At 31.7% G+C, this 72,089-nt stretch overlaps 7 protein-coding genes across 16 annotated transcripts in view; 4 read left to right on the top strand and 3 right to left on the bottom strand.

The window, feature by feature from the left end:
* LOC125067518 (DNA polymerase delta subunit 3-like) overlaps positions 1-221 on the bottom strand; it is a 3,296-nt gene extending 3,075 nt beyond the window's left edge. The window contains exon 1 of the mRNA XM_047676177.1: positions 170-221. Within this exon, the coding sequence (XP_047532133.1) occupies positions 170-221 (52 nt within the window). The remainder of the gene's footprint in view (positions 1-169) is intronic.
* Positions 1-3,894, top strand: part of LOC125067296 (LIM and senescent cell antigen-like-containing domain protein 2) — a 4,585-nt gene extending 691 nt beyond the window's left edge. For 3 of the 5 annotated variants that reach the window (XM_047675802.1, XM_047675800.1, XM_047675801.1), the window contains 7 exons: positions 327-440; positions 1,301-1,413; positions 1,557-1,749; positions 2,350-2,491; positions 2,806-2,922; positions 3,044-3,185; positions 3,400-3,893. In XM_047675802.1, coding sequence (XP_047531758.1) covers positions 327-440; positions 1,301-1,413; positions 1,557-1,749; positions 2,350-2,491; positions 2,806-2,922; positions 3,044-3,185; positions 3,400-3,590 — 1,012 coding nt within the window. In that variant the 3' untranslated portion in view covers positions 3,591-3,893. Of the gene's footprint in view, positions 1-326; positions 441-1,300; positions 1,414-1,556; positions 1,750-2,349; positions 2,492-2,805; positions 2,923-3,043; positions 3,186-3,399 lie in introns of all 5 variants that reach the window. The other 2 variants (XM_047675804.1, XM_047675803.1) reach the window with 1 other exon arrangement.
* A 7,591-nt stretch (positions 3,895-11,485) lies between these two features.
* Positions 11,486-13,833, top strand: LOC125067259 (kynurenine formamidase-like). Of its 3 annotated transcripts, XM_047675741.1 has the most exons (5): positions 11,486-11,833; positions 12,680-12,801; positions 13,009-13,203; positions 13,379-13,555; positions 13,651-13,830. In XM_047675741.1, the coding sequence occupies exons 1-5, from the start codon at positions 11,628-11,630 to the stop codon at positions 13,755-13,757; spliced, it is 807 nt and encodes a 268-aa protein (XP_047531697.1). In that variant the 5' UTR covers positions 11,486-11,627; the 3' UTR covers positions 13,758-13,830. The 3 variants fall into 3 exon arrangements, with proteins under 3 accessions (XP_047531697.1, XP_047531698.1, XP_047531699.1); XM_047675742.1 differs by lacking the exon at positions 12,680-12,801 and having other exon boundaries at positions 11,684-11,833; positions 13,651-13,831; XM_047675743.1 differs by lacking the exons at positions 12,680-12,801; positions 13,009-13,203 and having other exon boundaries at positions 11,684-11,833; positions 13,651-13,833.
* A 54-nt stretch (positions 13,834-13,887) lies between these two features.
* LOC125067182 (RING finger protein 17) lies at positions 13,888-24,325 on the bottom strand. 2 transcript variants are annotated; one of them, XM_047675612.1, is made up of 23 exons: positions 24,219-24,325; positions 23,923-24,026; positions 23,535-23,788; positions 23,330-23,411; positions 23,116-23,247; positions 22,894-23,048; positions 22,732-22,812; positions 21,889-22,155; positions 21,726-21,814; positions 20,925-21,091; positions 20,387-20,548; positions 20,153-20,224; positions 19,534-19,686; positions 18,995-19,139; positions 18,574-18,708; positions 17,997-18,147; positions 17,561-17,689; positions 17,386-17,482; positions 16,928-17,124; positions 16,622-16,845; positions 15,773-16,544; positions 15,405-15,676; positions 13,888-15,319 (listed from the first exon to the last, which is right to left on the bottom strand). In XM_047675612.1, exons 2-23 carry the CDS (start codon positions 23,978-23,980, stop codon positions 13,993-13,995), a joined length of 5,121 nt encoding a protein of 1,706 aa, XP_047531568.1. In that variant the 5' UTR covers positions 23,981-24,026; positions 24,219-24,325; the 3' UTR covers positions 13,888-13,992. The 2 variants fall into 2 exon arrangements, with proteins under 2 accessions (XP_047531568.1, XP_047531569.1); XM_047675613.1 differs by having other exon boundaries at positions 23,547-23,788.
* Positions 24,326-28,998: 4,673 nt separating this feature from the next.
* On the top strand, positions 28,999-45,059 carry LOC125067391. Its single transcript, XM_047675956.1, has 4 exons — positions 28,999-29,136; positions 29,884-30,057; positions 41,855-41,965; positions 44,258-45,059. The coding sequence occupies exons 1-4, from the start codon at positions 29,073-29,075 to the stop codon at positions 44,485-44,487; spliced, it is 579 nt and encodes a 192-aa protein (XP_047531912.1). The 5' UTR covers positions 28,999-29,072; the 3' UTR covers positions 44,488-45,059.
* A 4,301-nt stretch (positions 45,060-49,360) lies between these two features.
* On the top strand, positions 49,361-69,636 carry LOC125067390. The gene is made up of 5 exons (XM_047675955.1): positions 49,361-49,526; positions 65,844-67,307; positions 67,383-67,567; positions 67,644-67,858; positions 68,503-69,636. Exons 1-5 carry the CDS (start codon positions 49,499-49,501, stop codon positions 68,732-68,734), a joined length of 2,124 nt encoding a protein of 707 aa, XP_047531911.1. The 5' UTR covers positions 49,361-49,498; the 3' UTR covers positions 68,735-69,636.
* Positions 69,637-71,731: 2,095 nt separating this feature from the next.
* LOC125067152 (protein bric-a-brac 2) overlaps positions 71,732-72,089 on the bottom strand; it is a 15,000-nt gene continuing 14,642 nt past the window's right edge. For 2 of the 3 annotated variants that reach the window (XM_047675535.1, XM_047675533.1), the window contains exon 8: positions 71,732-72,089. This exon is cut by the window's right edge and continues 3,395 nt beyond it. The gene's annotated coding sequence lies outside the window, so the exon portion shown is untranslated. The other variant, XM_047675534.1, reaches the window with a different exon arrangement.

Below are 72,089 nucleotides of genomic sequence, written 5' to 3'. Positions count from 1 at the left end.
AATCTTTATGAAAATTAATGGCACAATTCTGTCATTCTTCATCACTGTTGTATGTAAATATAAAAATTTCAACAATATAATATTTTGATAAATGTATATCAGTTGCAATTGATAAAGTCTGCTTGTCAACTGTAAAATTTTTTGTAGCTTAGCTTATAAATTAACATACCTGAGCAATCCTTTGAGTTAGATTCAAGTTTCCTGAAAACATTTTTCCTCATTTAATTTAATAATAATCTTTATTCTGTGTCACTGCAATTTATAGTAGTGATTCAATAACATGGTTACCATTTTGTTGTAAGTTATGAATTATTTTTATATTTCAGAATTGCGAATATGTCTTTAGATAATATGTTTTGCACCCGCTGTGGGGATGGTTTTGAACCAAATGAGAAAATTGTCAACTCTAATGGTGAACTTTGGCATACTGGTTGTTTTGTGTAAGTTATTTTATATTGTTATGTAATTAAATATCTTCTGATATGTTATGAGTCATGCACTCATGAAGTAAAATATTAGAGCAACTATTTTTATTATTATAATTTTATTAGTTTTTTAGTTCACAGAATTAGTTTAATTTAAGTGCAAAGAAAATTAAATAGAGATCAATGCTGTCTTTTCAACAAATTATCTAATGTGATGTGGTGTGTAAAAAACATCAGAATAGTACAGAAACTTTTACCAACAATCAAGTGTAAATCAATTGAGTCAATTTAAAAAAAATAAGGTTATTTCAGTGATTATGTTTCCCCATTGCTTATCATATATCTTACTCAGTGTTGTTTATTTATAATAAACAAAAAAAAAAAATATATAATATGTAGACTTGTTTATAGATTTGTGTATATTTATATATGTATTTATAAGTTTTAACTTTGAGATTAGGAAAAAGGTAGAACTATTTTTCGATTTATTGAACATTATGAGTCATGCATTTTTTGTTTTTTGCTTTTGTTATCCTTGCTAAAAAATATCCTAGATCCTGTTTCAAAATTAAATTATAAGTATTGTATCATAATTTTTGTTATAATTTAAAAGTAAAAATTTACAGTTATTGTCTCCTCTTAATAAGACTTGGTTTATTCTGGTAAGCTGTTTCAGTGTAAGTTAGTATCAAGACTAAATTAAGTAAATGTAAACTTTCTTGTTTAACCAAATTTCAAGCTGAGATCTTAAGTTAGGATTTATATTTTCTATCCACTGGACGGATTAGGATTTAATAAAATCATATGCTTATGGAGAGGTTAAAAGAATTATTGGAAATAATATTTCTTTCATTGATAATAATTATCAATTGCAGATGTGCACAATGTTTCCGTGTATTTCCGGAAGGTGTTTTCTACGAATTCGAAGGACGAAAATATTGCGAACGAGATTTTCAAGTCCTATTTGCACCTTGTTGTGGAAAATGCCGTAAGTTTTTACAATCTTTATATGTATATCTATATTATCAACTTAGTTATTGGCTTTCGTAAACTTGTATATCTTTTTGCATTTAGTTTTAAATAATTAATTTAAATTTTTTCAAAAAGTCTAATTAGACATTTTTCTTAAAGGTGAATTTGTGATTGGTCGTGTTATCAAGGCAATGAACTCAAACTGGCACCCTGCTTGTTTTCGATGTGAGGAATGCAATATTGAACTGGCAGATGCTGGATTCATAAAGCATGCCGGCCGCGCTCTCTGCCATGCTTGTAATGCTCGTATCAAGGCAGATGGCCTGCAAAATTATATATGCCATAAGTGCCAGTAAGTTAAACTTTTTTTTAATTTATATTATTTATTAAAATTATTATACTCTAAGTTTGCCATACGGAAGTTCAGAACTCACTAATGGTGAATTAAATCAATTATCAATTATTGGTGTTATCAACAATTTGTTAATGTTTTAACTTCTTATATATTTTATTAATGTAATTGTGTTTGTGTGCATTAAAGAGGTTATTTAATTATTTATATTGCTTAATTGAAACATAATTTTCTGGCTGAGCAATGATTTCAGATAAACTGTTAAATGAAAAACATTTCAAAAACTATATATACTTAAAATGTTTATAAAATATTTATAAATGTTGTAGGCGTCTTATATCCGATTGCTTGTTGCAATTATGAAGTGGTGTCTTTTGACTACCTTGACTTTACATTAGCTTAATTTTTGGAGAACTAACTTCAGTTTGGCCAACATAGTTTACTTGTACTATATTTTACTTTATATTGATAGATATTGAAATATAATTCTTAAATTATTATTAATATCGTTTACAAACTCTGTACAAATTGAAATAAATATTATAAAATATTTAAGTGAGCTGTGAGTATATACTTTGATCTGGTATGTAATATTTTTAGCGGTGTAATTGATGGGGAGCCTCTGCGTTACCGTGGTGAGGTGTACCACGGCTATCATTTCTCTTGCGCTACTTGCGGCGTGGAACTCGATCACACCGCCCGTGAAGTCAAGAACAGACCGGGATATGCTGCTAATGATGTCGTGAGTCTTTATATTGATAGATGTAGAAAAAAAAACAATTCAGGCTCAATTTGAATATTTTCTATATACTTGTAGTATATAACTATAACTTCTTCTGAATGACGCACTTATTGATATCATAATATTCATACAATATATTTGGTGTGTGGGAATTATAATACTTATTTCTTTCACAACAGTTTTAGATTGCTATAAGCTAAACCAAATGGCTATTCTTCTTGTGTATTTTTTGGTTTACTGCTATAAAAGATAATCTTAAAATCCCCTATGAGTCGGAGTGCGGTTAATTTTGTAAATTATTATCTTATTTTCAGAATAATCTCTTTTGCCTTCGTTGCCATGATAAAATGGGTATCCCCATTTGTGGAGCTTGTCGTCGTCCTATAGAAGAAAGAATTGTTACTGCTTTGGGCAAACATTGGCATGTTGAGGTAAACATCTTACCAATTCATATATTGATCTTAAAATGTTTTTAATTCTAACGGCTTTACTTAACTTAGATATCATTGTGTTCTGTATAGTTGTATTTATATTAATATTAAATATTTTTAGCATTTCGTGTGCGCTAAATGTGAAAAGCCATTCCATGGTCATCGTCACTATGAGAAGAAAGGTTTGGCATATTGTGAACAACATTATCATCAGCTGTTTGGCAACCTTTGTTACGTCTGCAACCAAGTTATTGCTGGTGATGGTATGTATACACAGTTCGTTTATTATAATAATTATGAGTTTTCTATGTATATATTGGAATTATACATTATTAATCTCTTATATAAAGTACCCAACAATTTTCCAACGTTTTTGGCAGCTGCTCTTATTGTGCTGTTGAACATTTTTGAGATAGTATATAAAAGTAAGTTTTTACGTATTTAATTTATTCTCTAATGTATACATTGGTCTCGCAGTATTCACGGCGTTGAACAAGGCCTGGTGCGTGCACCACTTTGCGTGCGCCGTGTGCGACACTGCGCTGAGCACGCGCAGCAAGTTCTACGAGTACGACGAGCGCCCAGCCTGCCGCCGCTGCTACGAGCGCCTGCCGACCGAGTTGCGCCGCCGTCTGCGCCGCGCGCACCACTACACGCTGCGGCGGTGAGCGTATCTACCGCCGCGTCACCACCAGCGCCACCACCGCCACCACCGCCACGAAACCTTTGTTATATCTAAGTCTAAGTCTGACTAAAGCAAAGCAAATTTGGAACAAATATTGTATTCCAGATACCAAATAATAACAACGCCACTACACTGCCTTTACTTGTAATAATAAATACAACATTACAATATAAATAGTGATCCCATCAACTACACCCAGTAAGTAATTAAGTTATATTTTGTGAAATATTTTCAAAACGTTTATTTTTTATTATCTTGTAACAATGAGTTGACATTATTAAAATTATATAAGAATAATATATCTGATAGAAATGTTATATACTAAATAGTTATTATAAATTTATTTACTTTGATCTAAGCATTATTATAAAATACTTATATAGCATTTAATTTCATCTACTAATAAAAGTATGTATACCTTATTGAATAATACTTTATTTTGGTTTGAATTTAATGGTTAGCTCATGCCCACGACAATTGCAACAGAATCGAAATAGCACAAAGTAAAATAGGTAAATACCTTATTTAATACAAAAATTAAAACCAATTGTAACCACTAATCGTTATCATCTATTCATATATATTATAGTGTATAAAAATATAAGTATACTACATACTTTAATTTAACGTGCCTTATACTAGTGATCTGATTGTTTTTATTAAAATGTATCTTTGCCAACTGTCAAGTGTATTTAAGTGCCTCTTTAGTGTAAAATGATTTTTATTAATAAGAGATAATTTTATAATTATTTTAACAATTTTTATAACACATCAATATAATCAGTGGTGCTTTAATAAATAATTAAAAAAAAACTAACTGGCGCGTTTTTTAATTCCATTGAATTTCCAAATTAACATCTCTGCCATTTCAAAAATGAAAATTAGCTTTGTTAATTATTTCTTTACTCTTACCATAACAAACATTACCACAATTATTTAAAAAAACTTTCAATTGCAAAAGAACAATTTTATGAAATAATGCTGTAGAGAAAAATTAAGAAATTTCGTTGTATAAATCCACTGGCTAATGTCATAAAAAGATGAATATGAAATAGAATTTTAAAGGAAAATAGTGGAAATATTATTTATATTTCAAATACACGAACATAAAATATTTAGTATTTTAATAAGCTAAGTGCGAATTAGAATCGGCTACCGAGGGTTCCGTACATTTTTTTATAGGTATACTATAAAAAAATTTGAAGGTACGTTTGACTATCTGTAACACAAGATCTATTCTATTCCTTTTTTATTTTTGTAGTATATAATTAATGATCTTCTATTTTATGTTAGAGGTATTTGTGATATTCTATTGTTTTCTGATGATGCCTAATTACTTTTGAAAGTAGACAGGAAACAATTATGTAAACAATGCATTATACAAAGTTTGATTACCAAAAACAGTTTAGTTCTAAATGCTGAAAAGACAAATGACTATTTGTTTAACAGACAGTAACATTTCAAGTTAAAATTAAACAAAAGTGATCTATGTGTAGCTGATAATACACATGACTCAATACTACAGTGGGATACCCATTTATCGTACATGTAAGGTAGTGTAACTGATGTTGATACTGCTCGATTAGTATACCTTGATTATTTTTGTGGCAGTACGTCGTTACGCTGTTAGCAACAACAAGCGCACGCCACAATTTATGACGTCATCGTTTGAATAGTTCTGACAATAACTGTTTTATTTGATACAAGAAGCGGTATTGTGTCATTGGAAATATGAATAAGTTCTGAAAATAACTGTTTGTCTACGAAGAAACAGTAGGTATCTTCAATTCTTCAAATTATATCTAAAACTAATAACACCTAGTCTCCGACTTCGCAAAGCTAGTAAATCCTAATAAGTCGTAAATAATATCCTAGTAAATAATAATATTTACCTACCCTCTTACTTTCGGAATAAATAAGTCGCAATCTTCAAACCATTATTATTCATACGCATTAAGCCAAATAGAAACAATAATTTGTCCCTAATTACGAAAAAATAACAAACACACAAGAAAGGCATAGCAACATACAACAATTACTTCAACAAGATAATTTATCATTCAAAAATAATTATATACTGCACATCAATGTCGAATTATATTGCGAAACATTAACGTCTTATTCGTCTAAATACACCTACATTAGCAGCCTGTAAATTTCCCACTGCTAGGCTAAGGCCTCCTCTTCCTTTGAGCAGAAGGTTTGGAGCATATTCCATCACGCTGCTACAATGCGGGTGGCGGAATACACATGTGGCAGAATTTCGTTGAAATAAGACACATGCAGGTTTATTCATGAAGTTTTCTTTCACCGCTGAGCACGATATGAATTATAAACACAAATTAAGCACATGAAAATTCAGTCGTGTCTACCTGGATTTGAACTTGAAATCATCGGTTAAAGATGCACGCGTTCTAACCACTGGGCCATCTCGGCTCTTAGGGCCATCTCGGCTCTTAAATAAACTTAGAGACAACCAAAGAGAAGTATATAACAGTATGCACAACATGAGTCATCTCGGAACACAAAAAACACGCAAGTTGATATGTAAAAAATACTTTTGGCCTACGATAAAAACATACATCGCGCAATGAACAAAGAGTTGTAGTAATTGCCAAAAACCAAATTACAAAGTAACGGATGCAGCATGATTCATTCGCTTCCACCAACCGAACGTTTTCAACATATACACATCGATATAGTCGGACAGTTTCCTACAACCGCTCAAGGTTACTGCTATCTAAAAACAATGATAACCCGACACACAAGATGGCACGAAGCAATCTCGACCGCCGACATATCAGCTGAAACTGTCACAGATATTCTCTACAACCATATAACAAGATTCGGATGTCCCGAAACATTAACATGCAATCAAGCTTGGCAGTTCGAAAGTAAATTACGTGGGAAGTAATAACGTGGGAAAACTTTAGGAATAAATAAAATTGGAACTACACCGCATCACCCACAAACCAACAAAATAATCGAACGATGGCATAGAACCTTGAAGACTGCATTACCCACGAAGCTATCCTACAAGTGTACATAGGTTAATGAACTTCCAATGGTTACTACTAGGCTTACGCAAAAAACCTAAACCATGGTCCGCAACACCGCAGTCGCGGCACCCACATATACCGGGCCTCACACCTCTAAGAACAGTCAGCCAAGACAGTTTTCAAAATACCTGATCCAAAACGCGGATAGTATGTATTGGAATGCCAAGAAACGTCAAGAACAGCTTCGAGGGTTTCCGCAATTATAACGACGGTACTAGCCTTCGTGAAATCAGACCATCACATAAATATCGAGACCTCTCAATGGCGATGTAGCCTCGACCATGTCTCCTTTGTTACGTCCGAACGTTACACCCACAGTAGACGATCTGGATAAGTCTACCAACTGGTAGACTCCGATTACCTCTTAAGGGTCAACACAGTCGTAGACAACATCAGCTGCCACTAACGGACGAAAGAATAAAATAAATAAAATAAATTAATCCGACGTCAGTCGAATCGATTATCAAGAATTTACAAACCAAAGTCAGTTCAGACCGGATCACAAACATCTTATCGCACTAACAGTGCTAATATTTACCACTTTTCTGGCAGGTTGCTCTTACCGATCAATGGAAAGAAACTATAGTTATAGGAAACCTGAACGCAGGAGCTATCGACCCATCAGATTGCTGAGCACTCTCGGTAAGATATACTAGAGAATCATTCTAGGGAAAATCAAGATCATCGTTGAGGCCGAACATATACTGAACAACGAGCAGTTCGGATACAAAGTCACTCGTGCGTCAATCCGGCCCATCGCTTATCGGAAGACATCCTATAAGGCTTCGCCCTTAACAAAACTACCTCCATATTCTTCGATATAGCGAAGGCATTCGACAAAATCTGGCACAATGCTTATTATAAAGAGTGGCACCGACGTTATTACATTAAATTAAACGACGATTAATACTCGTTAATATAAGGCTGATATAATTATCGAATACACAAATAAATAAAAAACAAAGAAAATGAAATTTCCAAATAAGATAATTAGACAAAATTAGTTCACTAACTTGTAAAAACGGCAACGACGCGCGATGTTGTCATTCGTCATCTACATAGATATTAGATACGAATAGATAGATACTTGCTACATTTCGATCAAAGCGGCGATTTATTTGTTCCTTGTCGGTGCGAACCGGCACCATAGTATAAACATTAGCATTAGCATTAGCAATCTGTAAATTTCCCACTGCTGGGCTAAAGGCCTCCTCTCCCTAGAGGAGAAGGTTTGAGAGAATTTGAGAAGAATATTCCACCACGCTGCTCCAATGCGGTTTGGTGGAATACACATGTGGCAGATTACGTTGAAATTAGACACATTCAGGTTTCCTCACGATGTTTTCCTTCACCGCCGAGCACGAGAAGAATTATAAACACAATTTAAGCACATGAAAATTCAGTGGTGCCTGCCTAGGTTTCAACACGAAATCATCGGTTAAGATGCACGCGTTCTAACCACTAGGCCATCTCGGCTCATAGTATAAACAACTTAGCAAAAACATAGTATCGCTTTAATGTGCTCAATCAATAAAACTACATCATTTATTTGCCATACAGCGGAGTGTAAAGTTCACACGCGACATTACTTGATATAGGTAGAAAAAAATAACACGAAAAAAGAACAGAAAAGCGTCTAATTTTGCATGTGGAAGACTCACTTCACTAAATGGTGACAATTAGCATAAAATAAAAAGGAAATAGTTAAGTCCAAAAAAATTATCTAAATTTATCAAAAATTAAAATAAAATAAAATTTTAAAGGCTACCAAAATTTAGTTTGCTATAATGTGAGTATTAACAGTGAAGCACAGGATAAACACAGGGTGAATAAAATGGCGGCAGGTTACAGGAACAATTTGTGATCTCCGTTTTCCCCTTAAACTTAAGGTTAAAACGAAATCTATAAGACCATGGTCAGACCTGCTGTCCTATATGGATCAGAGTGTTGGTCCACAAAAGGAATGAATGAAATACAACTGCATGTAGCGGAGATGAAAATATTGATAGGAATGTGTGGTGTTACGCGAATGTATAGAGTAAGGAAAGTACATAATTTGAAAGTGGCACCGATAACCGAGAAGTTGTTTAGAAGCCGGCTCTTATGGTATGGGCATGTTATGGCATGGGCGTGGACGGAAATAGACGAAAATAGAGGAAGGAGACGACCAAAGAAACGATAGCTGGATTGTGTGAAAGACGATATGGCTGGAAAGAATGTTACATGTGAAATGACGACAGACAGAGAAGTATGGAAGAAGACATGCTGCGTCTAACCCAAAAAAAAATTGGGATAAAGGCAGGAAGATGATAATGATGATGATATGACGTGAGTATTCTCCAAGGACACTAATACAGTATAAGACGTATGTGACAAGTTCAAAGGCTCAAAGCCTCAAGAAAACATAGTAATTATGAATGCTCATACACATCCTTCAGAAGAAATCCAAACAGTCTCAGTAGTCCTATGCACATTCTGAACGAAATAGAGGATAGTATCACTACCGCAAACGCTCCTCTCGCAGGGAAAACATTATACACATCTACACCATTTCCGATGGGTGAAACGAGGTTCTCGATTAGTGACGTCTCGAAAACGGTCGTGACATCGATTAAGTGACGTTTATATTTTTAATGTTGAAAGTAAACTGAAGGGCTCAGAATACGCTCATCCTAAAGGCGCCTCCTGTGAGACTGGGCCTCGGCTTAGGACCACGTCGACGCTTGGAGGGAGGAGAGAACATTGTGTGCTATGTACCCCGTTTCGTCTAAGCGCCTAAGGATAGGTGTAATAAGAGGGACATCGACCGCGCCGGCGGGATTGGTGTGTGTGTGTAACCTAACCAGTTAGTTTTCGCCGAAGCAAGAACATTGTCAGGAGCGCTTAGAATTTCTTTAGGACGTTTATGCATCGGATTACTGAGGGCTATACTTGCTTTCATTCAATATCAAGGGATTCGAGTGCCCCGAGGCTTTCTCGAAGTATTCGATGGAGATATCCTTCATTACTTTCGTAATGGTATCGAGTCGTAAGTCCCTATGGGATTATACGTTACGCATGTAATACAGATACGCGGTTACCTTGCGTAAGCATCGATTTTGTGTAGCTTGTAGGGGACTTTGTTTCGCCTGCTAGTGTGTGCGAATGTGACACTAGCGTATGTGAGAATAGGACGGATGCATCGGAATTACCTACTCAGACCAAAGAAAGCTTTGGCCCTTGAGTTAGTGATATGAAGTCTGAAAGTTAGCTTCCGATCTAGAGTGACTTCTTCTTGGTGGTAGGGCTTTGTGCAAGCCCGTCTGGGTAGGTACCACCCACTCATCAGATATTCTACCGCTAAATAAAAGTACTCTGTGTTGTTGTGTTCCGGTTAGAAGGGTGAGTGAGCCAGTGTAATCACAGGCACAAGGGACATAACATTTTAGTTCCCAAGGTTGGTGGCGCATTGGTGATGTAAGGATTGGTTAATATTTCTTACAACATCTTTGTCGACGAGGTCCCTTGGTATCGAACGTTCTGTAGCCCCGGTGAAAAAGCACCGCATTACTTTTATCGGTGTTTATTTCTATCCGCCACAGTTCCAAAACCATGCGCTAAAGCGTTGACAACAGCCACAGATCTGACGATTATATATGTAGCGGCATCATCCGCGAATAGAGCTATCTCTGTATTAGTATGATATATAGCGCGGATAGGGTAGGGAGAGGACATAGTGCCCTCTACTCTGAATCGGAACATACGATACGATAGATAGTCGTGTATCAAACGTACAATACAAGACTATCGGGATTGCCTACCATATGAAACTTATATATAAGTCCGTTATGCCAGACTTTATCGAAAGCTTTCGCTGTGTTGAGAAAGAGGGCGCCTGTGTGTTTCTGGTTGAAGCTAGTCAGCTTATCAATATGTTCTTCGTTGCGCAGTGCATAGTATGTGCTATTTGATAGCTGAGTTGCTCTTTAATGAAAAGGTTATTAGCCTTGATAACGGTCTCGAGACGGGTAAATATTAGCCTCTCGTATGTCTCACCCAATGAATTTATTAAACTCATTGTTTGCACATGCATTGCATTGTACATCTTTTTAGGCTCATCTAGTTAGGTCGAGGTAACTGGTTGGGTCTTGAAAGGGATGGTTAAGTAACTGTGACCGTTGAGTCAACTTTCGTAAAGGATTAAACTTGGGGAGCCCTATGCTCCCCAAGTAATCTCGATAATATCCGCTAAGCACTCGGTCTTATCGCTATCATCAAATGCCTAAGGAGTTCCTACCGTCCATCTGGTTGTGCTGGAATCTCTCTGATGGATGAGCTGTGTGAGAATTCACAACCGTTGTTACTTTCGCAACTTCTGCCGTGTCTATAATGTCGAGTATTGAATTTAACATGGGCGTTTTATTAATTGGAGTTTATCTCCGAGCTTTTTCCAAATCCATGATCGTCTTGGTGTTGAGTTGTCGAGCGAGGGAGAATGCAAGGGCGAGCGAGCCTATCTCATTTCACGTGCCTACCAACTAAGCTACTTTTAATGTACCGAGACGTTTTAATTGGATGTTTATTTTATATTTTTATTTCACATTATTTTCTTATATTTTGATTGGTTACTTTTTATTACAATTTCTGTATACATACTTTGTCATTTTTATGAGGTATACTGGAGGTATACTGGAATGAAATATTCCAGTATACCTCAAAAAAAAAAACTATTCTGCCACTCTACTCCTGAAGGTTCATTACATTGTTTAATTGCTAATTTTAAGGAATTATAAAGACCCGTTATTGTAACGTCTCGGCTTAATCAGTGAACAAACCTCCCCTCCCGCTTTCTTTCGTTTTCCGTCACTGTAACACAATTTTAAAATGGGAATGTTTGACTTGTATACATAGGTATAAGTCAATGAGTAATTATTATGAGATTATATTCTCTGTGCTACAACTAACAAACAGTCTTAGACAGTATGGCTTACTTTACTGTTGTGTTTTCCTTTTTGAGTGGATACCTTTTTTTAACGGTTTTGGCGAATACAAATAATATTCTATTTAACGGAGATTATGAATTTATTGATTTAACTTACCCGTTTGATAAAAATACAATATATTGGCCGGATTCAAGAAGTTTTGAATTTACAAAAAAAATTGGCGCGTTTCAAAATGATGGCAGTTGGTAAGTGTTTAGTACTTTCTACATATTTATAATTTTTACATGGGTTCAGGATTGTTTGTAATTACGATCAGCATAGTAGGTTTAAAAATTTAATTGTTTAAAAATTAGACTGATTGCTGAATTGTGAAGCTGTTGCAATCCAAGACAAAGAAATAAAAACTCATATCATCGTAATATTATTATCGGATTGTAATAGTAACAACGAAAGTAAACATTTTATATTAGAAATAAGTTAAAGAAAAAAACAGAGTAAGACTCGTAATTAAAAAATATTTTAAACAATAGCTTACAAACAATTAAAACTTGTATTCGTTGTGTAGTTTTACGTGTCGGTCAACATGATTGTTTTCGTTAGAGTGAGGTCGAGTTCAAGACTTTGCATTTGACTTTGTTTAGTTTATCATTTTCCAAGATCATTAGGTGGGTTTATTCAAAATGTCTTACTAACTCATTTTATAATACTGAATTATAAATATAAACAAAATATAACCCATATTTTGTTTTCTTGGATGTTATAGAAAAAAGTATGAACTTTTTATATTAACTTTTGGAAGAATTGTTTTCGGCACATATTATTAGTTTCAGCCTACTAGATTAAGTAAAATCTCTTTAGTTTGTTCAATTAACTTTGCAAATATGTGATAAAAAAAATAATAAAACTGCTATTTACTTGGTATTCAATTTTTTTTATTTTATTTAATGCTTTATTGACCACCATAAAGTTAATGGGACAAAAGGCGGACTTAATGAAGGCATTCTCTACCAGTCAACCCTTAGGTCAAACAGAAAAACCATGAAGGCGGTAATTATGATTAGCTTTTGAAATACTTTTTAAATTGTTAATAGGTATGCATCTAACGAATTTAGCGCAGGCGAGCATGGTGGCACACATATTGATGCACCGTATCATTTCAAAGTAAATGGCAAATATGTCGGAGATATACCTTTGGATAAGTTAATAGTACCACGTACGTTTTTTATCCATTTTGCAATTTATGATTTTTTTTTAAATCGAAGATCAAGTTGTTTCGGTTTATTGAAGAAACTATTTTTAAATTAAATATATTTGCTATCTTAAGGGTTTCTAAGAGTATTTTTTTTTATATTTTGAAATAATAATCGCAAGTTTAAATTTAAGTTGCACACGCTAATAATTTATTTTTAAATATTTTCAGTTATAATACTAGACGTTAGCTCAAAAGTAAATAATGACTCCAATTTTGTACTGTATAAGCATCATTTAGACTATATGCTGAATGACAATTTTGGAAAGCCCTGTTTTTTAATATTTAAATTCGGATGGAGCAAATTTGCTGGTGACAGAACAAAATATTTAGGAGTAAATAAGAATAATACATTAAATTTTCCAGGTATGTTTGACATTTTATAAACAAATTTCTTAAAAAGTAAGGTTAGTCAGAGGGGATTATTCTTTCTAAATATAGAAATGTATATATAACTGCCATTAGTGCTTCGTCTCTTATCAGTGTTTTAAATTGGTAATTTCCTGAACATACGATTTAACTCTGTAATGTAATGTTATAGGATTAAGCGAGGAAGTGGCGGAATGGATTACATCATCGTATAAAAACGTCGTAGGATTAGGTGTGGACACAGCTTCTGTCGATCCTGGTTCAAGTACTGATTTACCAGTACATAAAATAGCTGCCAAAGCCGGCTTGTTTAATGTTGAAAATGTGAAACTAGATCAACCCGTTCCTGGTACGACCATATAATAATTAATAGCAAACGCGTTTTATACAGTATGTTTAATACTTTAAACAACATTATTGAAATAATTTATTTGTTGTTCACAGAATATGGCTGTACAGCTTTGATATTGCCAATGAAGATCACTTGGGGTAGTGGAGCGCCATTGCGTTTGGTGGCTATTTGCCCAAAACAGATTCCTCTTAATTTTTAATGTCTCTAAAGACATGCATGCAATTATATAAATATTTGTAAACCTCTTTATAATAAATATTTAATAAAAAAGTATTGATCTAAATCATTTTTATTTATAAAAACAATTAATATTTTTTGAATAACTTTAATTTATAGTCAGTACTTAACCTAACAATATGAAAAATAAAACTAAGTTATATCTTAGTATCATTATGATGTAGGATTAAAGGTTTATCATTGAAAGAAAAAATAATTTAATCGAATTTTAAAAACACCTTTTCTTGAATGAGTTTTTCGTAAACTAATTGTCCATTATCGTTCCTTAATTCAACAGTCGGTATGACGTTAGTTGTGTCAATCAATTTCGCTTTAAATGGTCCTTTTTCCAGAAATGTATCAATAAATTTTTCAAACAATAATTTTTTTTCAAAATCAGGATTAATTTTTACACCATGTAAGAAAGCAGTTATTGTTACAGGTGGCAATTTCGTGTATTTTTTGCTAATTTCTCTTACATCTGCTAAAGAAATAATTTCTATGTTACCATAATCGACATATTTGACTTTTATACGATTTTTAGCTTCACTATATTGCAAAATTATTGCTCTATACCATTGACCATCTTCAGGAAATAAAGCTAAGCAAGCTTTATTTTCGAAAATACCGTTTAGTGCAGTCATTTTACAACTTTCATTTTGCAATTCTTCAAACATTTTATCGTAAGCTTTGGTTGTTTCGTCGTCATGAATTACGCCTAATTCTAACTTGTTTATTTCATTAAGCACTGTAATATTGCATGGAAACTCGGTCTGGGTGTACGGTGAATACGAAATAAAATTTCCATTAATAGATTTGTTATCATCTTCGGCTATAATACTATTCCAATCTTTGCCTTCTAAGGAATTTAGTTTAGCAGAAGTTTGCGAATCAGTAGACTCATTTTCTATATCGTCATACTCAACAATGTAATCAGGCCCGGAATCAGTTTCAATACTTATTTCTAACTTTTCATTTTCTTTCAATTGTGGCGCAAACTTACGAACAACCGCTTTAGAACCATCCGTGTAGACCGCCATTTCGAAGTCGACTAGATGATCATTTATCCAAAGTTTGTCATATTTTAGTTCTATAGGAATAAGGTCACCAATAGGTTCCCCACTCACTTTCACATAGCACTGTTTCTCGACTATTGATTTGTGTATATAATCTAAAGATTGTCTATCCCATCGTTTCCCAGCAGGACGAATACGATTTAGGACACATTTGTGTGCTTGTATGGGAATTTGATATAAAACTATACTTTTTCTTAGATTTTTAAAACTACAGACTTCTTCGTTGCCATAGTCAACGTAATGTATTAGACAGCTAGAAGCTTCTTCATTTACTTCTAAAACTCTGCCTCTGTAAAAACGATTATCTAAAAAGAAAAGAGCGATACATGGCTCGCCAACGGTCCATTTAACATATTTCGCCTTGGGATCTGGATTTTTGAAACGAACATCAAGTGCTTTTCTTATCAAATCCAATGTATCTTGCTGTGAGATATCATGTAAGTAGATTATGCCATCGTTGTCAATGTATCTGAGAATAAAAAATACAATAACATATGTAAGACTACTCATTATTATTTGCTATTAAAAATAAAATGTAATTAATATCAACTTACGTTGGCATAGCTGTGATTTCATTACTGGGTAAAGGTTCGGGAGGTAGCCAGTCTGATATAAAAACAGTGTTTGAATTGTTGTTATCCATTTCCATCTTTAGTGCATCATTGTCGATTGGAGTAGATGAGTTACTGTCTGACTCAGGATTAATTTTAAGGGGTTTTAAAGGCATTGGTTCTATTTGAATCCAATCACGTACAGACCCAGTAATATTAAGAAAAGATAGCACGTCTTCTGCAGTATTTAAGGAAGTGTTATCGCTGCTAATTAGCTGTAAAAAATAAATAAATAAATTGTCAGAACATATAATTAACATTAATTATTTATTTGTAAAACAAGAAATTATTTATATTCATTAAAGACTAACCTCTTGACTCTTATCTGGTATTCCCAAGCCTTGGTCGATGATTTTTTTGTTTAGACATCTCCACTCAGAGGTATTAGCCTCGAGTGCACCACCCTGAATCGTATGGTAGACCCATAATTCTACTGGCATACTTTTGCCTTTAAATTTTCCGAGTTTAGTGATGAAAACTCTTTTGTACGCATCAAGCAATTCTTTTAAATATTCTTTTGTAAGAGAAGGCCACTCCTCTCCGACAGCGGGAACTACTCCACTTAGATGGCACATAACGGCAGCGTCACCAATTGAGGCAAATTCTTGAGGCATTTCTCTTAAACTAGAGACTGGAACAGTTTCAACGCAGGCGAAGTCGGAGTAAAACACTTTCGCGTTCGCATCATTTATTTCCAAGATGGCTGCCCGACGCCAGGTTTGCGACTGGCTGCATATTGTGCAACACCTGTCTTCAATCTTCCAATCTCTTATTTCTTGCGTTTTCTTTTTAGCGTAGTATTTTTGTATGTCATCAAACAACTCCGTGAATATTTTCTGCTGATGGACGAGCGACACATAAATAAGCGAAGGTGATTGATAATTTAATATTTTTACTTCCAATCTCAATGGCCCCTTGTCTTTCGCGTCGAGATCCTCCTCATTTGGTTTAATCGGTTGTATTTTTAATGTCGTATCGGTATCAATTTTAACATGTTTAGGTTTAGGTTTCGGCTCATCTAGTGGGCATTTGTTCGTAAAGACTAACTCATCAATTTCTGTGTTTTTGTTAAACATATATAATCTGTAAAAATGCAAAAAATATACATACATACGTTTTCTAAATTTATTTACTCATGTATGAGATAAAAACTAAATTACCCAAAAGTGACAGCAAATTTATTTTTAATCATCTGGGTGTTAATGCATATTATATTTTCTTCATCACATTTATCATATAGCGTCACTCCAAGCGAATTCCTGTTGCGGCTTTCCTCTACGTGTAGTTCCAAGAGTCGCTCCTCGAATTTTTGCAGCAGCGCCACCGAGGCCGGGCTCCACTTCTTATTGAGGGGCGTCACTCCGGCCAGGTGACATTCGGTGGCCTGAAAATGAGTTAGTTGAAAATAATACAAATTTTAAATCACGATAGCCTCCGGCGTTGGGTCAGCAGAGCGAGTGACTCACGAGCGCACGCAGCACGGTGAACTTGGGCAAGATGCGGCGCAGGGCGGTCCAGTGCAGCAGCACCGTGGCGCCCACGTCGGGCAGCAGCACGCGCACGTGCATGCGGCCCGGCAGCTCGCGCACCAGCGCGCGCGCCCACGCGCCGCCGCGCACGCCGCGCACGCCGCGCTGCTCCACGTGCGCCACGCACACCATGTCTGCGACACATATCGAGCGAGTCACGTTTATGCGATGGGTTTTTGAACTACAACGACGAAATCGTTGAAAACGTACGGGGGCATACTTTATTTAGTTTTAAGTGATTGTGCTACTTTTTTCTGTACAAAATTATCACTCTTTTTCATTACCTGAAAACCTCACCTACAGTAAGAGTCAAATTATAGATACAGTAACTCATATGAGCATGATCGGTTTGTGGACAAAGTTGGATATTTTTTGCAATATTAAAAATTACTAACCTTTTTCAGGTAAGTAAATACTACCACTATTCACGCTCAAACTATACTCTTGTTCTAAATCTTCACACAACTTTTCGAAAACGCTTTGTAGATGACGCTAAAATACAAAAACAAGAAAAGTAAAACCTTTGATAAAAATTGAGTTCCAATAAATTAATATAACATTTAATCTTACCTTCCTGACATAGAAATTATCCGGACTCACTACATGTGTTATGTAAACTTCTTCAACAGCATTCTTTTGGAAATCTTTGTTATTTATAAATAATTTCGGTTTTTCTGAAATTCCCATCATCTTGGGGTACTGGAATGGACGAAATAATCACGACATTAACGAATTGACACGATATCATTAAAGACTTTAAAGTTTGTCCAAGAAACATTAGAAGTAAAATTAAAGTGGATATAAGTAGTTAAGTGGAATATTGCTATATTTTAAATACTGATATATTAATCAAGGACTGTTAGGAGAAATAGAGCACAATATAGCTGAGCTATTAGCAAAGGCATGGAATACGTAAATCTAAAGTTTGTTTATCTTCATTCTTCTTCGATTGGAATAAACTACGGTGTATTTATGTCGTAAATTAAATCAAATGTCGAAAACTCACGGGCAGCTTCTCGGGCAGGCGTGCGCGACCGTGGAAGGCAAGTGCGTGCGCCAGACTCTCGCCGTGCTCGAGCGTGCTCACGTCCACGTCCAGGCACGGCGCGCCGCCCTCCGCCGCGCGCACGCGCCGCACGTGCAGCACCGCCTGCTTGCTGCGGGGAGACGACTCATTACTCTGTGAGTCTCAATATCATCATTTGTCACTCAGTCTGTTTGTACGGAGTACTACCATCATGGACCGGTTCAGATCAGACCGTTATTTTAAATTCTTAGGTTCGTTTATAGTTCTTTCAGTAATATGGTCTATGACACGAATTGGTAGCGAGTTCTGTACTTTGGTTTCCGTTAGTAAAGTTTATTTTATTTGTTTATAATAAGAATCAGGCCAAGTGGATAAATATATTTTGGCAATATGTAACTGCATAGTAACTTGGTATATTATAATAAGTTGAATCATCATTCATTAAAAACAAATGTTTTACTATAATTTATCTATCAGCCAATTTATTTCGCTAAAATAAATAAATATCTATCAGTCGTCACGAAATATACATTAAAATAAATGATATTGAACTTACTTGTCAATAATGTTCTGTACGAAGAATGAGTCATCGCTGGTCCAAGCCCCGTTGATGGGCTCACAATTAGCGAGCGAGCAACAGATAGCGAACGGTGGAGGAAACGCCACTCGGGCGGGTGGTATTAGACGTAACCTTAAAATATAGATTGCGTTTCAAGATGAGAATTTAGTTCTGTAATGAATATTTAGTTATTAATTATACAACAAAAGAATATTTCAATAAGAGGAGGAATAAAGACGAACAACCTTGATTCCACATTATATAATTGGCCGAGATCTTGAATAATCTATGGTATTCATTATGAATTTTAAAAAAATGGTTTCGAACATCTGCGAAGTTATTATCGGAGAGGAAGTATAATTAAATATATAAGTTCTTATGTAGAATAGCATTGTGTTAAAAATAAAATCTTTCTTACTTGTCAATTGAGACGACTTCAGTACTACCGAAATCGATGCAGAATACATGTAAGATGGGTTTGTTAACGTCTCGTCTGTCGACGCTCACTACTCGACATCTTTGCCACAAGTTATCCGCTTTATTGAACACTAGATAAATTTTGCCTGTACGAAAAATAATGAAATCACTTGTTTTTATAAGATATATGTGGGTACTGAATTTTTACTACAGCATAATTGAAAAAACAATTAAGTATTTTTTAATACATATATATGTCGCAGGCAACTAGCTTAATTAGCCATCCAATTAACGCCTAACCACTTTAAAACGCTGTTCAACCAGCGGCCTGAATGAAACTCAGTCAATTCATCTGCCGCTGATAGAATAGGGTAACTTGCTTTTTTTAAATCGGTTAAATAAGCCCGCCTCTCTAAATCTGTTTGGTTTTCTCGGTCTGGCCCCTAAACTAAAAGGCTCCGTTCCTGAGATATTGGTCGAAATGAATATAGTTATTCTTTGGCGCCACTGTGGTGGCGGGCAAACAAACGAATATACAACCTTCGGCGACGTGCGCGAGCGAGGGCCGCGGCAGCGACACGGCGTTGCGGAACTCGCGCAGCAGCTCCTCCACGCGCGCCTGCAGGCCGGCGCGCTGCACGAACAGCTTGTGCGGGTCCACGATGTGCGACACGTAGATCAGCTCCTGCGAGCCTGCCGCGCATTACAGATCACTTACCGTCTCGCCGGCACATTGGGGAACTTGGACGGCGGCAGGTCCTGAGTTCAGACGAGGCCAGCGAGTAAGTGGCGAATTCACGAAGTAAATTGCAAACACCGATTAAATAACTTTCCTGCGCTACTTTTAACGATTATTTCTTATTGATAATTTAAATGTGTTATTACGACAAATTGTTATTGTTAATATTTTATTTGAGTTTTATATTGCGAAATAATTTGGTTCATCTTTATATATTAAATAGCGTAAGCTGATTTTTGTCCCAGTGATTATGGGACTGCTGCACATAACGAAACGGTTATGGTCTCGGTGCAGAAAATTAAAGAGGATTCTTGTAACAATTTAGTTATTCTTGTAACAATTTAGTTATTTGCAATCAAGCTTTATATACCACTAGTTTATATTTATTTTTATATAATATACAATGAGTTTATTTATTACCTTCGACAAATGGCTGCATGAGTTGACTGTCAGGAAATGCAATAGCCGATTCCCCTTTTAACTTTTGTTCATCTAAAAATCAATAATTATAATACATAAGAATGGTACCTAAATTTACGCATAAATTAATAGATTACCAGTAAAAGAACCTAAAAACATGAAATAAACGAGACAAAATGAACAATTAATGACCAGTAGCAATAAGCAAACAATATATTTAAATTATAAACTTACAGGACTGGTAGCTCTTGTTCGAGGAGTCACTTTTCATTGAATTCAAGGAGGTACAGGAACCACTTTTGCTGCGGTACTTTGGTACTTTTGCGAGAAATGTTGCTGTTTTTGACTTATCTTTTTCAGTCTTAGGTTCTGTTTGATTGGACAGTTGTCTTACATCTGTAATAATATTATTAAACATTAAAAACCACTTTAGAAAGGCTTAAATTGTAATATTTATATCTTCAAATAATGTAATAGACTTGATATATAAAAACAGAATCGATGGAGTCTACTGAACAATATATTTACTACAAACATGTTTGCAAATATTTATGAAATTATCCTACAAAATTTCTTTGATAGAAATAATAATATAATAAGTTAAGTAATCGACCAGATTTATTATATTGAAATTATAAAATTCAAGTTTTAGTGTATGAATCTCATATTCAATAATGATACGAATTAAATCATACTTATTAATTTATTACCAAGATTGGCATGTCATGTCATGATGAGTCACTTTCATATTTACAAAACTGTAGTTTTTTACCTCTAGTAATCTCTGGTGGATAGACTAAAGACGTTGGAGCTTCTGGTATTTCTTCATTATTCTCGCTTAACTCTTCAGTCGTGACAAGTTTATATTTCGATGCCTCGTTTCCTTCTAATTGTATGAAGTTGTCTATTGTTAAAAATATGTCTTCATTAACAGTTAAACTGTAAAAAAAATATTAAATTAGCTGGACATGTATTTTTCTGTTAGTCTATAAAGCAGTAGTAATAAACTATTCATATCATGTTAGATTTATAATCTATACCTCTATCAAAAACTTTAGGAAGGATCTGGTTAATATCAGTGGTTAGTACCAGAGCCTAACATTTAGTTCTTGTATATCTTCATTCATATTTACAATTCGAAATATACTGTAAAACTAAATTACGGGGCAAAAAGGTATGAGACAACAATATTTTTTTTTCAAAGATAAAATTATTTACCTGAGAGTCATAATAATTTTTATTATGATGTTTAAATTTGTACCTGTATTTGATAATACAATTATAATCTAAGTTCCAGAGATTCGTGCTAACATACAGAAAAGGAAAATATGTAATTATAAGGCATTTTCGATGTTAACGTGTTAAAAATTCGTGTAATAAGTTTTTATTAAAAACAATCTTTTTTTTTCAAAAAATCAAGGTTTTGTTTTGTCTTATAATATTTTTATGAAAATGAAGTCAATTGCCCTAGGAATGAAGATGTCTTTTAATGAAATATTAAAATATATGAATATTTCAGGAAATGTAGATTTTTCCATAATTATAAAATTGTTTTACTTTGATATTATCTTACTTTAAATTTATTTCGGATTCATCTCTGTGTAAATACCATGGTATTTTGGTAATCTGTTTAGCATCTTCTAAGATAGCAGGCATGTTTATCTACAAAGAAATATAGTGAATTTGTTAATAAATATTACTGATATTAACTTGTAAAATGAATCATTATGATTTACCTCTTTCAATTTATTAGGATTCAAAGAATTTATAGCATTTAATGTACTATTTGCTTTCCAAAGTGCATCAGAGATGTCTTGCTTCGCCTTTTTCAATGAATCTTTTTCATTCAATTTCAACTGTAGCACTTTACTTGTAATTTCGTGTTTTTTGTTTTGTATAATTGAACTGAGTTTAGAGAAATGCTGCTCAATATTATTGATCAATGTTGTGTATTTAGTAGAATTACTTTCATCATCTATTTTTGTCAGTAAATGTCCAATGTCCTAAAAATGTTATAATATTAATAAAATCTTTTATAATATACATAAAAAAGGTTTAATTAAAACCTTTTTAAAATAACTAGAATATGATTTAAGGCATATTAAATAATATAACACTAAAGGAACCTATAGCTTATCATTGCATATGTCTTTCATAATATTTTTAATGATTTTTTTATGTAACTGATGCATACTAAATCCTTTCTGTTGCCTTATAAATTATTTTGGGATGTTAAACTGAGTTGTGTCACTTTTATTTGCAAAAACAGGGAGATGTGAGATCTGATAACCCTCGATTGCATGAGCTGAGTCATGAATATCCACCTATTAAAGAGTGAGGTTCAAAAGAGGCTCAAGTCCTGACAAGTGTCTCTGATAAAACCTTTGAAGGTTTGACACATTTTGACACACTTGAGTGTGGGATGAAAATTTATTTAGCGATGTGGTGAAATAAGCTCCGAGGAAATTTACAGGCTGTTAGTTACTTCACTCTATATTTTATACTGTACCAAATATTACATTAAGTAAGAAATAAAGGAACTAGGGGTTAAACAGAAGCTATTATCAATTACAACTTACAACAGCAGTTTTACTTAGTCTTTTAAATACTTCATCCACTTTTGGGGCAATATTAGTTAACTCGGTCAGAAACTGTTCATTCTGTAAAAAATATACCATCACATAACTTAGTTGATTTACCAATTTATATTATCAAGATTTGTTTTAAATTACTATCCATACCACTTCTTGTATTGCTTCAACGTCATGGTTTTTACATGATTTTTCACCACCCACCATGAAACAGTCCATACAAATAGATTTTGAACAATTCTTACAGTAATAGTCCAGTTGTTTCTCCTGATGTAATTTACAATTATTTTTCTGTATATTTGCTCCTATAATAAAACAATTATTTAAGTTATAATATTAAAATTTTACATTTACATAAATGTTTATTATTACCTATGTTACAAAGCACATGATTTTTGAAAATAACAAAGTTCTTGTGACTTTTATTGAAGCAATTATTACAAACTATGATTCCACATTGTTCACACATTTTAAGTGTAGGAGAGTGACATTCCACACATTCTCCTGAAATAAAATTGATATAAATTAAATTATTGTCTTTATTTTGATATTATTATTTTATTTGTCCAAAATTTTACATATGTACCTTGTTTGGAAGTATTATTTTGTAGAATACCTTTCATATCTATGTAACATTCATCAATTTTAACTTTTTGTTCTTTTGTGTCCTGTTGTATAAATTATTTTATATATAGTACACAATTATTTGAAGAAAAAAATATAATTTAAATAAACAGAATATACAATTTGTTTAGTAAAGCAAGAGTAATAATGTTTTATAATAAACACACTTTGTTTATCACCTCAATAGTTTGCATGGTTAGCTCTCCAACCAAAAATACATTGACAGGAAATATGCTATACAAAGAAATCTTGTTCTGCATTAATAGAGTCAAATTATTAGTGTCTACTTGCATATCCTGGTGGCATACTTTACATTCAATAGGCTCTGCAAATTTTACTATGTTTCTAACACAGTTTTCACATAGAGTGTGCCCACATGATAGAAACAGGGGTATATTAGATTTCGTTTTTGAATCCAAAGCTGAAATCGAAAATATATTTTTGACACCAAATTATAAGGATATATATTAGTTTTAATTTTGTGTTAAAAGATTATTAAAAAGGAATTTTTGATTAAATATCTTGTTACAGTAAAACGGTACAAGGAATGCTTACCTTTTAAAAAATAGCACTGACTACAACTCGGACAGATTTTTCTTATTTTTGCGTCCATCGTAACTTTTGTTTATTGTTATGGCGAAGTTGATGTGAAGAATTGTCTGAAGAAAAATAATAATATGTTTAACACTATCAGCATAGTTTACATATGAAATATTCAAGTTGATTTCGTTTTAAAATTATAACAAATGGGAATATTTATCAACAAAGATGTCGAATTGTCAATATTTTGTTGTTTAGTATATCAAACGTAATAGCAGATGTAGAAAAATAGCCGGTATAAAACAACCTACCCTCAACTAAAGAGTAAAAACTATATATCTTGGCAATATATTAACTTTCATAAATACTCAATCAAAACAATTGAAAAACGTTTTTATTCCATGAGTTTAGAGTGAGAGTTGCCAAAAGCGAAAAATAAGACAAACAAATGACACTTCTTAGTTCTTATATCAAATTAGATTGCATTTTTAATACTGTCTTTTAAATACTTCATCCACTTTTGGGCCAATATTAGTTAACTCGGTCAGTTGTTGTTGAAAAACTGTATGTATTGATTATAGTATTGTTAATTGTACCATCTTCATCTTTGTCTTTCATAAAATTACCAGTCTATAGCCTATTCCAATGGAAGTAGGAAAAAAGATAGACACACCTTAGATTTACGTATTTCACGCGATTTGCTAAGAGTTTATGATTAATATATCTTTATTTATAATACAACACTATTACACTTAACCACTTATTTCCAATTTATTTTTACTTCCAAAATTCTTATAATAGTTTTTATACGTTCAAAATGCCATTTTTTCCTAAATCCATAATGAATATCATAGATTAATCAAGCTCTCGACCAATGATATCGCGTCAATTTGGTGTCATATGTTGCTTATTTCGCTTTTTTTCTGTAATGGTTGCAATAGAGTATAAGAATATTTTGTTATGGGTACTAATAATAGGTTTTTTACTTTATTTCAAAACTTATAAAGTGTTACTTTTAAAATGGACTGTATAATATACGAGATATTAGGCAATAAATAAACTAAAATATAAAGGTATTTCAATAGTGTACGTAGTAATGTTATTGAATCGAGCATTTTCTTAGTGTCTAATAACTTAAACATAGTTAAAATATATTTAGCGTTTGCCGTGTAATATTCAAAGCTAATGTCACAATTAATTATATTCACATCATTTTAATTTTATTAGGTGTAGTTTTGATTTTCTTTATCATGAACAGCGTCATGGCCATTGAAAATATTCGCTTGATTAATTAAGAGTAAGCACTGACAATGTTGATAAAAGAAATAGTATCTACAATTATAATTATATCATCTTATTATAAAGCTAATATAATCTTCGCCTACTCTTAGGGTCGCCACACACAAGCCGCCGGCCACAACTACAAGAAATATGGCGGCGCAGCGTTTTGTGGTTGCGGCGGTGGCTCGTGTGGGGCGGGTTGGAAATCATCCAACATTTGCCTTATCATTTAACGTTAAAGAACGTATTGCCTGTTTTTGCAGTAAACGTGACATAAAAAATCAATCTTATTAATATAATTCTTTTTGTATATTATATTTTGTACTTTTATTTAAAGTAAAACGTAGCCGTTGCCATGTAATTATTTCTTTTCCATTATTTTTCATTGATATGAACAAATATCTGTTTCTTTTCACTAGAAACTAGATTTTATATTTGAAAGATAAATGAAGCCAACTGTCCACAAAGAATAAATATATATATAGGTATTTATTCTATTACTTATATTAGGCATACTTATATTTATTAGCTTGAGTTTACAGTTGTACGATACTCGCAATTCAAAATTAGTTTACGGTTTATTTTGCTATTTAAGTATATGCATTACTATATCGTCATCAAATAAAAGAGTTCACAATTTTCGCATGTTTATGCCGACATTTATAATAAGAAAAAACACTTTTGTATATGTCTGTGTACAGAGCCGTCTCAAGCTATGCTGGGGCCTTAAGTTTCAGCCTTTCAAATAAACGGTGCGGTAATTTTCGTAAATTCGTAGGAATGTAATTGGTTGTACAAACTTATGACTATTTTATAGTATATCTATTTCTTTCATGAAGAGTACGTCTTTCTACTTTTAATATCGAATACCGTTAATAGCCTTTTTTGATAAATATGTCAGTTATATTCGAAAATGTACATAGCAGTCAACGTGAGCAACAAACGTGAGCAAACAAACGTTTGAAGGAAATTGTTGATTCTTCGGGGGCATCTCAGGATGGCCCAATGGTAAAGACGGTAATGTCTGTGTATATAAAAATACAGTCAAACACGCAAAATGCTATAAATATTTTTTATTATCTACATGTTTAGTACCACAGATATACAAATAGATACAGCCTTTTATAAGGTCATTTACTCCTTCCTCACACTAATTTCATAATTAAATATTACCTAATGCTTAAATGCATAACTATTTCGTATACTAATTATAAATAATATAATATTATAAAAGATAAATATTATAAAACCAAAAGTGTACACCTATACCCGTGAATGTAAATCGTTGGCGTTTTTTAAACGTTACTATAGTTTACATTTTGTCACTGGATTTTAATTGAGTGCGACGACTTTAATTAAGTATATATACTGGTATCGATTTAGTGTCAAGAGAAATAAAGACTTAGGATCTTTTCTTAAAACATTTGAATTTAAATTAATCAATAAGAAGTAAATTGTAATGAATTTGAATATTCCCTTGCTCTTTAGGGTTTCGTAGCCAAAAGGCAAAAAATGGAACCCTTTTAGATTTGTCATGTCTGCCTGTCTGTCTGTCCGTCCCTATGTCACAGCCACTTTTTTCCGAAACTATAAGAACTATACTGTTGAAACTTGATAGGTAGATGTAGTAAGATTTTCACAGAAAAATAGATAAAAAACAGTAAATACATAGAACTGAAATTAAAAAAATATATCAAATCATATAACCCATACGTGTACATATCTATGGAAAGGTCTTTTTAAATGATATTGAGGTTTGTAATATTTTTTTTTTCTAAACTGAATAGTTTGCGCGAGAGACATTTCCAAATTGGTAAAATGGATCCCCTAATATAAGAGACCCCTCCGTAACCTCTAATATAAGAGAATGATAAAACTACAAATAATATATAATGTAAACTTCCACCGAAAATTGGTAAGTAAATATAACGAAATCTAGTAAGTAAATATATATATATATTTAATAAATCAAATAAAACAATATAATTTCACAAGCATAGACCTTTACTTGCTGCTACGGAACCTTTAATGAGCGAGTCCGACTCGCAGTTGGCCGCTTTTTTATACATAAAGTTGCTTAAAATCCTGCGAGTCGCTTTCCCAAATTTGTCGTGGAATGAAAAAAAAATAGACAAACCGATAGCTTCGTTATTGTTAAAGGCATTTTTTAAAACTATAAGCTTAATTCAAGAGAATTGACACATATTCATTAATTTAGTTTGCCTACTCAATGTAAAAAATGATAGGTTCCTAGTAGGATACCTAATATTATTACATATACTTACTTATTAAGTATTAATATATATCAAATAATAGGAATATATCATATCAGTAAAAAGTAGTAAAATTGTCTTTGTCTCATCGTCTTTCATTAGATATAGTATTTGACAGTCGCCAGAAGGCTATGCAGTAATAATTAAGACTTAATGAGATTATAATTACACTCATATTGTGGTGATGTATGAAGCGATTTGTGGTGTTTCGCACCACTACCGCAAAATTAAATTCGTTATTCTTGTAGGGCTATTTAGTGATGATTATAGGTAAGTACCTATTCGTATCTAGTATTTACAAATGTCTTAAATTAATTTGAATGTTACAATTAGAAAAAAAGAAATAAAAATATGGAAAATTTATTATTAATCGACATAATAGCTCAGCCGTAGCTGCATAGTGATGAGAAAGTCGCAGGTTCGATTCTGATAATTTGGTACTGTTGGATCCACTACTAACACAAGTTCTACTCTTATCTGGAGGTAAGAATGGGACTAATAGCAATTACTGTATTTAAAAAAAGATGAAGTATTTTTTGTAGATAAATAAAATTATTACAAATAATTTTGTATGCTTATATATTAATCGATGCTTCACTAACAGAGATAAGAAGTAGCGTGTGTCGTTTGTATATCCCGTGTTGCTTTGTTTTGTAAGTAGCCTCTTTCTCCATTCTTAGGTATATGTGTTATTTTGTTGAAAAAATAAGAAAAATATGCGTATTAAAAATAATAAGGAAAAATGTCAATTGATTGGATTATAGTAAGTAGATGTAGTAGATTATAGTTTCAACATTATAAACCGATTACAAAACATTTAGCTTTTTGTACGATTACTATTGTATGATTTAATTAGAACATGAGTGCGCATAGGTATAAAATGAGCTTGTCTATAAATCGTGTATATTTTCATGTCGTTAGATAATCAAAAATATATCGTTACTATTATTGAATGAGACAAAATCGCAAAAGATATAAATGAGTAGCAGGTATTATATTAAAAAAGGTGAAAAAAGAATGCTTTCCTAAAACTTAAACTAACCTCAGGCACTTTAGTAAATTAGTTAATAAAATAAATTAGCTCAGCTTACTTATAACTGCTTTTCAGTTCATCTCACAATCCAAATACCGCTAACAAAAGTAAAGGGTCTAGTAGGCACCAAATTAGTAATATCTCAATTCATAACGGTAATATTTTGTAACATACACTAAGTACAGATACTTGTAACGATTGGTCAGCATTTAACATATTTTTAAGAATAGGCGGCATTAAAAAGGAAGACACCAAACTTTAGTACTGAAGTAAGTTACTTTTAACATCTCATCTACGAAGTTTAGAGGTCAATTATATTGTGCTTTTGATTTCAATGGTAAATACGTGTTGGATGAACATTGCGTGCTTGGCTGTCCCCGAAAGAGCACGCGAGTATCGGTCTCTTGTGTAATCGAAGCCAAGAACGAGTAGTATCGCGCTTTACCGGATCCACTTTTATGAATATCGTCAATGAGTCATTTTTACCTATTCGGTTCATCTTAAGTTCTGGTGTGATGTGGTAGTCTTTCAGTATGTCATAGTGATCTTCATAAATTAAATTTAAATATATTATCAAGATGAATACGAAAATTATTTGTCGTTGTTTTACTATAGTGTTTTTTTCATTACTTACAGTCATAGGTGAGATATTTTTGTTTTTATCGTAGCGTTGATTATCATTTAAACTAAAATTGCAGAGAAATTGAACTAAGAAGAATAAAAGGTTATTTTTGTCTACTTAAAAAAAAGACGTATAAATAAGATATCGTCTTGCATCACTTTCTACTGTAAATGTACATGTTACTTAATAAGATGTTCGCGATCATTTACTCGCCGCAATCTTCGAATTAATTAATTATACTTGCGTACATCTTTTATCTTACTAAGCTAGATTATTATGTGAAATGTGACCCTTATATAATTCCTAAATTTCTCAATATTGTGAGAGGTGATTTACGAGTTCGTTTACATAAAAGTATTTATTTTCTAATATATCTTTTGGATTGAAGATTTATTATTTCAAAATCAAAAAGAAAAACAAAATAATCTATATTGAATTAGGCTTTTACAATCATTTCCCAGAATTATATTAAACGTAAAGCCACCAAGAAGAACCGGCAAAAAATTTATTCTTTACTCTTTAAAAACATTTGAATTACAAAGTTATGTCAGATAAATATAATTAAATTAATATAATATATCCTGCTTGAAAGTTTTCAAGTATTAGCGCCACGCTTTTTGATTATCTATATGCATAATCTTGTGTTGAATAATATAATAATTTATACATTTATTAATAACAATAGAGGAAATTTATTCTAAAATATAATGTATATGATTTTTCGTTACCTACAAATTCATCTTCTTTATCAAACTAATTTTAAACAGGGGGTGTAAGAGATGGCACAAGAGTAAAGCGCTTGCGCGCCGATAGTACTGCGGTTCGTGAGCCTGCTCAAGCGCTGGACGCACCAGATCCAGAGTCGAATACTGCGCCTGCGCCCACGGCCTTCATAAATCCTTCAGTAAAGGAATACCTCGAATTGGGAATGGCGATACCTGGTGAGATTATATTAGTAGGATAAAGAATGATTTTATTAAATACTAACCAATATGAGCAATCATTTTACTTCGATTACCAAACAAAATAGCGGCGAAAAAATATTTTGCGTTAATGATTTCGGCATATGTAGGCGTTACTTAGTTCACGTGGATGGTGGATATTGAGGTAACAGAGTAGTATCCTTTGAAAACATTTTAAGTGTTTTCGCAGGATACGCGGACACAATTTCCCTTTTAAAATGTTTATATGAATATTATTAACTTGACTCTTGTAGTTCAATTTAACATAGTTTCAGATTAAAATAGTTTCAAAGAATAAAAGTACAATTCTTCTTTTTTAATTTTTTGTCCTTTATTTAAAGTAATATAGAAAAACAGATTAGCAGACGTATTTACACATTTAAATGCTTCTACTTAATATATTAGAAAGTAAAAAATCTGAAGAGGGCATTTGTAAATATTTTTATTTATTCGTATAATCGAGGTTGAATATATGGAAAATATAAAATAAAATAAATATATGTATGGATAATATAAAATAGAATAAATTAAAAAACGAAATATGAAAATTTTACCAGAAATAGTTTTAACTATACAATACACCTATTTCTGGTAACTCATACAATTGACTAGACTTTAGAAACCTTTTTCCTTTAAAGCTCTTCTCGCCTATAAAGGGCCCTTGAACTTGATAGGTACCGGTTGATCCAAGTAAAAAATATATCTTGAATCAAGTGGCAGCAAGGTCAACGGGGATACGTTTTGTTTTCTTCTTATAGCAGTATCTGTCGACAAATGTATAGAAATGTATCTGCATATATAACTATATAGCTAGGTGTGCATGCAGCACAAAAAATAATAATGAACTTTAAAATTGTTGCAAACGTACAATTTAATTAGTTTTGTATGCTAAGACTCAATCAACAGTTTTAAAACACACTAAATTAGTATAATATAATAATAATAAAATTATTGTCTTAATAGAAATTGTGAATTAAATTTACCGCGCCATTTATATAAAACTTCGGATGCCTAATACGTTTTTATTTTTATTTTTCCGCAATAAACAGTTTATTCGATGATGAAAACTAAATTCTGATATTCACCGACAATCCAGTTTAGTTAATTATTTCAAATTAATATGCGTGTTTTCTTCCTTATTATAATTTTATTTGTAGAATATTAATCATTGTTATAGAAAATATATGAATATTTATACATACATATATTTTATATGTATTCAACTATTTTTCGTAATTTTTCATCTTATATTTTGTTATTATGGCTCTATACGCTATATTATTATACCTTAGAAATGAGTTTTTCCCAAAATAATTAATTTTTTTCTAAATTTATTATTTATTTTGTGAAAAATCTAAGAGTAATAAGGCAACATCATAATAAGTGGTCTCTAAAATCCATATAAACTAGCACTGCAAAAAGAAATCCTTACACCATCAATGCGTTGCCAAGGATGGAATCCAAAAAATTATATATACCACCTTTAGTAACAATGGCTCATGCTCTGTTTAAACCAGTCATACAACGTATTCATGTTTAACGAGACAATAAATGATGAGCTAGTTGTATCTATTCAGGTGAACTACAAGCAAAGCCTATTTAACGTAAAACTAAAAGAAAATGACTTTTTACAATTCTCTTTGATTGTATAAAATTATACCTTCAAAGCCGAGCCGATCAATAGGTGATGATATAATGAGTAAATTATGAGAAGATCGGCGTGGATTCGTCTAATTAATTGATTACGACATTTTTACACTATGATATAATTCTATGTGAGAAAAGAAATATTTACCGTGTAAGCACCATTGTTTAAATCGACACCAAATACTTTTAGTTTTACGTTAATTATTTTAACGAAAACTAAAGGGCACTATAAAAAACACACACATAAATACTTGGTTATTTTGGTTAGTTTCTGTTGAATGTTTAACGACTAGACACGAACATTAGAGAAAGAGAGAGTAAAGATATGGAGCTTTAGTGTAATTAGATCTACAGTGAAGCTCAAAACCTTCATATTATAATAAATTTAATCTTGCTCTAATTTTTCGCAAATTCTGCATTTATATGAAACGTATTTACAAGCGAAACGTTGAAGCGTAAACCAGTTATGTAATAAAATAATTAATCATTGACCTTAACATATAAAGAACATCTTCGTTATTTGCTAAGTTCTCATGACTGACTCACGTTGCTCTTTATATAGAGTTAATCATTTAAGTAACAAATATACCTCCACGACTTTATGTTCTACTAATATTACGTAGTATATATATAAAAAATCAACACATTACGTGATATAACCTAAAGAAAGGTCAGGCGATTTGTGAAGCTGAATCATCTCTTATAGAAATATATATCTACAGAATGTGTCATATTCTATGATTATATCTATTATCTGATATTTCACCCATTATGATCCCTTATCTAGGACAGCAAATGACCTTGATGATGATTTAATTTGTTTTAACTATAGGAAAAGAGTCAGCTTATTCCAAGCCCACTAAGCACATATAAGTTATTCCATATATTCGTTTTAGTAATGATTTAAGTCATAATTCTTGAGCCGGATTTAAATCCTCTATCTTTCATTACACGTGGTATCACCGCTCTGATCTAATATATCCAACTATGTAATTGAATTACATGATTTATCTTATGTCACTCGTATCAACTTTAATTTAGATCAAGCATAAGTGTGTTTTGCTGGCATCTAATTTTATGTAAAAATATACAAATCGTTCTGCAAAGACATTTAAGTTACATATTATTATAAGTATTGACCTCAATAACCGATTTAATATTTTATAAATTATTTATAATTATTTTATAAACAGGTGTGATAAATTTTAACACTGGTAATTACTTGTGCGTAAGTACGTTATACTTATTGGAAACTGTTACTTTGTTAATGGATTAGATGGAATACCTCCCACGGTAATGAAATATCGTAACCTTTATCGCAAAGTTTAACTCGAGCATATAAATTATATTGTATTTTAGAACAAAACACACCTACGGCTCGTTACTACGGTAACGTGCACTGTGCAGCCTTGCTCTGTCGAGGCTTTGAGTTAAGCTCTTAATTGTGCTAACAATCGTCCATTATGAACGTAATCATTGTGCTCTTTTGGGAACACCATTGTATCTACTTGTGCAATCTATTATATTATTAAAAATAGATCAGAGTATGTTTATGATATTAAACTCGCATTGCGCGTTTTACATAAACTTTATATTAATAATTTGTTAGTGTTTCCATTATAAAAAAATAATATTATTTTAATGACTTTTTTTTTACATGTTTTTTATTAGTCTTATTACAGTTTACGCTGTCACAACAGACAGTATTTTTATTGTAGCTTTGTTTGTTCTGATAACTAGTAATAAAGATTAGCGATACAAAATTCAACAGTGAAAATTATTTCTACAATTATTTTTTATTCAAATCGTTAAAAATACAAATTATTTATCATCTATCATACAAACTACGATTTGTATTTTAGTATGCTATGATGAGAGTGAGCCGGTGCATATATTTGGTTGATAGGTATATTACGACGCTTGGCGATAATATGAGAACTAACAATTAAATTTTATGCAGTAATGATAAAAACAATATGTTAGTTTTTACTGTTTCTTAGTAAATTGCAATGCTTTTCTGCTGTTTAAAGAACAATAACTAGAAATACTATTTGCCTGTATCTTTAAAATATATATTCAAATGTTACATGTAAGTAGCATACGTTGTCCTAATGTACTTATTCACAGCAACAAATAAAGTATAAAAAGGTCGTAACAAGTGTGTTTCATAAGCATTTCAAGTTCATTACAACATTAACACTGTTTTAAAATGAGTGTTGGAAATGCATCGTGCGCTCCGCTAGTACCTGTAGCCATTTGCGTGTCAAACAGTAGAATGCGATTAAGAAATTGCTGGCCAGTAGTTTATTGGCAACGTACACAATATGTTAGTGACGATTATGTGGGTCGTCTGCTCGTTAAGTATGATATGATTGTTAAAAATTGATAATTTGATTCATCGAAGCGTTACTCTAGAAATAGTTACAAAACAATTTCACATAAATTAAGTATAGATTTATGTACCTAATAAATAAATACTAGCAAAATATCAAAGAGTTGCTTTAGGTACGTATTGGAAAGTTTCAAAACTCTATATAATAATACTTCATGAATATTTCTATATTACACGAAGTAGTAAAATATAATTATATTCGAAAGATAAAATTAAAAAACTAAAACTACTTTAATGTTAGTTCATTAGGACATCGATCTAAGTTCGGCGTGCTCTATCTGAACGGTTGTTGAGATGACGAGACTTGACAAGGGTTACTTAGATAATGCTCTTTTAAGCAAATTGCCCTGACATTCTCGATGAGCTTGAGGTCGGTGCGACGGCATTCATGCGTAGTCTAACCTGTGTGATTATCGCCTAACTAGTGAAGTAGATTGATACATTATAATGTTACAATTTTTCTCAGCATACATTTTTATTTTAAACCAGTGCCTATCTAAATAAAACATTTGGTTATTTTTTTTTTTTTTATTAATTTATATAATGTACTTACTAGAAAACTTTTATGTTCGTTCATTTGTATGACGTTAAATATTTTAGGCATAATAATAAATATTATATTTTGTTTCGTTGGCTGTTGAAACACTTGGACCTTGGCCCGCTTGATCTGCGGTAATAACGCAAAAAAAAAACTTCTAAACGATATGGCACCAATGTTATTGCTTCCTGCCTGCCTTGGCAAGAAAATCGGAATTGCAATTCAACAGGGAAATGCTGCTTTTTATTTTCACACTAACTTATATTCTTGACACCATTCCACAATAACATGATAAGTATAACTATAGCTCTCATCATTTTTTATATGTATATTTACTTAAGTTCTTAATATAAATAATTCATGTGTGTACAATATATAACCTGTTGTTTATCACGTGAAATTTTATAAAAGTCATTTGTCATGTATGCTTTCTTATAATTACCTGCTCGTGCGATATGTTGGCATTGCGATTTTTCTTGACACTATTTTTATTATTCTCGAATAAAGCTGTCTACCTTGCTTTTCATTGACATATAACGAATGAGGCATAATATTTTTTTTACTCACGTAACATTGGGCGTGAAAACAATGGTGTACGAAGTTTAGGTTCAGCTGAATAATAATACTCCTTTAAAGATGTATGAATGTGATAGCTTGTAAATGTCCCACTACTGGACTGAGACCTCCTCGCTTTGATATGGTTTAGAACTCATTCGTGTACGCATATTCTAATGAGAGTTGACGAAAAGCATGTGTCACATTTTCGTTCGACACAATAATCCTGTCGATGTTCGCCTTCGAAACCTTCACGACATATGACGTGAATTATAAACGAAATAAGAACATGTAAATTTAGTGGTGCTGGATTTGTATCCGCAGTCATTGGTTAAGATTTACGTGTTCTAATCACAGGGTCATCTCGGTCTAATAATATGTAAATATGAATAGATAGAAATAAACCATGTTTCATATAATAATGCAGAGTGCATATGTGCTATTGTTTACACTAATCGGCTTGTTTGTTTTTTTTTTTGTTTATATTGACAGGTGAATAAAAATATTATAATATTTTGACTGTGACCTCAGACTTATATAATTATACGTAAAACTTATATATGTATGAAGGCGAAACTGTGAAAATACTATACTATAAAATCTGCTCATCTTATCTCAATAATTGTTCTTTTCACTATATTTCGCTATAAGTTATTCGGTTCGGATTTATTGATTATTTAAAATTCGTATTGATTTGTCCCGATTAGTTTCTTTAAGCATATTCTATTCTCTCATCTATAAGATAATGTCTATTGGAGATATGTTAATCAGTTTTGACTAAGAAGAATCTTTAATGATTCATTATAATCGTAAAAAAAATATTTACGATATGATGGCATTACGTAATATCAGAAACGTGACCTTTGCTTTATAAATCTTCAAATCGACACTTGCACAGAAACTTCAATCATTATTATAACATTATGCAATTAAAATTATTATCTATGCACTTTCTTGGTGAGGCAAAATTAAGTAAGAAATAAAAGCATTTCGATTTTCACTTTCATAACAACTTGAGCTATAAAAAGATTTGCTTAAAATGATAACGCTCTTACTAAAGGTCTCTTGCGGCAAATTTAGTAACATATTTTAGCCTTTCCAGATCTACTGACTTGTATTACTTGCTCAACCAACGTTACATTTGATAAACAAATGTCGAACTAAGTAAATCAGGAACGAAGATGCATTAAACGTACGCTTATGGAATGTGTATACTACAATAATACATGTATAGATAGTTCCACAAGTTTCGCCGAACGAACTTGCGCCATAGCGTTTATAAACGCAAATTGCGCCATTGTAAGTTAACGAGTATTAATAAAGACAACAATAATCTATCTATCTTATCCTAGTAACAATCTATCGAAATATAAAAAAATAAGGTGTGCTATCGTTGAATATACGAAATCTTTACAAATATAACGCTTAAGATTTACATTTGCTCATTTGAAATCCAGTCAAACTGGCTTTAGCATTGAAGATGTTTCATACTCGCTAGTGCTATTATTAATTTTAAACTTGATGTTTTTAGTTTTGAAATATACATGCACGTACATATAAATTTGACATACACTTAGATGAAGATATTTTGACATTGACCTAATTTTAGTTTAAAAGCTATTTAATTACAAGATTGGTAATTGTCAGGAAATAAGTTAATACATGTGGGTAAAAATAAATAACAATATCTAAATATAAGTAACTACAAGTACATATATTATATATTTATGTCTTTTAATTTTTATACGTGTTTTCAGAAAAATATCACTACACAATATTATTAGTCGTAAGTTTACTTTATTTTATTCCTTTTTATTTTGTGTGTATTAAAGATGATTATTATTTTATAAATAAACATAAGTACATTAACTAGGATTCAGTTTCTTCCGTATTTATTCATTGTATGTCTTTGATAACATCGGTTGGTTTCTTTAATAATAATCTCACAGTTTCTACGCTTCCAGTCTACGCTTATAGTCGTGATGTTTAGCCTGTGTTTAAATTATTAAGTAAATTTATCGTAAAATAACCTATTTAGTTTTGGTTTATTCTGCATGACGGCTGAACTTATAGCCTTTATATCCATTGAAAATGATCCTTGCTTATCAATGTTTTTAATTTAATGGTAAACTCTTATTCAATTGGATATATAATTTGGATAGTAAATTTATTATTAATTTACAAGTAAAATCTTAAGCAATCACTTAAAATAATAAATTGTCAACAGCGATACAAAAGAAAATTTTAAATCCATTGGATTTCTAGGACAAGGGCTAAACTGCTTGGTGCCACTATTAAATATGGAATTGCCGTCTTATAATATATTCGAATTATTTTAATCGAACGTAATTTAGAGAACTTAGAATATTATTTTGCGTAATGCTTGGCAGCTTGTGTACCAAGTGAATTATTTTGCAATAGCGTATGTATGTATACATGACAAGGTTAGAACTTTATACTACAGACTTGATACGACTTTATCTAAACAATACAATTTTATAGTTTTCCTTAAATATTATATAAAATATCCTGTTAAACTTAACACTAAATATTACACTGTGAGTTTTTAATTTTAATAATGAACTTTATTTAGAATTAAAGGACAATAGTGATTTACAATTGTATCTCTTAACTTGACTAAAATAATAATTATATATTTTTGTACTTGAGTTAGCGATTAGTTGATTGATAGTTGAGGGCTTTGTGCAAGCTCGTCTAGATAGGTACCGCCTACTTATAATATATTCTACCGCCAAACAGCAATTCTGAATTAAAAGCAGAAGGAACATAAAATATTAGTTCACAAGGTTTGTGGCGTATCTGAGGCGAAAGGAGGATCTGATCCTTTTAGCAGGTCTGGCGACAGTAGAGGCTCTTAAGTCACTGCGTCTAGAAGAGTCGCGGCACGGCTGTTTCAGTTAGTACCTGCATGGAATATCCAGGTGGAGTTGTCATCAAACTCCCATAAGGCATGAGGTAGTGTAAGCTGTGTCACACCTGACGGAGTATGCTGAAAAGGGCACCAGCGCCTTTCCTTGGTGGCAATTATCAGCGGAAACTTCTCGATGTTAAATGTGATAAGGGCTATGATCGGGAGCAAGAGGTGTTGGAAGGATACGTTACGTCGTTACGAATACGTTATGCCGCAAAATGACGCCGTGGAGCAGCATATTGAGCAGATTCTCTTCACAGACTTGTTTCGCTGAAGAAGACCAGGGAGAAGGCGTCGGTACGATGCGCGCTATACCGTGACATCCCCTTAGGTATTAATATATCTGGGCGTCAGGGTCCCCTTACCATCATATTTGCCTGTGAGCCAACCTATTTAAGTAATAAACAAATATATTGAACTTCAGTTATATTTGTTAATTTGTAATTATGATAGAAATAGGAGATAAACATAATGGACACTGAATATTAAGATTTCCAGAATTAAATATTTCTATATACAATGTGGTAATTGAATAAGGTGTTCGTTTAAATTGAGATTGGATACATCTTAAAAGAAACTTCATTTCAATGTCAATGTTAATAAAAGGTATAAATTATCACGTCAACGATTTCGACGCCTCGTCTCGAATTATTACATAAACGTAGTGGGTCTGACCTTGTTTTTGTCAGTACTCATTCGCCAAATATAATTATTGTTTTGTTGGGACATTTTATTTATTATCTTTTTCTTTATTCGCCTCAATTAATGAATCGGTGTTTTATTACATAGACGTACTGATTTATATACGAATTCCCTAAAAAAATGTATTTATAAACGAAGATTTCCCAGTGAATGTAGTACGTAGATCTGAAACGAAAATGGCGGATTCAAACTCGTTTTGCATGTGCACATGCAGTGTTTTTTGAATGAAAGCATCAAGACGAAAGTTGCTGTGTGGGATGAAATTTGAAATTTGAATAGGGATAAATAACTAAATTGTAGAATATATAATTGAAAATGAACGAAAGAACGTGCGATTTTGATGAAAATTTTTGTGTATTGGCGGGGCGCTCTGAATGTCTTAGATTGGACCCGGTAGTTGGCAATGCCATGCGAAGTACATAAAGGTCTAATAAAGACCTGGACAAATTCGGGAAAGACAGCTAGTTACCACGTCTTGTTAGCTAGAGTTAACACGCCTGAACCTAACAGTTTGGTTTATTTAATCAGGGCAGTACATAAAGAGACAAATAAAGTAATCCTTTAACAAGTTTCATACTTGTCTTGTTAATTAATGTCATGCTTACCCAATTACAACTATGAGATAATTATTAAAATATTGTATTTTACAATAATATCAATCGGTCGATAAATCGAGGCAAACACATGTGCGGACATGGATTTTCAATATAAAACACGATACTCAATGTATATTTCGAAAATGTTAATACGTTACAAAGTTAAATAGTTTGGTAAGAATCACTTAATTATCTTAAAATTGTAAGGAAATATTAATTATTTTCGAATTGGTAACTTGAAATTTAGTTTTATATATAATTTGACATTTATAATTTAAGCACAGGATGTGTAAAATTTTTAATGTCTTCCTATAAGTAACTCTTTTTATGTTTTATAGACTATTGATATTATTTAATCAACTAATACGTATATGTATTTGTGGTAAAATTCAGTTATTATAAGGAAATATTATTATTTTTTTATATTTCCTTCTCAATCAATTAGTAGTTAGGACGTCGTCAAGAGTTTTAGACGAAATAAAAAAAAAGCAATGTAAATTGTCACCGAGTCACCGTAAAGTCACTTTAATTTCTTCAGTGTAACATTATATTTGTTAATGCAGTTTATTCCTACAAACGTTCTATTACATAAGCATGGATAATAATGTATTATAAACATATATATTGGTGAATATGAAAAAAGCAGTTTGTACGCAAACTTTGGAACTAGTATTCCCACAAGCTTACTAATGATCAAACAAGCGACCTAGCGAACTGTGTGAACAACTATTAGTTATTGTGCAAGTAATCCTTGTAATTGTATTTTGACTATTGCGTAAGATCATACTTATAAATTTCTCTTAATAGTAGTTTGTAATATCAAATAATTAAAACAGAGAGATTTAAATAACATAAATCAAAATATTAAATAAGATTCAATAACGGCAGGTTTAGCACGTCTATGGATACAATAATGACAATAATTAATTTACTTTTGAGATATATCTATACATCTCAAAGATTAAAAACAAGAATAAGGATATCGATTAAAATTCATGGCTAAATAGAACCTAAGATCCACAAAAATATTAACCATTTTTGTTTAACAATATTAGATAAGTGCGTATCGCTTATCCAGATGGGTGTTCTGGTCTTAACATTCATTAAAAAATGTAACAAGTACTGTCTGTAATCTTTGGTATTACCAAATAAATACAGCATTTTTTTATTAAATGTACCACATTGTGTTATACGTATAAGACAGTTTCTAAGCTAGTCTTATTTTCTCATAAGTTTGCAAGGGTCAAAGGTGAAATAATAGCTGCAGGCATGTCATTAAACTAGATACTCGTAGAGACAACTAAAGTTTTTCGATCGCGATTCGATCGATTGGATTAACATTTAAAATATTATAAATACATATTCATACTTATTATTAGAGCGTTATATACAGCGTACCAAATTAAATTTTTCCTTCTTATATTACGACTACAATGTACAGAAATCTAAAAGAGTTTGTGTAACAAATTATGATATAAAAACTTCCAACATTATTATCGAAACACATGGCCTTATGTTCAAATATCAAAATGGATGAAAATCTCGGAAGCTTACCGTCTTTGAAGCGACATTATAATGAAAACCAATAGTAATCGATTAGACCGGTGAAAGTGGTTCTGTGGCAAACTTTCCTTAACGTTAAGATAACTACCGCAAGCTGTTATGCAGACGTTCGTGTCCGTGGATCAAGTCAATTGAAGTAGACTTAAAAGTGTTTATTTAAAACGACAAGTTAAAGAGAATGCAGTATATTTTAGATTTATTTTAAATTATTTAAAATTGTACTGTGTCTTAAACTATTGCTTTGTTCATGAACAAAGACGTTTAGGATTTCGTTATATTTATAAATGTATTTCTGTTTTCCTAAAATATAAAAAAACACAACAATATTTAATGACAAACAATGTTGTGTATATTTTCGAAGGCTATGACAATATCAAGACAAATTTATCTGTTATTCAGAGGTCAAACAATTTTAGTATGTATGATAATTTTTTTAAACATTATCACGTTGGTACCGACTTCCGATAATATTACCGGAACTAAAAAAAAAGCAACTGTAGAAATTTTTGTATTTACGTTTTTGTAGTATTTTTTTTAAATTTAGTATTACTTTACGTATAACTTCTTTTCTTAAGTTATTCAAATATTCTGATTTATTCCTGAAATCACTGATCCAAATTGCGAAGTATAAACAGAGTTTTTACCGTAAATGTTGAATATCAATTTGTAAATACTATTTATACAAAGAAACGTTGCGAATATGTCTTATTTTTAAACATATATTACTGGATAATTATAAAAATCTGTAATCAATGGTTAGGTATATTTGAGTTTATGAAATTTTTAGACGTCATCTCACTTGCTTGACTGAATTGCTAAGTTAGTTTTAATGTGGATTATGTATATTCCAGGTAAACCAGGGACAGATTATCCTGTACTAGGGGCCGTTCCTTACACCAACTTCTATTGTGATGAACAAGCGTATCCAGGTTTCTTTGCAGATATGGAAACACGTTGTCAAGGTATGTTATCAGTTTTTAGTATTGCTACCTAAATATAATTGTTATTTAAGTTATATGTATAATATTTTTAAATAAACTTGGTATGTAATTAAATACTAATGGTTCCGTTCAAAGCTATGGAGCTAAACTTGGTGGTAGTGCTATGTGCAAGCCCGTCTGCGTAGGTATCACCCATTCATCATAAATTCTACTGCCAAATAGCAATAGTTAGTATAGTTGTGTTTCAATTCGAAGGGTAAGTAAACCAGTGTAACTATAGGCACAACGATCATTACATCTCAGGTTGGTGGTACACTGGTTTTATAAGAAATGCTTAACATATCACACTGTGCTAATGTTTATTGGCAGTGGTGACCACTTTCCACCAATTTTTCATTTAGCCATCCGCCTATAGGTGCCATAAATTATGGTAGTTTCTTAATAATTAAAAGAAGCCTGCACTAGTGCACGTCTTATTTTGAAGGAAGGACAGTTCTACAAATTATCAATAAAGGTTACCTCGAAATAAAAAAAAATGGTTACAAAACCACAACCTGATGAGTCGGAGATCGAATGATAAATCGTTACGGGTTAGCTCATTAAAATATATATTATATGTTACTGATTATCCTTGACATATGAATACTACAGAAACAAATGTTTCTTAATAAATGTAATAAAGGATGTGTATCTATTTCGAGCGGTCATCGCGGATGTATTTGAAATGTATTTTATTTAACATTTACATAATTAAATAACAAACAAATTAAAATATTTAATTATTTTTTTATTCGCCAAAGTTAATATAAGATAAAATCAGAACTATAACAAAACTTTACTAAATCTATATACTCATAGGTTTATACCTGAGTTGTTTTATATGTATAGTATGTGTATCGCGTACCTAATCCATTATAATCCGATCAAGTTGAAACTTTGTACAACTGTTATTGTTGTAAATAGTGTGAAGGTTCCTGATATTGTATTATGTGATACAATGCCATGGTTCGTGGTGCATTGACGACGTAAGGGATCATTAATGTTTCTTACCGTGCCAATGTCTATGGGCGGTGCTGACCACTTACCATCATATGGCCCATTTGCCAGTCATAGGTGGGCTGACTTTTAAATGATAAAAAAGTACACACTTCTCACTTGTGGATTTAATGAATTTGTAAACGTGGGTCGTGAACAATTGTTTAACAAAACTCTTTGTGCCTACTATTTTTGGTACACGACCTTGTATCTTTTGAGATGATTAGGATATACGTGGCCTTATGAGCTAAGGTCACGTAATTATTATGAAGAATCATGCGGAAGTATAACGATCGTAAATTATTAGTTCGACACCGTGAGATCCTTTTAGATAATACAGTTTAACAAAAAATACGAATATAAATATTACACATCTATATCATGTCTCATTTTAAACTGTGGAAGAGTACACAGGGCCACAATAATTACGACACGTACATTAATAACATTTTACGATTTAAGATTTAACTAGTTTTATCCTCGTTTTGGTATCGACTAATGCATATACGACGTTTAACTTTTTAACGTTAATATTAATTACGTAACTTGAAAAGATCATGAAAAATATCTGCTTATTACACATTTAGATATCATTAAAATAAGGTGTTTGGAATCAAACTGTGAGTTTTGTAATTTTTTTTTGTCAATAATTTGAAATTGAGCCGAGATGGCCCAGTGGTTAGGTTAGTGCAACGTGCATCTTAACCGATGATTTCGGATTCAAACCCAGGCAAGCACCACTGAACTTTTATGTGCTTAATTTGTGTTTATAATTCATCTCGTGCTCGGTGGTGAAGGAAAACATTGTGAGTAAACCTGCATGTGTCTAAATTCATATATAAGCATAGTTATAGTTTGACTATGGAGTCTTATTCTACCATACATAAACTAGCATGAACTATTATTTTATGTTATCAGTTTCGTCGTTTATTTATAAAGTTAGACTACAAGATACGAAGTAATGTATTATAAAACATGTTTTAAATGCGGTAATAAATATGTGATAAATTACGAGACTTTGACTTGTAGATGAGTACATATAGCCTGCAAGATCACTTATTTAGACACCACACTTCCTGTCTATGACGCCATATGAAGCGTTCTATAAATTACAAAAATTACAAAAGAAGTTTATTAATTTCTAAATGAATGGTGATACCATTTTTATCAAACGTTTAATTTGATTTTCTCTTGATATAAATCAAAATTCGACATTTTACTTAAATTTTATATCTTAGTTCGTGAATTAATTAAACGTATATATTTTTGTTTTTTCAGCATGGCATTATTGCGACATAGATGGTCGCCAAGCATCATTCCTTTGCCCGAACGGCACGGTCTTCTCACAGGGAGTAGCGTCCTGTGACTGGTGGTTTAACGTGAGATGTTCACTATCGCCGGCGCTGTACCCACTCAACGCGAGGCTGTACCGACGGAGGAAGAAGCAAACACGACCCAAACCACATAGGGTCATAGACAAGAAGCTTATTGACGAAATATTTCTGTAAAAATAACAATAGAACTCTGTAAAATAAATAGTTTAAGTATCATTCATTCTCGATACAGTTTTTTCGATATTAAACTCAGACTTATGTCTTAAATACGAAAGTCCGTCTGTTTGTAACTTCGTCACAACTGAACCAATCGTAGTGAAATTCCATAAAAATACCCTTGTACTTTGGCAAGGACATAAACATATAAATTGTAAAAATAATGGGCTCTAAGCGCAAAGTAAGTTTGATGCACACAAAGTCGCGGGTACCGGTGGGCTGGCTGATTTCTGTTATTATAACATTGTTATATAGTTTTTGAATAATTTTCCAAGCTTATACGAGTCAAGTGATTCAATGAGCGGAGTTAACCCTCATTAGTTCATACCTAGTCGCTTTATTACCTGGAATTTAACATATATACAAATTAAAAAGATTTTTTTCTCAGTGTGTCACTCGCTTTCCCTTTTTTTTGTAATTTGGATCTGTACTTAAACGACAATTAATAAGAAACGACGTCAATTAAATTAGCCTAAAAACGAAAAAAAATAGTATGTAAGTCTAAACTGTAATGAGAAATCCAAAAACTAAATTTTAACAATTCTGCATCATGATCAAAACTATGTCGACAACGAATATTAATAGATTTTTAGGTAATTTTCATATTGGATTTATTTTTTGTACGTCACAGTTTCTTCTGAAATAAATATTTTTTAATTTACTTTAAGCATAATAGAATATCGAAGTGTAAATACATTTTCTATTAAAATTACTTTAAGATCAAATGAATTTTTACCTTCCCTACTAAATTAAGGTACAATAGGTACTAAAATATTAGTACTATCTGGTCCACCAAATAAAGTTATTATTTAAAGAATTGTAATACGGAAAAAGTAATATTGGGTCTCCTATTTTATCTATTTATTTTTTTATGATATAGGTGATGCATAGTAATCGACCGGAAAGAGCTTGATCCTCAATAATTCTTAGCCATCTTACGTTGAATGCGGTCAAATAGAAGAAGCTGGATTTGGGCAGCTCCCGCTCAGAGATTTGAGCAGTACTCCACGTGGGGCTGAATTTGCTCCTTGTAAAGTTTTAGGCGATGCGCCGACCTGAAGTACTGTCTCGCCTTGCAAAGCACACCAAGATTTTTAGAAGTCTTTCTAGATTTTAGCTTTCAATTGGCCGCGGAAGTGAATGACGTTCGAAATCGACGCCAAATATTCCAATACCCGTAAATATGTACCTATATAAAAAGCAATGTTGTGCCTAACCTATTTTGTCAACGGCTGGGGCGTTAAACTATAAAACATAGGGACTTGATAGTTCGAGAAGATCGTCGTTTTGTAATGTATGTAAATGTAATGTATGCGCAATAAAAAAAAATACGAAGTTTAATTGTATGAGAGGCGATGCACTCCTTCTTTAATTTTCTTGATTAATGGATGCGCTCAACAAAAATATGGTGGTTGTTTTTTTTTAAAGGTCAAAGTCACCTACCTAACTACCTGCCAACCTACCTGCTTGCATTCGGTCACAGGACACTACTATCACGATAGGGACATAATCGTCAGTTATGGTGCCCCTAAAGTTCCCACTTTACCTCATCGCCGCTCCTCGCTTACAACGCCGTCTTGCTCAACCTTCATGATGTAAGCATCGTCTGCTATACGAACGACATATTTTTGCTTGCATCGGGGTAAAACTTCGAGACGACTAAACAGATTTATGCCTCCATAAACGCGCTCCACTGAACTACGTGGAGTGAAGTATGGGGCAGCCGTTATGCTACGTAAATATATTCCCGCGACCTTTCCGATCCATGTGGAGAGCACCATTGTGGATAATTTAGTAGATAACAATCCTTCATAGTCCGATCAATCTTTAGGCGCTTTAGTACATTTTCAAATCTCTCGAGATTGTAAACCGTAGAAAGATTGCAGATATTAATAAAATATAAAATTACGATGGTTTATAAATTTTCTGTCAGGTTAGGTTAAAGATTTTATGATTTGACAAATTCAATTGGAGAGATTAAATCTAATAATTCGGTGACTTGTAAGCAGTAGCTATGTTACGGTTTACAATCTTTCGACAGTTGACAATCGCGGGAGATAGATTATAATGTAATGATATTCACAACTACGGTGTATAGTATCCCATTCAGATAACCATTACTCTTAAGTACATATACAAAAAAAAAACCATAAACAGTCAAGGAGTTTTTTAGAACTATTGTAAATTATTTTGATCGCTCTTAACTTTATTTTCAATGCAATACCTATTTGTTATTCTATAGTTATAAAAATTTAATAAACAGCCAAATTTTTATTGTTGCAATAAAATAATTTCACGTTTTTTCTGTTTCTATGACATGTAACTTGTTTTGCTTAAACTCCGTATTGTGTATGGCTCCGGCTACTAGACGTAGCTGGTCGATTTTTCGATCCAGCTATAAAAAAAATACAAACAAATATAAATATTAATCTATCGTAATTATTTAAGGTTTATACAAATAATATTCGAAAATTATTGTTTGATAAATTAATCATATGCAAATATATTTGAATCTTTAACAGCAATAGATTTAAAAATATACCTACAATGTTCAAATTCATTTATTGAACATAGAAGCATTATGGTTACGTAATTATATTCAAAGTAAAATACTTGAATACTTTGTAAAACATGTCCAATTAAATATAGTTTTTTTTATAGTTTTACTATCACGTCCTGCATAACGAATGTGCCACAAAAAACATATCTACAATGTGTATATATTCTCTATAATATTATACACGATTAACGTAAAATATTCTTAACAGCTTTTGGTATAAATAGGTTTTCGTAACTCGAATCTATTATCAGAAAACCTTTATGACGACATAAAGGTTCAGCATCATACACTGCTACTGCTTTTTATTCTAAGTGGAAGATTGTCCACTATGGTGATGTTGAACGTGTGGCTATCCATGACGTAAGGTATTATGTCACACATGTTAGTATACAAGAAACAATACATTACATCATTGTTTGGATACGGAATATATTTAGGTCAATAGGTGTTAATTCCCCAACCGTACCTGCACTTGGAACCTACTTTGTCCAACATCGTAATAAGGTTGTACTTCGACTCGTTTCTATGTGTTCTTTGTCATGTCCGTTAACTTCATATGTCGTTTTACCAATCAAAAAGGAAAGTTAAATAGTTGAGTCGGATTACCTTTAACAGTAATAAAATAAAACCTGTAGTCGAAAAGAAATTTCCAATAATTTAATTTAAAAAAATGTTTATAGGGTTATTTAGATATTTCATGGCGTAATCGGATTTTAAATTTGTTTTTGAAATTCGAAAAGTCTTTGGTGCAATCAAGCAAAATACGAGTACCTGTATCGTTATTATCGTTTATTGATGACTGCAATGCAAATAAGACTGTGAAGGCACTTTCATTACTAATCTATATCGTGAATTAAATATATATAATTTTGTAGATTAAGTTCTTACCAAACTAGTTTTTTTTTTTGAATTAAATAAAGACATCCTTAGGATTATTATAATTATATATATATTTTTAAATTGATTAGAAAAATAGAAACTAATCATACGTTAAAGACAAAATTTCACAAAACTAGTTCTATAACGACAATTTTTTAGGTAACTTTCTATATAAAAAAAATATTCATTAAATAAACGATATCTTTACTTTATTCTCTTATTTTTTGGTTAGGTATAACAATGACAATTCATAATCAAGTAGCGTCTGGTATTGTCCTCTAAAGTTAATTTAAGTGTGGGAAAGAGGCACGCAAGTATGAATAAATGTTGATATTGTACACATGGTCGTATATGTACATACCTTCCTAATACGTAAATCCTTGCACTTCTCTATTGTTTCACTCTAAAAATTGTTACATATTTTCGACTACGCAATATTAACAAATTATTTTTGAACTATGAACATTGTAAATACTTGAGTTACAATCCTAATTTTACGTATCTACAAAAAGACTTAGACGAATTTTATGAGGTTGATGTCGCCCTGGCTGTTTGGCCATGAATGTCAATCTCAAAGAAGACCAGCAGACTACGTGGGACATATTATAGTGCACAAGTGCGTGTAAAAACGCAGGTTTCTCATAATTCTTTGGGATCGCAAATCCTACTCGACTGGAAAGAGTTTATAGACACAGGAAGGGTTTTGCGTATTTTCTGAAACTCACTTCCAATTTCAAGACTCCGGGCTACTAGTGAGAATTCTTCGACAAAAAGACCAATATTTTTTGACCTGTGGTACTATCCCCGTAACTCGGGATATGCAGCCCTATATCTAGCCAATACGGGCAGGCGTTAATTGATATTGGCAGGCATAGTTGCTAATTGATATTGTTATCAAGCTACCCATAATGTGAAAGTTCAGTGACATACAAAAGATTTGTAAGTTTTACTTTAATCTTAAACCAACAAAAAATTGTCATTTTTAATATTAGTATGATAATTAAAATGACTTTCAGGCTATATAAAGATTAGGTATTATAGTGGCATATTCGAGATGTAAAGACTTGATGGGACGACAATCCATCATGACTAGTAACTGAGAATGACTTTAATGCCGGATTCAAACTCAGGACTTTCGGATCGAATTTTCAAGGGACCGAAGTGGTAGTCACATCATAGTAATGAACCTACAATATAAATAAAATCACTTTTTATAGTTTCACGCAAATAAAATAAGTTTAATCTAAATTTTATAAGCATACAATTTTATTTCACTACTTAAGTTATATAGGTATATTTAAAGCTGTCAAAGCGAGAAAAAACTTAATGTTCAAGAGCCAGAGTGTACCGCGTTAAAGTGTTGAATCATTTAAAGTCATTTCTTACGCGAAGCGCGCCACCCGCACGCGAGTTCGTCGCCTTTCGTGTTGCGATTTCTTGATACTTTATTTACGTAAATAAAAAACACCTTACCAATTAACAGTTTTTGAAAATCAATAGAACATTGAATGTTGGATACAATTTTTTACTATGGGACTGTGGATATTAATATTATGCGGTAAGTACGAGTTTTATCTTTTTATATTTAACTTATTTGGTAAAGGAAAAAATACAGACTCAAATAAAAGTAATAAATATTAATAAAAAAGTAATATATTTTAAAATATAAATTGAATTAGACTATAATATGCTTGTCAAAGAACATTATAGCAAATCATTTTAAAATGTAATGAGCTATTTTTTCGATATGACTTTCCACTGCGTGACCTTAAAGCGAAGTAAAAAGGCATGTCGAATTAAAACAATCTCAATGCCAATGTCTGCAGTCGAAATTTATTTAAACAAAACAAAGAAAATTATAACATCAGTTAAGATATGTGTAACTTTAAGTAATCAATTTTCTGCTGATCACTTCATTGCAATAATGAAAACTAATTAACTTACCTTGTAACAATTGTGTTCTTTTTTCATTGTTGTAACAAAGGTTTTATTTTTTATATATGATTTTGTAACGACATATTTGTTATAGCATAATGGCCATATGATTTTTCTATAAATAATTTAATTTATGCAATAAGATTAACGAAATAAAAATATTTACCATGGAGTACTTTATATACTTTGTAAATTCCTGTCTAAACGCAATCAAGTACATAAACATGTTATATTACCTTGGTATTTCTAACCCAACTATATAGATTGTTTATTTATCGTGTATTTTTACTATGAGAAATGTAACAGATATATCGTTTTAACAATAAGTGTAACAACTGTGCTGCTTCGAGCGCGTTGAAGTCGATCACACGTGTATCGTTAAAATCATAGGAGCTTATAAGTAACTAAGTATATAATAAAATAAACTTACATCAAAAACAAATTTTTAAAAACTTAAATTTTGGGCCTTAGGAGACTGTTGCGGATTTCTTTCGCCTAGAGCCTATGCTCGAGACTTGATTGTTCCTCATAAATCTATATTTATGAGGTTCAATGAAGTCTCGTTTAACATAAAAATACATGTCATCGGAATTGAACAAACACGTGAAATTTAATTCCATAGGGTAAGAGCTTGAGTAACTCTAAAGTAACTAACTAACTCACTAAGAGTGGTTTTTATTCAGCTTGCAAGTTTTGACTTAAACACCAAACACATAGCAAGTTAAATACATAATAAACTTTCAACAAATAGTTATTTATAAATAGTTTTTCCATCAATTATTAAATATACATATTTATTTATCTACAAGATATCTAGTTATAAAGAGTTAGAGCTCTTTGTTAGAGCTCGTCGGTAACGCACATGACCGGTCCTCTTGGGAGAAAATATTAAAAAATATTTCTCATGTAACATGAGTTACCGAAGAGGTTACGATTAGGCCGGTTAATTATTGCGTTATCTAATTTGTTGGGTTTGTAATTTATTAACAGTGATTGTGGCTTATGAAACTCATTTTAATAGAGATACTAAGACGTAATTCGCGCTCCATCGCTCACAAAACATATTAACGCAGGTAATGGCTATTGATATGTAACGTGGCTATTAAATTTCAAATCAAAAAAATCCATTTTATACAATTATTCAAGTAATTTTTTTTTTCAATATGTCTACTTCAAATCAAATACATTTTTCCTTATTCATGCTTATTTCAATTGATGGCTGTTTATTTTAAAAATAGTGTCACTTAGTATGGCAGAAATAAAAAAAAAAAAACAAATTATATACCTAATGTATATGTTGGTAGGATTGAACTTGCGACATTGAGAAGCAACGTGAATCCATTTTACCGTCGAGGCTTATACACACATATCATATTACTTTTACATTTTGCAACTCAAATCTGGATTTGAAGATAATATTTCATCATAGAGACGTTTCTTCACCGACATATCGATGTTTTCTTGTGTTATAATATTCTCATGAGCAGTGCTCTTAAAGTTCATAATATCATAAAAATATTACACTATTAGTAGTTTACTAAAAATAACGTTTAACAAGATTTTATTTTTATAATACTTGTTATTTGTTTTTACATTTCAATATATGAAACCGTAATGAAAATAATCTATAATAAGGAAATAATTATAAGGTAAAACAATCGAATATATAGATCATAACTATTCTAAGAGTTTTCGAATCTGTTCTGTTACTATTATCAAATGACTATCAACGTATTTATGGAGTATGAATAACAGCATCGTTTATTATTAAATCGCTATAAAGACAACCCAAACAATACCATAAATTAGTTCGTGTTTCTAATTATTCTGATTATGCGTGACCTAATAATTTTAATGACTCATAATTCATATCCATGATTCCGTTTTTATAGATATGATTCAGTATAGCACGTAAAAATTAAAAATATATAAGTCTATAAGCACTAACAGCTCAAGTTCCAGAGTTAGACAACTATTCTCATCATAAATATTTAAAGCTGAGTCCACCAGGAGAAATTGTTAATAATCATTGCGATTTTACGCGTTTCACTAGTACATACGCTTAGAGTGGACTATGTAAAGGTTAAATAGGAATGTTATCGTATTAGTTGTGTAGTGCGCTTTCACCGTCCGTCTACCGTCGTCCGTTACTTTTTTATGACCCTGACGACCCATCGGTGATCACCGCTTATAGTCAGTGAAATTGAAAATTAATGACTTAAGAATATTGAACCGGGAAGTTCTTTCATGTTCGGTCAGACAACGCGTCGATACGGATAATGGAATTAAAATAAACTTAAAAATTAAACCGCTATTGTAGAGGAAATTATAAAATGAAAGTATATAGGCTTGTGGTCCTTGAATTTACATATTATTTTTAAGATCAGTTATTTTAAAAATATCAGTTATGTAAATACGACAATGCTTAAAAAATATGTTGTGAATTTAAAACAGTTGAAAATGTACTTAGTCTTTATATTCTTATTCTATATATATGTTTGATGATATATCAATTAGGAAAATACTTTTTTAATTAAATCATACACTCATAAAACTTAAATAAAAAAAGTTATATGGCATATTTAATTATTATTAATCTATCAGTACAGTGCAACGATGTGTAGTTTTTAGCTAAGATGTTATTACTAGTCTATAAGCATTTAAAGAATGAATGATCGCGTGACGTAAATTAAAATTTGCATTAAATATAATATAAACTTAAATAATTATTATGCACTTTATAATGTCTTTTTTTTGAGTCGGCCTGTAGAAGAAAGTTAAACGTTTAAAGATTTTTTATCGCGCTCTAACGGCGCCAGCGCATGTATTCAATCTCCTTTCGCGATACAATTTAAATGTCTATAATTTTGCGTATTCATAATAACTTCCGCGTCTCGCTTTAACAGTTTTGGGTTATGCAATTATGAATTGTTATTTTGATTCTCTATTGTTAGATATGAAACAAAGAAATTGTTGTGATGATACGTTCCAACGTTTAAAACAGGTTGTGTGTAATAACCATATAGATAGATAAGAATAAAATGAAAACCAATATTCAAAAATTCTGGGTATTTTCTCTGTGTTTTTTTTTTAATACGTAGGTTAAAGAACTATTTTTTAATTAATTACAACATAGTATGAGCAAGGCGTGTTTGGAATACACTTAACAAATAGTCAATTGCTTCAGCTGTGCCTTACAACACCCTTTACTAGTCCTTAAGTACGAGTTTTATAATTTTTATCAAGAAGTTTAAGTATATTAACGACAGAAAAATATTTTGTATATAACGTTGATTTAAAAAGGAATATAGGATTTTTATAAATATATATTTTCGACCTAACTATAAGTAAAGCTAGTGCCTATAATCATCTCGAATTAGTATCAGCCCTAATGGCTGAGTAGGTATCAACTTACTTAAACATTTCTAAAAAAAACTAAAATCGATTTAACTTTCAGGACCTTCCATTACTTAACTTTCATTTTCATTCCCTTAATCACAAGCAACAGCACATACAAATGATTTTACTGCAAAATATGCTATATGTATAAAATAAGAATATCAACTCAAAACAACTAAATTTTCATCGTTTCTCACTGAGTGAAAAAATATAAAAACGTTAAAATCTCAAAGTTGGGCCCATTATTTTATAAACCATATATGTTTCTGTGTATAAACGGTACTGTTATGTTTGTGTTATGAGAAAATGAATCAGTAAGCACAGATAGATAGACTTATTATTAGTCATATCAGATTAAAAGGAAACAGAATTCTAATTAGTACAAATCCAGGTTGCAGTTACATATTTGGTTTAGATACTTGATTTGGCATATTTCACAACATCCCGTGTTCTAAACCTGATTCGTTAGTCATTGATATATTTTGAAATAATAAATAAAACATTATTTGCCGTACGATTTTGTTTATAGAGTAGTAAAGGGCACAACTTGCCTATTTACGCGTGTTAGTACTAGTTCTATAATTTATTCGATCTAAGCTCTAACATGTGTGTCAAGTGAATTGACATACGTATAGTAAGACACTATACCTATTTCATTTTTTTATTAATAAATAATATTAATAAATTATCAATCAAAATAATGTGTTTAAAGTCAAGTGAGATTTTAGAAATACTTTGAATTTATTTTAAAAAATATAAATATTTATCGCTTAATTAACTGCAGCTAATTAATTAAATATGAGTGTATTTATAGGGATACCTTTTCTGACAAGCCAAGTTTGTACGTTCTCATTCATATGCAGCCTGCAAAATGAAAATGAATGTGACCTCGGCTACTTTACTGCATACATATGTATGAGATTTTGATTTCGCTCTCTTGATGGAAGTTTGCTATTAAAACGGTCATAATTAACCCTTTAAGCGGTTTGATACATTTTGGTGTTATAATTAAATATTTATATCTTATCCAGGACAAAAAAGGAAATAGATCAATAATTGAAAATATATTTAAAGCACACATTGACAATTACAAACTTTATGCTAAGAACGATGTTATGTTAAAGAAATATTAGTGAAACTAATTAAAAATCTTTAAAACCGGTCTTATTGCTTCTTTGAGTCTTATCATCCGGACAATAGCTTTTTAGAGAAGCAAGAGATGAATAGGTCCGGTAAAAGTGCGTTTAAAATAACTAGATTATAGAAACTGACCAAACACATAACCGTATGTCACAGGAAGACTCAGTTCTACAGCATATGCAGTTAGGAAAGTTGGGCAACTAAATGTATGACCGCGAGAATATTGAACATTTAATGTATCATAATTTGATATTATTTAATCACATTGCAATTCATTTGTCGTATGTATGGATATCACTTAGTTTCTAATTGGTTCTTGTCGAAATTTATTTCCAAGCCGATGGCCGGTAACTTTAAGTTTAATAAATTTCTTTGAAATAAAAAATTGAGCAAAATATCCATTATTTAAATTTTACTTTTCTATAATAACCATTTAACAATGTAAATGTTATATTTAAAACAATTTTATGCGTGTAAAGAAGCGACGATGTAAACATGGATCACCTTGAACCACTGTTAATAACTGACTTACATCTTATCTGTACATCGTTCTTGATGAGAAAATTAGCATTTCTCACGGTATACTAACAATAAGTAAGAGAGATATTTGTGTATTAATCATTTTTAAGGTCGGTAAGGTACAATATGAACTTAATTATATAGTTTCCTAATGTAGCTCGTTTAGTATATTAAATAAATATGATATGATTGATTTTGGTAAAGTCAAATGTGCAAATAACAACAGACAAGGGATATATCTGGTGGTGGTGATTGGTGGCGTATTAGTGATGGTTAGTATATCTTACGGGGCAAATCCCACTTAACATTAAGTAGTTCATATGGCAATCTATTCGAAAAAAAGCGAGCATATAGTTCGATCCAGGATATCAATCTCAGGTTCTTGCAATTAGCAGACTTATTAGCTACGAAATACACCGTATATGTAATAAGAAAAAAATATGGTTTATAATATATGTCTATCATAATATTAACACACTCTCTCTCTCTTCCTACGTTACATTATAACAGGTTGCACTAGTACTCACTAATTATTCTTGCATACAGAAGTTTTTGCTTGTTGATACGTAAGGCCAGTCGTAGTATTTTATGCCGCAATTAAATAGGCTGTGGGTGATGACAGCTTAAACCATGGCGTTATTAACTGTCCAATCATTAGGATCTCTATTTTTTGTGTTATATGTACTTATGGTGCCAGGTCTTATTTAACAGTCTTTAAATTTACACGTCCACGTCTTTTGGACCAGACTTAAAAATATTTTGTCATGATATTCTTAGAGATCATTTTCCAGATTTAGACGTAGATCCCAATATTAGTAGATATATTTTTTATATGTGTACTTAATGATATATAGGCATATCGAAAATTAAACTTGTAACAAAATGGGTGTAATTTTGTACGTTATTCAATTTAATTAAACAATGACTCATTTATGACTATCATTAAAGCATCTCGGTATGTGTTAATTGTCATGAAATAATCTATTGTAAATAACATCTTAGATTAATTCCCACGCTGACGTAGGTATGCAATGCAACTACAATGTCAACAGTACTACAATTTATATATATTATTATTTCAGTAGACATTTTAACATTCGATGAATGACCTTCAAGTATATTTAGAAACATTTACGAAATAACCATTTTTGTACCTACCAACCATCTCGTGACTTTCTTTCGTAAATATTAGATCTCACCCATGTGGTTTTATTATCACAATGTTTATATATAGTATATATATAGTATCTCTCTCTTTACTATAATTACGCATTAGTTACTGTAATAGTAATCAAATACATGATGATGATCTCATAGATAATTACTACGATAACTATTTAGACTGTGCTGTCCGTGCCTTTGATGATTTCTATTATACTGAGTTTACAGAGTCTGCACGTTGTATTTCAAGGTAAGTGTTTCCATTTCAGGATTACGATTTTAATTTTACTGCAGACTCACAAGATGAATCCAAGCCAACTAGCACATACTATTTGGGACTATCTTGTATTTTTAGTTACTTATATTTTTATATAAGTAATACCACATACTTATATTTTTTAACATTACATTCATTTTCGAAACAGCTTTTTAGGTATAGATTGAATAATATATGAAAGTTTAGCAATTTCCTCTTTCAAGTGTGAATTAAACGGAAGTTATCTGTAATTGGAAACATTAAGTTTGGAGAAATCTAGAATAACATATATGTTGTTTCCGCTTCGCCGGATGAAAGTTTTACTCATTACCCATAATTTATGTCTTATATGTACTTATATAATTTTATAAAATAAAAAAAATTGCTTATACTGCAATCTTATCTATTTTCCAGTAGACCTATTCTCAACGAAAAAACTGGAATCACGCCGCAGGAAAAGTTCATGAAATGTTAGATACAAATTAACGTATAATTTAAGAAAATATGAGATAGATTGATCGAAAGACAATATCCTATAAGAGTTACTTTTTTTCCTTCGTTGTTTAAAAAGCACTAAATTATTTTGCAATGTAATTATAAAAACATAATACGCAACATAAATTAAATGTAGGTGTTACAGTAGCCGCTCAATTATTTAATATAATGTGGATCAGATAAAGCAGAGCGCTGCTGCGGTGACAGTCATCGACCCAGATGCCGGTTGCAACAACGGGCGCGACGACAGCTGCCCGCTCCACTCTCCTGTTACGTACGTCCTTACACTCCTTGTAAGCGGTAACTGGAGTACCTTTCGAATCATTTGGCTTCTATGTAAAGGGCAAATGTTTGCATTCATTTTAACAAATTATCTGCATTAGTCAGTATAAAGTTGAATTTGGACAACCTAAATTACGTATTTTTTAATTTGTGTTAGTCATCCGAATAATAAATATATTTTAACGATATGGAAATAAAATGTTTTGAAACCGTGTTATTTTTGTTTCTAATTAATGTAGGTAATTAGTGTTATTAGCATTGCTCGTTAAAATGTATTTAATAACGACCATTCTTTATTAAGTTGTATTATATTGCTAATAGATTGCGAATGAGTGCAATGTTTTATATGGTGTTAGAAAAAAATATTATAATTGGTGATAACTGTGTTTACCAATAATAAATATTATTATAATGTATTTTATGGTAAAGATAATCAACACAGAGAAATCTTATAAATTAAAAAAAAAAGCAAAGAGTTTATTTCATTAATTAAAAATATTTTTAAGTCACTGAGAAATATTTAGCTCACAGTCCGTATCAGAAAATCCGTGCTAACTACTAATACGACATAAACCCTTAAGTTTTATGAAAATTTTCAATTTTTTGTACATTTTCTTCATTTTTCTTTCTGTTAGAACCTTCTACAAAAGTAATATAAAATTTCAAATTAAAAAATGAATCAAATCAGTGAAATCGTTCTCAAGTTTTGTTATGACCAATGGAAATGGGATTCATATATAGGGATTCATATATATATATATATATATTTATAGATAAGGGATACTTATACTTATACTTGAGAACAGTCAAAAAGTAAAAAAAACTAATAGGTATGTAAGTGTCATGATATGACTATAAAACAAAAATAAATAAATAAGCCCTATTAAACTAGAGGCCAAATGGTTAAATAGTAATTTGAAAGTAAATAGTAATATTTTGAGTTCTAGTCAGCATGATGAAACGAAATCAAGACAACGTATTTTTGTATGTGTGTGAAACTAAACATATTTCTTGCAACAAATACCTAACAAAATATTACGGTCTAGTGCTTGGCAACGTAATTATATTTCCATTGTAAAACAAATAAATACACGTAAGATATGCAAACAATATTTCGCTGTTTCGATGGCCGATTGCCGTATGTCTGTTTAGCCGCGTATTTGAATTTGTAAACGGCATTTAAGAGAGTTGCGTTTCGACATCAAGGCAATATACACAGGAACTATGAAGAAAGAATGATGGTATGTCTAATTGTACTCCTCTGAACCTATCAATTAAGTAGTGCCTCTTAGCACACACATGCGATGTGTGAATATGTTCTGAATAATGATTAAGAGATAACATATATTATAGCCGAGATAGCCCAGTGGTTAGAATTTTTGAAAAGCTCCTAATATTGTGGATTCAAACCCGGACTTGGAAAACCGATCTTCGTGTCCACAATATGTGTTTATAATTCATCTCGTGCTCGGCGGTGAAGGAAAACATCGTGAAGACAACCTACATGTGTCTAATTGTCTCAAACATGTGTATCCATCAACTCAAATTATTAGCATGGTGGAATAACCATAAAACCTCTTCTGAAAAAGACTTAACCCAATAGTGAGACATGCACACGTACAGAAAGTTACTACTATAAAAAATATATATTTAGGACGTTTATATATCAGTAAAAATCGTTTCTGATGTCCATCTTTAGCTGAAAATTGTTACATACTTGGTTATTATTACGAAATTATTTCCCTTGGCCCCGTTTGTTGGATATGATGCTGCGCTAAGAATGTTTAAAGAAATTTCTTGTTAAGAAATATATTTTTTAATACTGACCTACATATTTATGAATTATATGTTATTTAAATATGGGAAATATTTTTTAATACAAAAATACATATAAGTTATTTACGTATAACTTATATATAATTCAAATTGATTTGTATTGATAAAAGGAAAAATATATTAAAACTTAGTAAGTATATATAAATGACGTAGAAAGAAACGTTAATTTCAATAATAATCTGCACGCGACCATTGCAATGCATTGAGTTAAGTTGTGCTCTCGTACAATAAGATTTTGTATGCAATAGAGGTAGATGTCGGGAATCTGGAATTGAACGAAAACCATTTCACTATAAACAAATGTAAATTAGAGAGAAAGGCTATGAGGTAGATGATTTCGCAAGCTACACGAATACTAATCTCGCAAGATAGATGTTATAAGCTCGGCCATAGATAATTCCAAGGCAAAATCCAATTTATTATATTATTCGCTTTCAAAATAGACACAATATTTTGATGGCACACTTAAAGGAATAAATTAATACATATCATTGCTTCATTTTATAGAAATAAATCCGAATATTATAATATAATGTTTGTTGTTTATAGCAATGGGAAAAACTTCAACTATATTTTGTATGTACAGCTTATTTTAAGTAATTTAATGACATCGCCAGTACTTCGCTCTTGAATAGATTTGGCCATAGTGTTTAATTAAATATATCATATAATTCGATCGAAACTTATATTTGAAATTTGATAATATTACAGTACAACTATTAAGACACATAATTTTTCCATAACTTTTTGTTACTAATTTGCATTTTAATGATAAGTTTATCAATTTTGTAATTGACCCACCGTTAACATACTTATATCAAAAAAGGTTCGTGATCAGCTACGCGTTGCTCACTATACACAATCTCACCTAATCAGTAAACACGATTTTGTTTATGTAATAACTTTTGGCGTCTGTTTCCTGCCATAGTCGTGCTTCGCTTTCACCTTAATAACATGCTTTCTATGCTCTTATTTTACGTGACAATTGTTCTGAAGACACCAAAATTTTGACTAAGATATTTTAACCTTTCATGGACTGGATTATATAATATAAATTTCATTCGGTTAAATTGAAGTTGCACAGAAACAAAAATAACAACGATGCAACCACATCCTTTTATTTTTAAATATTGTATAACACAACATTAAAAGCCTTTGTTATTAATGAGCTTATATTTTCAGGATTATATAATATTAATTAGGAAATTTTAAATTAACATGATTCTTTTTACTACTACAAGTATTTAATTTAATTTATACTAGTTAATACTTGTTGCATATATATATAATCAATTAATGCTATTTAATAAATACTCGTCTTTTCTTTAAACAGTCAGTATTAATAGTCAATAAGTGACTGCATAAAGCCACCACCAACCATTTCATCATTTTTTAAATTTAGTATGTATTTATTTATAGAATAGGTCTAATCTGCAAAACAAAAATCCTATTAATGTCGTCAGCCTTACTACAATGTTAAAGGCCATAAGACATTATACTGTATCTATATCGGTCAAAAGCTTTTTTTTTTGCAAAATGTTTATTGAGGGTTAGATTCTACATCGATATTAAGGGATTGGGTTATTTCTATAACTACGAATTCTTCATAATTTAAGATTATCTTTCTACTTTTTAATAGTATCTAACTATCAATACTAAATCAATGTCCTTTTTCAGAAAGAGTCATCGTCATATATTGAAAGACGTTTTGTTGACTATTTTCAGAAGTAAAAGTCAAAGTCAAAGTCAAAAATCTTTATTCTATATTGAATAAAGATTTTTGACTTTGAATAAAGTGTTTGCACTTGCTTATTGATTGTCATAAATCTACCACCGGTTCGGAATTTAGCACCTCGGACCTGAGAAGAACCGGCGAAAGAAACTCAGCGGGATATATTTTTTTTATTTTTTTTTAACCATAGCTGCTATCCTTTTTGAAGTCTAGAGAGTCTAGAATAGAGAAGAATAAGATAGCTATATATTTATAATGCACTAAAAAATTATTGGTTATTGTACTTACTATACGTTTCCAAATTTCTGTACACCTGTTGGGAGTGGGTATAACCCACCCACTTATCAAATATTCGAATAAACAGAAATATTGCACACCTCGAACGCGAAGCGGAATGGTAGGTACATAGTTCTGACGGTCGTCAGTCTGTCGTTTGAAGGGGTAACGAGTGTAATTATAGGCACAAGGGACACAACATCTTAGTTCCAGTGATTTAAGACGCGTTGATGATGTAAATTCCTTACACGTTATATTTCTTACAGTGTCCATGTCTATGGGCCTTGGGGGTCTCATATCATTAAATAACTTATTAGATACATATAGCTTTCAAACAAATTGTGTTATCTATTTAGTTTTATGTATAATATTTATATACTCATTACATTATACCCGACATTTAGAAAAAAATATTTTAATTAAACTTGTGCTTAATTTATCTCGTGATGAGAACATTTAAAATAATCTTATTAATACACTATCTATATAAAGAATACATATTTCGGTATTGCAGAAAATATGTTGAAAATTATATCTTATATGAATGCACCGGTAAACAAGACGGACGCGTAATAGGTATCTACTAGGCAGTGCGTGAGCTCGCAAGCCGTGACCGACAAGCAGGGCCGATGTACCGAGTTATCTCCTGTGTTACTTGATGCATCGTGCTCCTAGTTACACTGTACGGTCACACGGATCTTACCAGTAAATATTACTAGGTAAAATACGAAACTACTAGATTTAGTATTGATTTGATTGGGCATTCCTTATTGACTTTCGAAATATATGAAACAGCACCAGAGTAAAATAGGTTTTAAGTACGTTCCGCATTCGTAGTTTATTTCTAGGTTATTAGATACTTAAGCTTCTGATTCTATTTCATATTCAAAAATTGCAATTTCAAATTCTTGTGAAATACTACTGTTTTTACGTTCCTCATTTATATTTATCAAAAGAAAGTATCAAAAGAAAGTCGGCATGAACATACAAATATTAATCAATCCTATTTAGCCGTCTGATATTTGATCTTATATTTTGATAAGAAAGTATTTGTCGACCGCTTCTAATGTAATGTAATGTAGAAAACCGATGAAGAATTTATTATGAGCGTTAGGTAATGTTAGGAATATAACAATTGGTAAGAAGTAGTATTTGTCCATCTCTAAATTTTATTATAGAGTAGGGTATACTCCGGAAGACTGTAATAAAAATACCTATTTAGTGTTATTAGTAGATAAACAAGACAATAACTTGATAATGATAATGATACAGGTAATATCTCTGCTTGTTATATCGACTGCGTCATTGATTTAGTGACTAGATATAAGGTTGCATAACACGAGGTCCTGTGTTCATATCCCTCCCTGATCGGGCCGATAAAAAGTTATTAGGTTTTTCAAAAGAATTTCTCAGTAACAGCCTGAAGCTTGGAAGTTGGAAGTGTGTTTACTCTCGTGCCTTGGAAAGCACGTTAATTCTGGTCCTGGTAATAAGGTCCTGCGCCTGAACTCTTTTCAGGCGAGTCGGATTTGTGGTCCCATGATGAGAATGGCGAAATAGCGAGTATCAATCTTTATAAGTAATCTATATATATATAAAGCGAAATACCACTCACTGATTAATCACGAAATCTCAGAAACTATAACAACTACATACTTTAAATTTGGCAAATAGGTTCCTTATAGGGTGTAGACATCCGCTAAGAACGGATTTTAGGAAACTCCACACCTAATGATAAAACGGGGGTTGAAAGTTTGTATTTTATAAATTTCGCGCGAGTAAAGCTTTTCAGATATATTTTTATGAATGAAAATTATATTATAATAATCACATATTGATACTTATCCACAAAATAATAATTGTACCTATTTTTCATTAAAATAAAATATATACATTAGATAAGTATATCAGTTGGCATAAAATGATAAGATTAATTAAATATAGAATAGGAAGTCGTAATCAATTAATATTTGTTGAATTTTAATTTTGTTCAGATATTGCATTAGATATTATTGACAAACTAATTGAAATTACGTTTCTTAGTACTCGCGACCATTCAAATCCGTTTCGATTTATTCGTGTGATTATTCTTTAGTTATAATGACAAAATAAACGTCCTCGACAATTTGCCATAGTTCGTGACTAATTGGAAGACCACCAATAGGATATAGGATTGTTTTGTTGTCTTTGATATTCTAAAGCAATTGACAAATACAATAGTCAGATTTTAATCCTTAATATCTACTCTTATTTATTTCATAAGTATTTATACAATTGGACAAAACGTTAAATACGTTATATCAGCTATGTATGTAAATATTATAAGTAGGTGTTAATGTAAAATTACACAATAATAAAACCTGATATGATATGTAACTTAAGTTCCGCAAATATAATAAGTAACCAATTGTAGCACTTAATGTTGAATTGAATTTTAAAAAGGAAATATGATCTGATACTATTATGATTAATATGGCTTGTTCGACTGACATTTTTATTATAAAATAACATTCGTTGGACCTTGGTTACCACGACTAAAGAACAAATGCTTTTAATTCCGCCATTCACCAAATTACCGTCTTATATTTTGATATATCTAGTTTCAAAATAATATATATCATAAATAGTAGGCTCTTAAAGAAAACAAAGGATTTTCTTAAATATTTTTAGTATATGTTATATTAAAGTTAATCCTACGCAAGTCAGTCCTACGCCTTAAGGCTCACAATGATGTCATCACTTTTACTCCATCAAGCAAACGTCTTCTTAAACATAATCTTTGTTTCATTCAATTTCTAAAATAAATGTTTTGACCATATCCGCTTTGAAGTAGGTTAATAAATATAAGCTATAAATATATTTTAAATTAATGGCATCCACGTTGTTATTTAGTTGTGTTCATAAATAACAAATGAATAAAGTATATGAAACAAAAATATTTTGGATCTTAACGTTTTTATACAAAATATCTATAATTGTCTTTTCTGTACCTGCATAATGTGGCTACTTTAGGTTATTCTTATACATATAAACTTCACGTTTAACGTTTATATATATGACTGTTAGCCTTAAGTCGTGATGAGAGGTCAAAAGATCATTGGTAACTTTGAAGCTTAATAACAATTGGAAATGTCAATATAGATAAATAAACCGATATGTAGAAGGTATATAGAGCAATATAGGTACTTATCGAAGGTTTTATTGTAGCAATAATTTGAGCAATACGTTATTTATTTGCAAATGTTGCCCGTTACTTACTTAATTTAATATAAATTTGTATGCAGAGAATCGGAAAACTTAGAAATTCGATAATATTGTAGCTGAAAATATCAGATGCCTAGTTGATATTCGGTTCTGTGGTATAAACCTTAAGATTTAATTCACTTTACATTTAGTTTACCAATGGCTTTATATTGGTATTGAACTGTCTTTTTTTATTAATCTTATTTCATCAAATAATTAACGATCAGACGTTCAGTTATTTGATATCTATTTGGAGAACACAATTTTAAATAGCATATCATTTTGAGCTTGCGCAAATTTTAGTACGGCTTTTGGTAACACAATTATGTATAATCTTAATAAATGATTATCTGCAACTACTATACAAGCCGCATACCCGATAGAAACATTTGATTAATAACATTTTGAAATGACTGACACACCTACAATGCACAGCCTAATTCAATCAGAGACAGATTTCTATAATTCTAAACTTAAAATATTTTAACTTTAAAAATGACGATTTTCAAAGAAACATTCATCCTAATTTTCACCCTTTAGGTAACTAAAAAAAAATATAAATCATAAATTATATAATTAAAGATTTATATATAGTTTTTCATATTTATAAAATCAGAAAGAACGAGTTCCTATACAAGTATATGTTCACCATTTATCCGCCTCAGGAGATGTACCTAATTAAAAAATCCTCCCTTACCTCACCTCACCTAAGGAATTACTATACAAATTGTTGTCCCGTTGCTCAACAGAGAAAGTCATGCGTTGCATGTCATTTTAAATTTTTATATGATAGTAATATCCTAGTGGTTTTCTAGAAACTATAGGGAACGGAAAACGTTATTAATGTTTCCGTTACTTATGCTACTCGAACACTACAAATGTCTTTGTTTTGATTACCTATTATTATAAATGCAACTCAGTCTCTTGGTTATATTATATCCAGGATACGGATCTTTTACTTCTTCAAGGTTTTCATTGTTTAGAAAAAAACAACACTACTACCATTCTAATTTAAAAAAAATCGAACACTTATTTTAATTTCAGCTTTATTATATTTTTTTTTGGGTTTCGTGGCCAAGTAAAGATATGATAAGATATAAGCAGAAATATTTGGGTACCGTCAGCTTACCTACTAGTTATTCTGTCGCCAAAGCAATTGAGTCATAAACAACCGTTGCATAATAAGTAACTTCTAACGCAAATACAGCAACACAAGTACAGTAGCTTAGCAGCGCATTCACTGTGTAAGAAGTAGTTTATAATTCTTTTAGTGTTAGTGTCTATTTGGCGAAGGCGATTACTTACCATCTGGAGATCCAGTTGCTTGTCGGCCTTTCAAAATAAAAAAAGAGATTATAACATTTATTATACTTTTGGTTTAATAGTATTGTATTTTTAGATATATAAATTTCTCATACAAAGCGACTGAATATAATATGATAATTTAAAAAATATAATAAACAACATATTGAACATGTTACAGCCTATGTTCATTTCCAAAATCAACACAACTGTTTAAACTACATATATTTTAATTTGCTTTGTAATTAGTTACAGTTTTGAAATGATTTTTTTTAATAAAATTACCTATCTTTTTTCAGTGATACCAACAATCGTAACAACAATAACAATCTCACCAAATGGAAATAGTCCAGAAACGAAAATGATCGGTGGAATGATGGTCGATACACACAAGAGAAACACGGAAACTGTTGTTAGGAACGAAGCTCCTCAAAAAAATTATATTAAGCCGAACAATCTATTAAAAGCTAATTCTTCAAAACTGGCGATTAATGAGAGATATAGGAGACTTATACCTTATATGACGTTTTATTATGCTAACGATTTAGTAACTCCTACTACAGAAACGTACAATAAAAATAATGTTGAAGTTGAGCAAGCGAAAATTGTTGAGGCTGGAACTATCACACCGAACGAACGTCAACCAAAAATAATTTACACTTCCCAAAGGCATAACAATAACATTCCAAGATATCATGGAAATCGTCTAACTCAATTTAATATAGCATCATCGAATCCAACTAAATTATTTTATAAAGACTCTTTAGCTCCTGTTCATTATCAAAATCCACCAAAGATAAGTCACATTCAGAATCCTTCTTTGTTAGAACCTAACGTTTATGATAACAGAGACATTACATATGACCGATTTATTCCAAAACAAATTAAAGCACCGAGTGCTCCTTTTAAGGCTCCTACAAGAAATCCATACATAAACTTATATCAGAATGATGATTACCTTCCAAATGTACAATATTTCTCATCTGATGAGGGGGGATCATATAAGTTAATTCCTTATGAACAAACTCCACCTGTTAAAACTTCTAATGTTTTTACATCAAAACAACAATACAGTTCTCCTACATTAAACCATAAAGAATCTATTTATATAAAACCAAGACCATCACTTCATCCGCAGCCTTTTTACACTAGTCAACAAGTACAAACGAGAAAACCACCTGCAACTATATCAGAAATATATTATGAAAGAAGACCGCCGGTGACTAAATTGGTTGAACCAGTTATAGAAAGTGGGTTTAGGCCTATAGTGAATTCAGTGTCGACAACTGAAACCCCTGTATATAAATCAACAAAACAAGAAGCGTCACCGTTTCATAGTTTAAAAAATGAGAAACATCAAGAATTTCATGGCGTTGAAGCAATACCATTTGCTCCCGAAGATAGTACAACCCAACCAGAATATGTAATTGAACAACCTCAATATAAACAGACACAAAACTCCGTAACTCTAGCGGAACTTTTAAATTCATTACAAATAAATAAATCAATCCCGAAACCAATTACAAGAGAAAACATCAGTGCTTCTATAAGAACATTGTTACAAGTACTGAATACTTTAAAAGCTACTGATAAACAAAATGAAATGGAACCAGTAGTAGTCAGTACACCAAAACCTTTTAAAAATTCTGAAAATTCAGTAAAGATAACACCTACTACTATTCCATCAACGACATCAGAACCACAAGATTTATATGAAGAACCTTATCTCGCTCCTATTCATACTCCTTCACAACATTTAGATGGTAATGTAAAATAAAATGTATCTAATATAAATTGATAAATTAAGTACCTAAATTTTACATTATTTATATTAACAGATTACCCAAGCGGTGGGTCAAGTTCTCAACGGTTTCCACTACCTGTGACGTCTGACGAAGAAGGTGGCACTCCCGGTCGACCTGGTGTAGATTACCCAATTTTAACACTGATTCCGCCAACTAAATTTGATTGCAAAACGCAGCGATACAAAGGTTTCTTTGCCGATACTGAAACGAGATGTCAAGTAAGTATATAAGTACCTTCTTCGTTTTAAAGCAAAAACATATTTTATATTAATATATTTTAAAATATATTTTCAGGTATGGCACTATTGTGATTTAAATGGCGGTCAAGCTTCATTCTTATGTCCAAACGGCACAATATTCTCACAAGCAGCTTTAACTTGTGACTGGTGGTTTAATGTCAAATGTGCTTCCACTACACAGCTGTATGTTCTCAATGAAAGTCTGTACAAGTACATTTTGCCTCATTCACCTAAGTTTCCCGAGGACTACAGTGGTCCGTTAGTTGACAAGTAAGTTGAAAACTGTAGTAATTATTTAATGTTAAGAATATATATAATATTTAAAAGATGGTATGAGCAAGCAATATTCTCAGCGTTACATGATTTTAATGACCATAGATGTGGCATGATCGGGTTGATTTCCGTTCAGATAGTTGCCAATGAGCAACAGAGTCTACACTCTGTTACAAGTTTTTGTTACATCAAAACGTTATAGAGCTCTTACAGACAAACAAAGATATAAATGTAATGGTAAATTAAATATCTCGTAGGTAGGCCGGGGCCGCCTCTCTATTTTAGTAGAAGGTTTGGAGGTTATTCTACCACTCTGTTCCAAAAGGGGTTGGTGGTTACACAATATACATATGCCAGATTTTTAACCATATAACAGGTTTCCTCACTCTGTTTTACCTCACGCATGGGAATTACATGAATTATAAACGCAAAATACCGAGGAAATTCTGTGGTTCTTACCCAGGTTCGAACCCGCAATCTCAGCTCTCTAAGACTATACTTAGAATTATAAATAAGGATGTTTTGTTTCTGTCTTGAAAACCTTGGATATAAATATATGAACTTTTAAATAACCTATGTTATTAAGCTACTCGTTCGCATCACGTATATTCTCTTTAAAAATAATAACAATGCTATTTCAGATATCTTACACTAAAATTCAAGGAAATGGAAGAACAGTTTAAAAAGAATAAAAACAAAAAAGTAGTATCAGAAAAAGTTGATAACGACGATGAATCAACTTCGAATGAAACAACGGAAAATAGCTCTGCTGAAGAAAGCGTCGGAAGTGACAAAACTCTGGTGAACCAAGCTGACGTCATCGTTGAATCGTCTGGAAATAGTGGCAATGTTCAAAGATTACAAGACGACTAAAAATTATCAACTTAAAAAAAATGTCCACTATTTAATTTGTAAAGCTGCGTCTCCAGAAAAGAAAAATTGGCAAATTTTGGGTCGTGTTGGTAATAAGTTTCTATTACCATGAGCAAATCTGTCTCAATCTAGCGTGCAGGGGGCTAAGAATAGCGCGGATGACGGTCAAGTCTTAGACCACAGTTGAGGCGGCCCATAAGTTATCTTTATTTTTTCAGAGTTGGTTAAATCAGCTGAAATCTACTTGCCTCTGAGTGTTTGCCGTGTTCATGACAGGGCTGATTTTAAACTGAGATAGATAACCTATGTCTTCTAATAATAATTAGTGATTTTCAAAAGATTTTCAAACATATAAATTGCCAATTATTTTCATGGAAACACACTTTACTTTTGCTTGTTACTTTATAGTTTAAGATAAGTCCCTGTGATACAGATTCTAATATACTGTTCTTAGACGGTAAGTATTTATAAAGTTGATGTTATTCACTAATTACTAAATACATATTTTATGGTTGTGAACTTCAACGCATAGATGCAAGATGAGTATTTGTAGGTGATGCTTGTTCGGTATATTATTTTAGTTAGGGAATTAAACTTGCCATAAACCGCCATGTTTAATTCATAGTAAACACGTAGTAATGTCTGTTATATCGCATTAGTTCATTAGTAATACCTATTGTTCAATACTTGCTTTCTTAGTTATGGATAAAATGTGACTTTGAGTGTATTATGGTTTTGCGTGACAAATTAGTAAAACATTTATATTATTTAGTTTTCATGCGTATAATGCAATATTCATTACCTATGTATGTAAATGAGCTTCTAGTTTCAGCTTGAAAAATTAATACTGTAAGTAATATCCGTTTACAGCGTGGTTCAAATAAATATATATATATATATATATATTTATTTGTTAGAAAAGCAAGTTTTTTCGTGTCATAAAAATACATTGTTTTAAAACGTGATTAAGTGTAATATATCTTTTATAATTATAAGCTTTTTTTTGTTTGATTGATTCGTGTAATAAAATAAATAGGGTAACAATGAGTTTATGCATAACAATTGAATATAATTACCATAATTTTGTGATAATACTCAACAATGTGCAATTTTTATCGAGTTATTCTAATTAAACACTAGAGATTTTATATTGTGTGCCTATTTGTGCAATAAATTATTAAATTTTTAAACATAATTTTATTATTTAATAAGAACCATGAAAAAGAATGAAACTCTAATTCAGTATTTACATTTAATAAAATTATTTACAACATTAATGCAGTAACGTTATCATTTATGTTTCACTAACATTTAAGAATATAATTATATTATTCCATTATCAGAATTACTTTAAAAAAGGACAAATAAGGTCAGTATTGAGATCATAAACAAGACATTGCAGAATTATCAATGTTTTGTACGCATTTTGTTAAAAATTGTCAATAGATGTTGTAATACGTCAATTTTCTTATATTGTATTATGCGTCTAAATATAAGTTATTTATATACGATTATATTGAATATCATAGAATTGGAGATTCAGAAATTGTCAATATTTACAGAATGAAAATGACACATAATTTTAAGCACGATAATTTACACACATATCTATACATACATACCTATTCGTACGACATTGGACCATTATAAGCTAGTACCTAAACACTTAATATAATGCAATTTTCAATGCTAATATTTATACAAAAATATAATTTAGGAATAAAATAATATACTTAGAATTGATTTAATGGCTCGATACGATCAAATGTTTAGCGTATTTCAATTTTGAACACGAATTTAGAGCCGAGATTAAATATTAAAGTTTAGCTAATTTAGATTTACAATATATAGGTAATATTTATTTACAGACCATGTTTCCTCAATCCTATCCGCAATCACAAGCTGTTGCCAATTCAGTCTTACACGTTACGTTTCCACCATCTTATCTTTAACATACAAAATATTATTCAGTAATATTTTCTTCATTAAAATCGGATGTGCTTTGTGCCAAAAGATATGAATTTAAACAGTTTATGAAATCATTATCATTTGTAATATGTGTTCGGTAAACATATAAATAAAAGTTATCAGCTTTAAACTAGACATATGCATAAAGTAAATATTTATTAACTTTATTTAGTCTTAGAAAGAGTTTAGGTCTTATTCTATTCACAGACAATTAATACTGAATATTTTTATGCGACATTGAGTACATAGGTAAGAGCATCGGGCTAAATTTTAAAATCTCCGTTTCATCAACGGCGTAAATGACGCTCACATTTCATCCAAAATATCTACCCACGATAATTTTACCCTGTAAGTGACAACATTTACCATACACAATTAAAGAACAATAAATAATGCACGAAAACGTGCCATAAATTATTATCTACGTACACGAAGATAAATGTAAATGGCGTCAATATAATGACAAAACTACGTATAACAAGAAACAAAGTCGGCGTCGGGTCGGCGGGCGCCGGCGCGGGGTCGGGGGCGTTCGTGCGGCGCGTCGGCGCGTCGGCGCGTCTAGTGCTTGAGCAGCAGCGCGGCGTGCTTGAGGCGCAGGTGCGAGCGCAGCGTGTCGATGCGGCTGTAGGTCGCGGGGCAGTACGGACACAGCGAGCGCTGCGCCGTGTGCGAGTGGAAGTGGTGCCAGCGGTTGGACACCTCCTTGCCGCACGACTTGCAGCGCCACAGCGCCGCGCTCTCGGCCGCCGCCACGAACATGCTGTGGTACGAGTACTGCGGCGCCGCGTGCGCGCGCTCTGCAACGACACGCGCCGCGCGTCACTCTCTGCACTCCACTACCCACTAGCCCACCCGACCGCCAATAATTTGCAATGCGATGTTTTCAATACTCCTCTCGTAACTGGCTTAGTAAGTCGAGAGTTTTATGTTTTTAAAGTTTATTGAGGAACTTAATTTGAATTTAATTAGTTTCAACGATGGTTTTTTGAATAAAAAATCACATAGATCGCTTTGCAAAGTTATGTGGACGGCACCGAAAATTTTCTAACAATGAACATCTATAATGTTGCCACACTTAGGATATATACGAAATGCATATAAGTACTAAACTTACTGTAACAATTAACGGTCCACGGCTTTCAACAATACTTTCAGTTGCACTATGCCATCCACTGTCATGCACCATTAATGTAATTTCGATGAAAGTGTGGGTTTTCAACTAGAAGCATTGCTGTATACGTACACATAGACTGCGAGTGTTCAGGCTGCATGAAGGCCGTGCATTCGTACTTAAACGGTACATAACAATTTGCAAATGGGGTGGAGCGTGTAAAACGCACAACTGAAACTACACGGATTGTAACATACCACAATTTAATGTAAA

Source organism: Vanessa atalanta, chromosome 11 (genome assembly GCF_905147765.1).
Source record: "Vanessa atalanta chromosome 11, ilVanAtal1.2, whole genome shotgun sequence".
In the NCBI taxonomy this organism is placed as follows: Eukaryota; Metazoa; Arthropoda; class Insecta; order Lepidoptera; family Nymphalidae; genus Vanessa; species Vanessa atalanta.
The sequence above is the reverse complement of the archived record's forward strand: the minus strand, read 5'-3'. Positions and strand labels throughout refer to the sequence as shown.

Coding starts and splice junctions, on each gene's coding strand:
- LOC125067259 (XM_047675741.1), top strand. CDS start 11,628: ATGGCTTACTTTACTGTTGTGTTTTCCTTTTTGAGTGGATACCTTTTT. Junction 13,204..13,378: donor TAATACATTAAATTTTCCAG/GTATGTTTGACA, acceptor GTAATGTTATAG/GATTAAGCGAGGAAGTGGCG. Junction 13,556..13,650: donor ACTAGATCAACCCGTTCCTG/GTACGACCATAT, acceptor TGTTGTTCACAG/AATATGGCTGTACAGCTTTG.
- LOC125067390 (XM_047675955.1), top strand. CDS start 49,499: ATGGGACTGTGGATATTAATATTATGCG. Junction 49,527..65,843: donor GTGGATATTAATATTATGCG/GTAAGTACGAGT, acceptor ATCTTTTTTCAG/TGATACCAACAATCGTAACA. Junction 67,568..67,643: donor ATACTGAAACGAGATGTCAA/GTAAGTATATAA, acceptor ATATATTTTCAG/GTATGGCACTATTGTGATTT.
- LOC125067391 (XM_047675956.1), top strand. CDS start 29,073: ATGAATACGAAAATTATTTGTCGTTGTTTTACTATAGTGTTTTTTTCA. Junction 30,058..41,854: donor ATTGGGAATGGCGATACCTG/GTGAGATTATAT, acceptor TGTATATTCCAG/GTAAACCAGGGACAGATTAT. Junction 41,966..44,257: donor TATGGAAACACGTTGTCAAG/GTATGTTATCAG, acceptor TTGTTTTTTCAG/CATGGCATTATTGCGACATA.
- LOC125067182 (XM_047675612.1), bottom strand. CDS start 23,980: ATGGACGCAAAAATAAGAAAAATCTGTCCGAGTTGTAGTCAGTGCTAT. Junction 23,248..23,329: donor AAATAATACTTCCAAACAAG/GTACATATGTAA, acceptor ATTTTATTTCAG/GAGAATGTGTGGAATGTCAC. Junction 21,815..21,888: donor ATCCTAATAAATTGAAAGAG/GTAAATCATAAT, acceptor ATTTCTTTGTAG/ATAAACATGCCTGCTATCTT.